At 39.9% G+C, this 65767-nt stretch overlaps 2 protein-coding genes across 2 annotated transcripts in view; both read left to right on the top strand.

Annotated features, from left to right (window-relative positions):
• Nucleotides 1-6787, top strand: part of mtpn (myotrophin) — a 15891-nt gene extending 9104 nt beyond the window's left edge. Inside the window, exon 4 of the mRNA XM_042403217.1 lies at nt 5426-6787. Coding sequence (XP_042259151.1) covers nt 5426-5512 — 87 coding nt within the window. The 3' untranslated portion in view covers nt 5513-6787. The remainder of the gene's footprint in view (nt 1-5425) is intronic.
• Nucleotides 6788-44246: 37459 nt separating this feature from the next.
• LOC121890720 (protein FAM180A) lies at nt 44247-55341 on the top strand. Its single transcript, XM_042403216.1, has 3 exons — nt 44247-44525; nt 52749-52846; nt 53251-55341. Exons 1-3 carry the CDS (start codon nt 44450-44452, stop codon nt 53578-53580), a joined length of 504 nt encoding a protein of 167 aa, XP_042259150.1. The 5' UTR covers nt 44247-44449; the 3' UTR covers nt 53581-55341.
• The last annotated feature ends 10426 nt before the right edge of the window (nt 55342-65767 follow it).

Genomic DNA, 65767 nt, shown 5'->3' with positions numbered 1-65767 from the left:
ATAAAGGAAGTCATTTTTTACACTTGATACATTTATCAGTCCAGTTTTAACTGAACTTGGAAGCAGACATTTGAAAAAGAGGAAACTGTAATCTATGTACAGGAAACACTAATGTCAGGTTAGAGAGACACTTACGTGGTACTCCACTGCTTACTTATTCCTGTTGGCATCGCCTGTATTAATCCTCCATTTTCATAAACACCCTCCAGCCCTCACATCAACAAGCCAGCAGAGTCTTGCAAGCAATCGGCCAGCAGCTTGCAGGCAGCTGACTACTGCTGTCTGCTTCCCGTCAGTGCTGTTGGCTCAAAGATTAAACGAAGGAAGCAGCCAATGCCAACAGGAAGAAAAAAACAGTTTACTACTCCATAAGTTGTTCTCTGTAAAAGTAGCCAACGTAACGTTGGCAAGCTATTATGGGCAGGTTCATTGTTCTGTTTTTCACACTGAACTATTGTTTGGTTATCATCGGCCCTGAATATTTTATGCCAAGTAATTCAATTCATTATCATAGCATTTTCCACCATAGACTATGGTGGAAAATCAGCTATGGTGTATGAGCTGTGTTTAACTTGCACTATTATTAAGATAACAAGATGGTAGAATGATTTTTGGGTTGTCTGACTTTTTTTTTAGAGATGTCTCAGCCTTCTTTTGAAGCACTTCTACCAAGAATGTGGAAGCATGGCCTGCTAAATGACACATTTTATGTCACGTGTCACTCCCACATCAGAATGACAGGATTCAGCCAGACTTTTTTTTATCAACTTCAGCTATTTTTCTTTATTTCCCCTGCTACTAGTCACATATCCACAGACACAGTAGATCTTCCTGTAAGCCGTGCTAGTACCACCTCTGCATTGGAAATGAAAGCCCCTTGGGTGGATCTTTTTTTTTTTTTTTTTTAAAGAAAAAGAAAAGCTTTTGTCTGTTGTATTGTAGGAGACGAGACAGGCAGACCTGTGTCAGGTAGCTCATCTGAACAGGGATTACAGTGGAAGGCAAAGATATGAGTGAGTGCTCTTCTCATGGCTCCGTACTCATACCCACTAAGCACCAACAAGGATTAATACCTAGATGCAACCAAAAGGTCATCAGTCACCACAGGGACTAGATCTCAATACATCTACCCCTGGCAGCTCCGAAAACTCACCATGTGTCTTAACATGAGATGAATAGATTGTCCCAGAGCCACATCATTGACTGTGCAGCTGCATGTCCACTCTGTCTGGCAGCACCTGTAGCACCACAGCCACCATACTGCAGTGAATAAAAGGAGCCCACTGAGAGTACTGAATTGTGACTATTGGATTGTCAGACATTCTTGTGTTGGCAAACAAAATGGCTTGGTTCCCTGGTGCATCATGGGAGCTGACCCCTGCCCCCCCAACTGTGTGCTGGGCTGTTGTTGGCAATAAATTATGAAAAGCCATTTTAACCCCAATAGGTGACCCAGCAGTAAGATCCTGCCCGAGAGTGCTGACTACAGCCCGTAGAGGCCGGCCAGTTAATTTTCACACGCCGATATACACACATGAATATACACACATCCTTTTCTTGTGTGAGGAACTGTCACCATTGACAAGGCAAAAATGCAGTATTAGCTTGTTAAGTCAGTTCCTATTATGGCCTTGTTTTTTTTAAAGCTGACCCAATAACGTGTCATTCTTGTTGTTGTGTGTTCGTGACACAAAGAACACACCGTCTATTTATATTTCAGAGTAGACCACAAGTAATATTTTAGAAGTAAAGCCAGTTACCAGACCTCATCCTCATCTTTCCATTGGGGGGAGGATACACACTATAGTTCTTGAAAATTCTACTCAAATAAATACACTGTAAGATTAATGAAAGATTTACTAATGATAAGTAAAATTAGATCCCAGCTCTGCTCTATGGTAGACGGTATAGAAGGCATTTTGTGCTTCACACAGAAAACTATATAAAAATTTCATACATTTAATTAGTCTTTTGCACAACAATCGAATTTTTAAAAATACTTTTACAACAGAATACTTCCCTCTGTAGTTGCCAATTAACGTCCTGTTGTGCAGCTCTAAACTCCATTCAGCCAAAAAATGACTTATTCACACATTCCAACTTGTATGTTAAGTTTTTGAGCAACTTCTCCACCCATCCCTAAAATCTGTATGTCAAGCAGAACCGATCTGAGACAGCCTGTTCCAATACAGATATTGATTTTCCCCTTTTCGCTGTGCATTATAGAATCTGCCCTCTCAGAGGTTGGTAATGTATGACTGGTGCCAGCAGGTCAATAGTCTGATGTAAGCAGTGTTAAGACAGAAGGGTGTAAGCATTATTTGACAACTTATGTGTAGGAGATCATTCACTAGTGGCATAATGAAAACTTAATGGACACTTTGGCAGGTCAGTGGCATTACGTTACTGACCCAGCACCGCTTTGTATGGCTTCATAATCCAGGATGGTGATGCATCTCGGTTTGACTGGAGACGCCTTGGGAGTCTATTCTTATTCATTAGGCTGTGTCTCACTTGGCCACCGGCTTCTCTTTGACTGGATAATGTTTAGACAGTGAGGTGTTCATGAAGGGGTCATTATTCAAGTTGAGGGAAAGCTCATTACTGTAAGTGGTGTCAGGAGTATGACACTGTGCTTGGATGGCCATTTGGGATGGCATGGCCTATCCTGAGATAGCAGTAACAGGGAGGAGTATAAGCCAGAGCTATTATTGTAACTCCACTGTAAATACCCACAGGGAGTATCAATCTGTGGCGGACCCTCCTAGAATAATGTTCGGAGCAATATACGTAGATGTGTGGTGACCAGAAGGGAATGGTCATTATAAGATTGTTTCACCTCAAATATAGTGGTCTACACAAGTTATGTAATTGTGTTTGTCAGGAGACACCTTGTTTGTTCCCAGACAAGCATGGTATTTGTGGTGAAAGGGCTTAGGTCAAGGTATAATTCTGTTTCCTGCTATCTAAATGAGGCCTGTAGAGTCAGTTACTAGGTATGGTCCTGAACCAGCTTCTAATGACTTCCCCAGAGCTGGAGAAAGAAGGGAGCGGGCAAAAGACATTCCTCCTAGTTTGCCCCTTCACCCTCTGAACTCACTAGAGTAGAGAGCACAATGATTGGTTACCATGTACCTGATATGAATGAATCAGTAGCTATTGGAAAAATTAAACTGTCACTACTAATACTTTATCACTATTTTATACCTTGGTTCATTTATGTTTTTACAGATAAATAAAACAACAGTTTATATAAGGAAAAAAGTGTTATCAGAGAAGGTTTCCCTCAGAAATCTGTCCTGCCTTTTATCTGACAAGATAAATGACACTGAAGAAACCCTCTGTGTATTTACAGATAAAATGAGGGTAAGACGATGGTTCATGTTACCACTGGACACCAAAGTATCATAAGTGTATTAAAGTATCTATTATGCATGTATGATCATTTAAAATTTGGTATTTTTTTGTCTAAATTTGGGTTGGGCTGATGTAAAAATTTGTGCTAGGGTGCTTTGTGGCTGTTAAACCAGAAACACAGCGGCTATACGTAGCATGGAACAGCTATGCTATGCTAACAATGCTTGCCATGCAGGTTGGTAAAATGATCCATCATGTCCCTTTGTGTCCGCGGGTTGTTTTCAGATCACAAGCGGCACTCAGACTGCTGGAAGCAGCCCTGACGGGTTTATCTGGGTTATCGGTGAGATCTGCGCCATTAGCCAGGGTCAGCCTACCTCCTCCAGCTTGTCTTTGGTGTCCAGTTGGGTGGACAGTTGCAGCCAGTCCTGTCAGGGTCGGAGCCTCCGTGTGAGATGCTTAGACGTCTCATAATGACCAATGCCAGTTCAGTCGGTTCGCATAAAATCAAACCAGTTTAAGCTCGTACACCGGACCGGCAAAAACGGGAACCAACCCAATCCTGCTGTAAACTACTGTTTTTGGTTGTAAAATACTGCTAGTAAAGGACTTGGGCCACAAGTTGCCATAGTTCAACTGGACTGATGACAGATGCACACTTCTAGAAATATGAAGCGTGTTATGAATTTGCAAAAACCTCTCACACTCTGTTTTTCATCTCCCTACCAATTAGAGATGTAGATCTGATGGGTTACCAGCTCAGCTCTGGTAAATCTCTTGCTCGGGATGTGCTCTGTTGCTCCTGTGGCATGGAATTTGCTCCCAGACAACCATCCTAACACTGCTGGGCACTTGAACTGGGTCACATTGTTTTTGATGCCCTGCTTCTCCACGCAACAATAGACTCTCTCTGCCGTGGCTCTGTAAGCCTTTCGCTAAGAGGCTAAAGCTGGCAGGCCAAACAAAGCAATGTCTCTCCACGACATGCCCCTCTACTCCTCTGTTGTCACTACATGTGCATCTAACATGTTGCTTGTCTCATTGCCTCCCTTGTTTTACAGACGTTTTTTTATCATTAGTAATCCGTATGATTGCGTCCACTCCGTCTCTTTCACATTCCTTCCATTATCCCTCAGAGCTCAAATGGATTTATGTGTCTGGATTTGTTTTGCATGTGCTGTCTGGATAAAGACAGTGACAGTCACTGTGAAAGCGATGGAGGTGTTGCCAAGGGGTGCCATCAAGAGCCAGCATTTGCAGGTTTACATTCCAAGCAACTGATTTGCACTGTTGACTCTTCATTGCACATGGTTGACCATCACGATAAAACCCCTTTTTCAACTCAGGAACCTTACCAGATTCTTTCAAATCTATTATCAAATCTGTGATATCCGTCAACATTCCCATATGTCATTTTCCCATCATTTTAGCTGTAATCTCGCCCTCCCTATCATATTTTGAAATTGTGTTTATGAAAGCCTGCTAAAAATTGAAATATTAAGTAAACATTGATAGTAGACAGTTATTTTAAAAATAACCAACATTCTGCCAAGTAATGTTATGTTCCAAGACTAGGTTTTTAGTCATTTGCATCATTACAAATGTCAGGACCCAGAAGTTCAGGTTTTGAGTTTGGCTCTATTGTTCTTGGCACCCAGAAAGTTCCTGATCTCGTTGTAGTACTAGATGGCTCAGGAACTATAGAGTTTGTAGAGAGGTTGTGTTTTTGCTAACAACCGTAAAACACTCTGCCTCCACTCAAACATCAGTCACACCACAGTATATACAGTACAATGTTCACAATCCTTCATATGTGGAGCAAATTGTAACAGGAATTTTAAAAAAGGTACTTTTAGCCCCTGAGTTTAGTTATGTGACTGCATAGTGCCTGGAGCTATTAGGTTGCAAAAGGGTATAGGACGCTTTTTTCGAAAAGGGGCTATAAATTAAGGTCTCTGCTCCTCACCTTAACCCCTGTCCTGATGAATTGGAGATGGCGTCATACTGCGATGAAGACTTGATGCACCTACTAAGCATATTTAATATTCATGTCCCTTCTCCTCCACAGGGAGCTGACAAAGACCGAAAAGGACCAGACGGCATCAGTGCCTTTGAAGCTGCCGAGAGCGACGCCATAAAGGCTCTGCTCAAGTGAGCCACCACAGTGTGGGAGGTGGCTGGACAGGTGGGTGAACGGACAGACAGACGGATGCAGTGGTCCCCTGACAGAAGACGGACTCTCCCCTTTACCCTGATCAACCTCTGTTTTAACACTGCTTTTGTCTGTTTGTTGGGAAGGGTCATTTTATCTGTCTAGTGATTTTCCTTTACTTTTTTTTTTCCACCCAGGTTTTTGGGATAGGATTCTCTACTTTTGGCCTCTGTTTGTAGCCATTTAACAGAAGGACATGTCAATTATGTCTCCCTTAGGGACCAAACACTGGGGGAGCGCTCTCGCACCTGGACCCTAAAACACTGCTCAGACTAGAATTCAGATTCTGTAACGTAAACGCAAAGCTTAGCACTTATACACATCTCTCATTTGCAGTTGTCTCTTAAACCTGAAAAGAAATGAAATGATGATAGATCAATAGTGTGTTAATATTTTTTACAACTTCAATATAAGTATTGTATGGCCAGGGCTTTAATCTTATCATGAACAGTAATTGCACTGTACTATACTAGATAGATTGAAAAGAATGGTTGTAAAGTTTCATTATATTAACCTTTCATTATGTGTGGCCTCTTCCTCTACCTTGAGTTTTTTTAATAGACTAAACTGTCCCTCCAATCCAATCTTAAAATTTTGGTAATGTTGGGTGAGAGAGGTGCAGAGGTCAGATTTTCCTTTTCTACTGGGCCCTGTATCGCTTACATATCAAATGGTGTTTTTTGACAAATTTTACGTTAGTAATGCATTAAAAGATTTTCTGTATTCTTTGACCAATCTCCATGCTGGTTAACTAGAAAGACTTGAATGTTGCAGTTTTGAAATCTGTTGACTCAAACCCTTTTGAAGCAATGTTAACAGCACATAATAGAATAAGGAATTTTAGAAATTTGTTCATTTCGTCGCCCTTAGAGTGAGATTTCAGTCTGGAAAATTTCAGACCTTTTTGTTGCAGCCTCTCTGTTTATTTTGCAATTGGTGGGCTCCGGGTTCTCTGACTGATGGGTAAATTGGGGGTTAGAGATGAGAGTGGATAGTGGGGGCTATTGGTGTTCCCCTTGCCTTGGATTTGGTTAGAAGCCCTGCCTGTTTCGCTGCATGTCAAAACTGCCTCTGCTTTTACGCTATGAAATGGTCGCTGTCCTCTCTTGGTTGCTTTCAAATGAATTACTACTATGTAATGGACAAAAAAAGATGCTCTTGCTGACTTTGTTGTGACAAAAAGTCTGTAAAAACAGAAATAAAAATATCTATAAAATTTTTCTTTGTCATCTGAACCTATTTTCATTGAAAACACACTGAAATAAACCTTTTAAATTTGATCCCTTATAATTAAAATGATATTCACAGATGTATCAATGCCATCTACCACATGATATGTAAACTCTACATCATAATATTGTAATAATCACATTGTTACGTGTGATCTTTGCCATGTGACTCTAAATGAAGATGACACAATCATGTGATCAGGTTAGGGGCATGTGTGGCCCAATAATGATGTCGTAGATAACTACTGCTTGGGCCAGTTTCCCAAAAGTATCAAGGTAAAGTTGATCTTTGCCACTCAAGTCAATAGATAAAATAATTTTATCAGTAAATCTGTTTTTTGTAAATGGAGTCCAGTTATGCAAAATTAGTAAATTAAAACTATTATTGTTTTGCATCACTAAAGTCAATATATTGTTCAAAGACAAGAACTGCCAGTCCCTCCATTTCTTTCCACTACCATGGAATCTGATGAATAACCAAATAACTGAGGTAATTTCTAATGCAAGGGACATCATGCTGTTTGACAAATTGTACCTATGGTATTCTCTTAGCCTTGGGCACGCTAATCAGTATTTCAGAACTCAAGTAACTCCATCCCAAACACGAAAAATTGCACACTAATCTTTGTTGTCATACCAATCTACCACCTCGAGCCACTCCATTATGAATCACAGTCTGGCTTTGATTCCCACTAGACTTATCTGAATGTCTGGATTCCAAATAAGCTTCATATTATAATGGGACAATCAGTTCCAGTGCAGAAAATTCAAGCTTTGTCATAGTCAGTTTAGTCATTTCACTTTGTGTGACCACTGCTCAGATTAACCTCTGTCTCTTAATAACAGAGGTGGAACCATTGTGAACAATTACATCATCAACATTTTTACATTCATGAAAAAAGGTCCAGTGGAACTGAATTATCATGAGCCAATTTCCAAATTTGTATTTGGTAACTGTTGTCTACTGCACTTTAAAGCCCACAATGTACTCTGAAAATTGAAATTGTTGAAGGGCATGCCAGGTCAACATCCTTTCCTAACCATACATAAATTTAGAATAATATTGTTATTGTGAAAAGCACCATACTGTGGTTCTCCCCTCTACATTAAGTACAAGCTCAGTATGTCATGGCTCTATGGTTTGCTACATGGACCATCCAGTAACAGAACAATCACCGTGTCTGATGATCTTCGAGCCACTTCACAATCATACCAATTACTCCCACCCCTGTGACACTTCCTCTGACCTCTGACCACTGTGGCAGGGAGACAAGGGAAAAGACAAATTCCCTGTCAGTCAGTGTTTACAGTGCCAGCACAACAGCTAAGATGATAATGGATAATAACATATCAATGAAACTGTAGGGTTCTTTTGTGCTTCTCAGGTGTATATTCATAAATATTTAAGTGTTCACTTCACACTGCTCTCATTTGAAACAGAAAACCAGAAAAAAAAATCTCAAAATTTGAGGCCAAACTGGAACTGACTACATTTATTTCCAGTGCACACTACAATAAAAATTCTCCACCTTGAATGTATTTTGATCAAGGAGAATATGTCTGTTAAGATCTCAGTCATCCAGGTCATTGTATATGCAAAAGCACGAGTCAAGAGCAACTGGACACCTTTCATCCAAAAAGGCCTCCTGTGTTTTGACTGGTGGGGAGTCAAAGGAAAGTTGTAAACAACCATACAGAGGTTAAATACCTGGGACTCCCCACCAGTAAAGCCTTTTGGATGAGAAGCGAAACAACTTCAAGAATATACGACAAGTCCAGTTACTCTTGACTCAAGGCTTTTGGATATTGATCAAGGAGACTACTTATGAAAATGCAGTTGTGACAGCCAACTCGTTGCAACAGGTTAGGGTTCAAATCCTAATAATGTGGAAGGAAAAATGTTGGCTTAGATGTTTTTTTTATGCTGTACACCAGTGTTTCCCTACCTAATTTGTCCAACACCGCCCCCAAGGTCAAGTGCCCCTTCATCGTCACCCTTCAATACAAGGGAAGGCTTTAATTTAATTGTTTGAAAGTAATTCACCATAGAACTCAATGGCTGGGCTCAGTCTATCACTTTGAGTGGCAGAGGCTGGACGTTTCAGCCATTTATCAATTGTTTTGAGCCATCTATTTCAACTTCTCTGCTCGCTGACTAGTTTTTACGCACTCTCCATCAGAACACTTGGTGTTTTGGTGTCATGACTCACTCAAGCTGGTGGGAAATTGAGGCATTAGGTTTTATTATTTATGGGCTTTTTTCATATTAGCTGAGCAACTCCACAGTCCAAATGATTCCCTGCGCTCAAAAGCCCAATATATCATTCCTCTACAGCTACCATTTGAACCCTTAAGTAACTTCAAAGTAAAACATTTCAACTCTTTTTGACACTATTACACACACATTTATATATATCTGTACCTAGTTTTTCCAATACTTTATTGAAGCTGTATCACACTTACATTTAGTCAGATATTTAAATCCAAAATAACATTTTTATGACTACATGACTGCATCAAATGGAAGTTTCTACAAGTCTTGTGAGTCACTTCATGCACATTTCCTTGTAATTTAGTCTGACACATCGGGAATCATTGGAATCCTTGGGATCTTGACTAGAATTTAAAATATAGTTATATGGATTTGAACATGGCTTGTCCACACAATGTAAGTAATGATGGACTTGCCAAAGAGTCCATGGGGTAGAAATGGGTGGAAGAAATCAATAGAAGCATGTAACAGAGCTGTAGCATGTGGTGAAGAGTTGCATCAGGTCCTGTCAAATGAGCACAACTAGAAGGAAACTGCAGACTGAGATGTAGCGAGCAAGGTCTGGGAAGTGCTTGGTAAGTGCTGCAATGCTTTGTTAATCAGACAGACACATGCCTCTTTAGGCCACTTGCCATGTTTGTAGACTCACGCCTGAGAACAAAGACAAATCAGCGATTGCAGTGTGGGCAAACATCAAGATAAAATGACTTGGCCACGTTTTGACAGCCTCGTCTTCCTGCCTCCACACCCCAACCCTGTACCATCTTATTTATGCTCATTTAAATTACTTTCAAAGTGAGCGACCGGGTAAAACTGAGGTCCGCTCTTAGCTGACAGTGGAATATAAAAGACGCAATTTTTCCCTTTGACTTTGTCAAGCCAGCAAATAATCTTGATGTCTGCCGAAGAAAGCCTATGATTCAGGCCGATGATAAATGTGAAATGAATCATCAGCACTACATTTTCATTTAGTCCTTGAATTGCTTTTCCTCAGGCTGCCCAGACTCCCTGGCCAATTCCTGCGCTTTCATGACACCACCGATCCTGCTTATAGGTTATTAGTTTAGTCTTATGTTTACACAATCTATATGCGGCACAGTGGTCATATATTGTGCATATTAATGGTTCCCAAACCAAAATGCACAGGAATATTCCATAAATCTCTAAAATATAATCTCACAATTTGACAGGGGTTTCATCAGACTTCAGACAAGAAAAGATGAGTGTAATGGGAAGTCATACGTAACAGTAAGTTCAATTGGACTCTGCTCCCCCCTGCTGTTTTCCAAAGAAAACTGCGGGAAATTATCTCCTGAATCTAAGGGCATTTTTCCACAAATAATTATGCAACCATTGTTTTTATTTAAATTGCGAAAAGAAAAACCTTTAGAGATAATTAAAAACATCACTGATGATGATTTGTGAGTCAGTCACAAATGCATACAGTAGTATACCCTCGCACAGATTTGAGAACAGAACCAAATTGATTGCTGAGTGTCTCTACAGTAATTACCAGATGCAGTAATTAGCACATGTGTGCCCATAGACATGGAGCATGTGCATGCATGCACACAAACACATACAATCTCTCTTTGTGTCTCATCAATTTTTTTCTTTTTTCCACACAGTTGCTACGGAGACTTTATGCGAAGCCACCATTGTGATCAACCAGCTCAAAACAGTGTTTAATGAAGTAGCAAATCCAAATCATTAGCATAATTAATATGAACTCCTGATTGCCTTCGGGTATCTCTCCCTCTCTCTCTAATCTATTATTGACTCCTTGTCTTGTGTGTGAGTTGAGCTTATGACTGATTTTCAGTGAATCTATAACTTATTTCCCTAGTTGTAGTTCAGCAGTCATGTGACCTGAAGGTAAGTCAACCGTGAAATCAACCATTAAATCAAAGGGGTCCAACAAATTGAAAATCACTGGGCAAATGTGTATTTTGATTAAAAACATTTGCATTAGATCATTTTTTATATGTTGTTTTAAAAGGACTGGTATAGCTGTAGGGGCATCTTGTACCAGACATTTAAAGTTCATCAGGTTAGTCTTACTTACTATAAATTGTTGCTGGATCCAACAGCCTTAATACAGAAGAGCTGTGATGTCAAATTTCACTGTTCAATGTGTGTTCTTCATGGGTCCAATCTGTTCTGGTCAGCAGCTTTTGGCATTGCTGAAAATTATTTCTGCTACAAATTAGGCTGATGAGAAAGTATTTATTGCAAGTATTTAGTTATAAACCAATAAAAAAGCATTGGACAAATGGATCACCAAGGTTTCACCAATGGATCATTTTGGGATGTACTTTATATATGCAGAAGCCACAATCAATTTTGATGAATGGGAAATTATTAATCTGAAAAACAAAATTGATTTTCTGATGCGCTCAGCAGCTTGAAAAATGATACGACAGTATTTTTTTCAAAACGGCACGAATATTTACAAAAACTATAAATGTGTAGAAAAAGTAGAGTCACTTCACAACAATTGTACAATGGCTCTCAATGGGGAAACTGATAACACTTCCTCATTAACTAGCAACCGGCTGTGGTCCACTGCTTCCCCAGAATGACAGATAATGACACTGGAAATCATCAGGAAATGTTGGGGCTGTAGTCTGTGTATGTAAAGAATCAGATGAGGCAGTAAATCTGCATATTTGTTGTGCCTTCCTACATTAAGGGTGGTTATTCATTGCACTACTAAGATACCATATGTTGTTTATGATGCCTACCCCCGAAAACCATCAGCCAATTATAACATTATGGAACAATACAAAACTCTATGGATACATTTTTTTAGGGGAGAAACAGAAGCTCTAAATCCGCCTGGTATGGACCCTCTGCAAGCCGACAAAGTGTTCAGAATTGCTATATATTCTCTGCATGATATCCATTGTAAGCAACTACAAATTGGCTCTAAACCTGCATGGCTACATGAGCCAATTGTTTGTATTTATATTTAATAGTCCTGCCTGGGCATACAGGTCAATGGTGAGGGGTCCTTAAATGATGGCTCAGCAGAAGAGAAAGCCAACCAGTGCTTTTTTTCTGAATGCATGATATCTTAGTGTATTGTACTGCAGGGTTTTATTGTGAGTAAAGCACATTTATGTGCTGTAACTGCTTGATAAAGCTCAGTGAAATGGTTTATTTTCCAGTTTTCGCAAAATTTTGTCAATGTCAAAATACTGGCAAAGTTGTATGTTAAAATAAAGTTAATAAGGAGGGTGCAGTGCAAGTGTCAGTGTGTTCTTGTATCTAGATACTGTCTCAAAGAATAAATGAAATGAAATGAGGTGGGTAGATAGGATAGGACAAGATAAGGAGAGGATAGAGGTTGTCTTCAAATCGAGAGTAATCACTTTCATTTTGAAGCTGTCAAGTTAAAGAAGTGATATGGGCTTCCTCCTCCTCTACCCATCTTCTTTCTTCATCTCCGTAGCTCAGGAAAACATTAATTAGAGAGATGAAGATGATGGAGAGCACACTGGGTTGGAGATTTACATCATTATCCATTGATAATGAAAGTCTATTGAGCAGTAATAGAAGGCAGCGGCAAACATTTAAAAGCAGGCAGTTGTGGTCTGACATGGACACATACACATGCATAGGCATAAATCTCTTACTGGCTATTTACTTATCAGTCCCTCTTTGTTTGTACTTCGAGCCAATGTGCGATGAGCCAAATCCAAATCCCACTAGATGCCTCAGTGCAAATGTTCCGAGCTGAACAGCCATTTGCAGAGAAATCGATGCAACCACAATGCTATTAGGAACATTTTAATTGGAAATAAAAGCGGATTTATTATTACTGTTATGACGGCTGAGCACTTCGAATGCAGCGTGGCTGCCAGCCACGGCTGTGCATGCCACTGAGCGCAGGGTCAGTCTGGGTAATTTGTCAAAAGACACTGCTCTTCTGCTGCATTTGGATATTTTTTTTCAGCGACTTTGAAAAAGTTCCTGTTGTCCACATAACTCATGCTTTTAAACTTTTTTGTTAAGGCAGATGGAGGTGCCCATTTTGGCACCGAATTGGTCCCATGTGATGCTATAAGCAATGATATGGTTTGTTGAAGGGGGGATGCCTGTGCAGGTCACTAAAGATAAAAACAGAAATTGAATAGACATGTTAATTTGAAAAATAAATGATTGAAAAATGAAAATAAACACATAAATAAAAATCACCCATGTACCTTATTGTTCAGCATCCCAAATCCATTTGCTTTGAGTCCAAATTCAACTCACGCCCTGCACAGTTGTGCAGAATGCACTGCAGGTAATCACCATCCACTGAACCTCTGAAACCTTTGAGCTACTTCTTTAGATCCTGCAACCAATTCATAACTACACGACAACCTATTTCATGTAGGTCAATATTGCAATCAATAGCTTGATGCAAAGAGCAATTAGATATGTTTGTTCACTTATTCGATTTTGTAAAGGTGAAAATTTTAGCCCTCATTAAACATTTCTTTTTTTATGAGCTCCATTATATTTGTTTTACAGCTCACCGCTCGAAACTGCTTTACTTCTAATAAGTTTACAGAGAGGGCCAACATGTTCAGTTTCTGTTCAACTAAATGTTATAATGGGCACTGAGGAAAGACATGCTGAAGAAACAATCATGTACAGAGAAGCATCTCAGAAAATCAAATATTGATGGGCTATAGGCTATATGACACTGTCCTTGAGTTACATGTCTGTCAGCTAAAAACAAAAAGGTAAAGCTAAGTGGCACAGTTAAGCTCCTATCACCACAATTGGATATTTGAAGAGGGGGGTAAATTGCCTCCTTGTCCAAATATTGGTTTCTGTTGTGATATGTAGATGGCAGTGTGAGAAGTTGGTGTAAACAGCATGAATCGATGGATCTACTGTGTCTGGTGCCAACAATGCAGATTGTATTTTTTCTTAGTGCAAATTAGACATGTAGAGTACTTTGATAAACTTCATGGCCACAGTATAAGCTTTTATCATGTAGAATGTATGAATTTGCTGCTACAAAATCATCAGAACTATATACTGACGTTAAATCAAAGAACAACTTGTACTTCAATAAATTGAAACTACAGATAATTATCTCCCAAGTCTGTAGCAATATAGAGCTTTTTTAGCTCATTGTTGCAGTTTTATGGTAAATTTAGTTTATGTTTCAGCTTTCTCAGCTGCTAGTCTTCAGCACAAGCAGGCAGCTATTTAAGTAATTAAGTCAGATAAACCTAAACAGCAGTCACACATCGTTAGCGACTAGCTGGTGAAGAAAGTCAAACATTTACCCTAAAGAGCCAAAAACTGCTCTTAATACTTGGTGGAGATTAAAAAAGAGAGAAAAAAAGAATATTGGAAATATATTCATCATGTGGCCAAAAATATGATTCCAATGGGATGACAATGTTGCTCCGGTTATGCAGGTACGCAATTGTGTGCTAACACGTTAGCTATATGTCAGGCTGTGTCTGTTATCTTGTTTTAGAGTTCTTCTACCATCTATTGGAAGGAAAGTCAATTAATGCAACTTTCAAAAGTGGCCACTGAAAGTATTTTACAACTGTTACGAACTTTCCTGGCCAACTTGCTGTACCATGTCCTTTCACAAAGACTTAAGAAGGACTTCTATCAGCCATTTCTCTTAGTCAAAATGAATGAGGACACTGTACCCTCTGAGTGCTCAGATGGAGTGCGAGTAGCTCTGTAGCCCGTAGTGCTGTGAAATCTTTGAAAGATCTTCTTTGTTTTTTCTATTGATTCATTTATTTTCTCAAGGCACTGTTTGTCTGTCTGTGGCAGAGTGATAGAGGGAACTGAGTGACTAATAGTACAGGTAACACTTGAGGCAAAGACCAGGTCCATTACGACAGGCCTGATGTCTCCACTTGCGTTGTCCCCTTTGACTAATGTCAGTATCTGTCACACTGCCTCACATTATGATCATCTCTCTTCTTGCCATTCGGTGTCTCCGTCCTCTCCTCTCTCTTAGTTGGAGCCAGAGAAGACTAAATGAGAAGGGCATACCCGCTGTGGCTCTCGCTACACTGTCTGTTATCTACTGTATGTAATTAATAGACACACACTGTCCCCCCCTACTGTTTTTAATGGGGGTTTCTGATGTTTGCGGTCTTTACAATGTGAAAAGGCACAAAGCAGTTGCTACAGAAAGTAGATATTGATAGAGACTGAGAGAGAGTGCTCTTAAGGACATGCAACAACATGACAAAGAGAACTTTCAATCATCAAGGACCATTGTGGCCTCAGTGGCAGAGTGCCGCCTCATTAAAGCGCAGTAAGCACATTAATGTCCTTCAGACGCTGATACACTCCTTAATACACTGGTTCAGTAGCAGACTATTGTGACGGGATACTCCAACAAACATAAAGCCCGGATTATGAGAGAAATCGACATATAGTCAGTCATATAGACAGTGGATAGTTTACCAAAATTCTTAATTCCTTAAATCCTGCCACAGGGGTGAAAGAGAGCAGCTTGGTCACATATAGTATGTGTGCATGTTTTTTTTATTTGTTTAATGCAGATGACCAAAGGTAGCAGTGAATCCTCTTGGCAGTCTAAGACAGGTTGTATGTCACAGCATTGATCAAGTCATTAAACAGTCAGCAGAGTGTTGTTTATCATGGTTATTCTGTTAATGAAGTGTACCATTTTTATTGTGTGGCGAGTCAGGGTGGCAGTTGCACAGGGTCCTGTTAAGCTGGCCAGGAGCTGTCTGAGGGAAGGGGCAGAGTAAAGCATGGTGTAGAAAGAGTGCTTCGTCATCTGGTGAGTGCTCTCTGCTATCATGTTGTGGGACATCCAGTTACGCTTTTATCTGATCATGCTCTGCCCTGGAGATTCCACCTTATGAAAGATGCTACTTCTGTTGAACACTCGTTGGTTTCAGATGGGTGCTGCATTCAACAATTTTTGTAACTTTCCAACTTTTCTTTCCAACTTTCCAACAAAACAGGTGCACCGCCATGATTCCCTTTGAGGAGAGACGATCTGAAAGAGTGTGCTGTTATCCTCATTTGTACAATTTATCACCCTACTCTATGATGGCAGCTTTTTTGTCCTGCCTTCAAGTGTTGTAACAGGTAAACACTGTTGCCTCTAGATGGATTCAGATGACACTTCCTCTGAACTAGTTCGTTTGAAGCATAGTGAACGCTTTAGGCAACTAAAACACTTTTTAACATTAAAAAAGCCAACATTACTCCAGTCTCTGGGATGAAAGTTAGACTCACTACATCCCATCCCCCACATTCTCCTCAACACCCTTACTTTCCTCCTCGCTACATAAAGGGCAGTCTGTTTCCTACAATGACACTTAACCCTGCCATTGGATGTAAATGTGGCACTGTAGAGTTGTCAGATATGGACATAATTCCAAGGGATACTGGGATGGGTTGGATAAAGGGTGGTGTGGGATTCTGGGAACAACTTGGCTTGCAGGGGTGTCAGTACAAGGCTGGCATTACAGAGGCTGGTTGATTAGGGGTCCTTCCAAGTTGAGGTCCTTCCAAGTTGCCATGAGTTTTTCGGGTCTGGGGGTAATTTGGGTTTCATGCAATATACAGATAGGACAAACTTTATACTGTGAACTGGTTTTATCCAGATTGCAGACCTGATCAGTCATGGTGAGTACTGTGTAGTAGAACTGTGTCTCTCCTGGCCTCAGTTCAGCACAAAAGAAGGGTCAGTTATTGGTTATTTCTTGTAGCTGTATCTGTTGAGAAGACATAGCCACACGCATAAATTGCCCACAAGCACCCCCACTGCACTCCTTAACTTTTTCAGATCACCTAACCAGATATACAGCATCCCCTAAGTTGCCTGGAAGATTAAGAAACTTCCAGCAATGACCATTAGATTTCTGAAATACGCCGCGTACCGCTGGCAGAAGGCAGTGAAGTTTCAGTCTCAAATCAGGAAGATTCATCGATACAGAGGCCCCGGGGACATCCACTCAAAGCTGTCAGACAGATCGCAGCCAATTATAGGGCTTTTTTCAAATTATCTCTGAGTCCTAAACATCTCCATGCTCTGTCAGAGCTGGCACTAGCTGCAGTGGCTAATGGCTGCTGGCAGCCGGGGCACTTGTTTAACCCATCAGCAAAAGCTTCTCAGGGGGACTGATTATGCTTGTTGCTGTCTTCTTGCCGATGGAATTAGAGGGAACCACAATGCAGACGTATCAAGGGTGCTGTAGCAGGCTACCGGATGGTGGGCTGAAATTACAATGTCAAGCCTAACTGATGGCAATGGCTTGGGGTGTAGAAATTAAAAGGCGGAAGTAAAGTATTTACTCGCTCCAGTAGTTTTTGTGCAAAGTGACAGCAGTGCAAATACCTGTACACCTTAATTTTCCCTTTTGTTCTTTTGAACTTTTCCTCCAGGCTTGGAGGGTAATTCAATTGCAATCTTTTGAGAAGAATAGATTATGTGCACTCTATTAACCTTTTCAGTACCTCAGTCTTTTACTGTACACTTTATGAATATCAATTCTGCATCCAAGGTCTGTGTTTTCCTTTATCGCAGTCTTGTACCGTAATGGATGTTGAGGAACAAGAGAAAAATGAGTACAGTTGGATATGCCAACGTTCTTTTGTTGTGAACGACTGATGGAAAGAGGTTTTCTGCAGGGTAGATATTAAATGTTTTGCTTAGCAATTAAAGTCAAGTCAGCTGTTTCATTGCACATCTGCTGCACATGAAGCCTCAGGTTTGGTGTGATGCCAGTAGAATAAATATGTTGGTTTTTGGCTGTTTGATGAAAATATTTCACTATAGTTTTTAGTTCAGACACCACTGTGCACGCAGTTTCTTCATTTTAACAAATTGTCATTTTTAATCACATTGTTTTGTAGTGTTTTGCTCATGTTATCATTACTGAGGCTTAAGAGTGTTATTAGTGAAGGGCTGGTGGCTCATAAAACTGCTAATCACTTTTTAATGGATGATATGCAAATTGGAAATGGATTTCTGAAAATGTGTTTGTTCACTTCTCTTTAAATGTTTTCAAACTGTACCAGCACAGGTACGCTTTCAGTATAATTCAGACAAGACTGGAAAGATAACATTTTTTTATGACTTTCTCTTTCCAAAGCTGTTTAACTGCTTTAGTTGGAAAATGCATCAAGCTAAAAAAAATTTATAATGTTAATAAACAAGTGCTTCTTGCGATATGTATTATGTAGGAAAGATTTCAAGGAAGTTTGTTTGAACGAAGCATAAGAGATGTCATGTGAATACACTTGTGGTATGCCACATCATGGGGAAATAGCACACTGAAAGAGACTTGAGATGCAAACGCAAGATTGTGCAAAAAATGTACAAGTGGTCATTTGCTAAAATGCTGAAACTTGAGGCTAGATGGACTTCTGAGTTAAACAACATGGTTCTCAATGAGATTAATTAAGATATAATCCTTATACCTTTTCTGTCTTTAATGGTTTGGACTGAGTATAAATGGTTTTATGCTTAATGTTATAGTTCAGAAATTAGTGGTTCCAATGTGATCGTATGTAGCCTATGATGACCATATTGTTATTGTTTGTGTGAATGCACTGTGTTGTTGTGGGACATTTTGTGCATCCTAATTCCATACTACTTACTAATTGTATTATGTGCTATATATGAAATGTTCATATTATACAATTTTTGCAGTTAGTATACAAGAAATATATGTACATTACATTTTTGTACTTATATGAAAAGATGCGATATGTGCTCCGAGGGATATCAATCAAACTACAACTTTGATTTTTTACTTTTGATTTTTAATACACAATTTCAATGACGTAATACATTTGTTTGTTTGATATCCAAAATGTTCCTTGAGCTGTGTCAACACCATCCATAATTCATTTTAATGCGTTTTAAATGTGAGCAACTACACCCATTTTCTTTTGTGAACTGCATTGTGGCACAATAGTGTAGGTCAACAGCACACTCAAACAATTCTGTCAATTTTCCACCATAAAAACATGTCACACTCAAAACTAGCTTGAAATTAGTTTGTAATGTGGCATAGAGACACAGCAATTAAATCCCATTGATTGCCTAGATTAAAGACACCTGACTTAGTGGTCACATGGGATGAAGGTATTTATATCACCTGTGAAATTGTGTCACTTCACACTAATGATGACTTCACGTTGCAATATTTTTTTAATTTGCTCCCATGAAGTAAAAAATGAAGAGGCATTTGACATTTGCACATCATTTAGTATGTTTGACATTACAGTTCAGCCCATTCAGTCTCACAGGATATCCGTGGCCTGGGAACATCAGAGCCAGGTAATAAAATTAGACAGAATGACCAGAAATGATTAGTCAGTTTACCATCTCATTTTAATCAAAGTCCTTCAGATTGATGGCCGGAAGGCTCTCTGAAAGGATGACGAGAAATTTGAGGAACTTCTTTGGGCTTCAGTCACATTTCCTAATTGCAGATGAACACTGAAACTAATTGAGTACAACCACAGACTGTACGTAAAGATGGATGTAGCATAGTGTGAAATCACCTATCAGTTTACATTGGAGCCAGTTCAGCTAGAGTTGGAGCTTATGGTTGCCCTTCACACTCTGTAAACACGCCCCGCTACCTCAGACCGAAGCGAATGGTGGATTACTGGGAACACTGACCATTGCGCACTTGGGCTAATGCTAAACTTACTAAAATATTGCAATAATAGTCCAATAGAGTGTGTGTCCTGGAGCCAGGAAGAGCAGCAGGTGAGTGAACTGTCTATTACAGCTGTCAATCAGTTCCCACACAGCAGATATCAGAGCCTAAGTCTTCAAATGTTATATACAGATCAGTATTTCCAAAATGACCACCATTGAGATCGTAATGACTCATTGAAAACATTTCTAGAGACTAGTTGATGTTCTTTAGGTGGGAGTCAGTTAGAGCCAGGGATTTTTTTGAGACAGCATCTAGCGGCCGTCAGTGGCATTGCACTTTAGGGTTCTAACACTTCCGCATTGGCTTCAGCTTCAAGCCGTGGTAGTTACCTCTTGGGTACAACAGAAGTTATTGCTCCAGCTCACAACAGTCCATGCAGCAGGGCAGCTGACCTTTTCTTAAAGAGCACTTGTAAAAGACTTTCTCATTGTGTGTTCTCTCTGTCCTCTCAACATGCCTCCCTCTTGGTGTTTCGCTAACCTCTACTCACTTCGTTGCAACAGATCCGCTGAGATTGACGCTAACAGAAGGGATGAGACACTATTTTCCCAACCATCCTTCTCCTTTATGATTATTCATTTCCGAAATAACTTCACATTAATTCCTCATGGTCCAGCCATCTGGCTATTATCAAGTGGTAGGCAAAACTGAACAGCAGGCATAGGTTTCTATTTTTTCTCTCTTCAATTTTTTTTTTTTTTAGCATGTCTTTGATGCCCAGAATATATCCTCAGGATGTTTGAGAAGCTAATGCACCCTCAAATTAGTATTTGAAGGTTAATTTAATGATAACTGCGACCTTATTTATTTTTGGTGACCTCTATTATGAGGCATAATGTAGACATTTGAAATTGATGGGAATGTATCAGAAACTTATTGATTTCTGACCCCTGAGAACATGGTATATTACCAGGTGTTATTATAGTAAATAGGCTATTGAAGCTAATACGTGATCAGCCTTCTTTCCTGTCTGCAAGACTTACAATGTGCTGATTAGATTTGATTATAGCCATCATGCAGCCCTCCATTCCCACACTCTGACTTACATGTGTCACATTTATCACTACAACCAGGCAATTTAGCTCCACCATCACCTCTCCAACCACTATTTCCCAAGATCATGTACAAACAAATTGCACTGAAACCTCCACGTATAGCTCAGGACAAATGGGACATCTATAGAGGCTGAGGATGCTGACATCTGACTTTTAATTTGAGGAGTGGGTGGCAGAAAGATAAATTTCACTTCCCTCCCTTCACTTCAGAGGCCAGTAGCTCCTTTGACAGAAATGCGAGACTCGCTTCAATCTCTTCATGTTGATCACTGCTCTATGCTTTAAGATGAGATGAGATAACAGGAGGAAGTAAAGAAAAGATAGCAGCAGCAGGAGGAGGACGTGTCTGTTAAAAATAGAATTTAAGATGACTAGATGGAGAGATAGCATCGCCCAAGATTATGGCAAATTGCACCAGTTGTAGAAAATGATTAGATTTGATCTAATTTTCTTATGTCAAAGAATTGCCGCAATTTACTCTGTGCACATTTCCAAGAAATAGAAATAATTGTAGCAGCTATCTTAATTTCTAAACCAATACGTCTGTATTGGTCATTTGTTTTCAATTGCTTTCATTCCTCGAACAACCAGGTAATTTTGGAGAATGCACAACGTGCTGCAAGCTTTCTGCTGTTTCCAAATTTGGCAGTATCCTCTCTGTACTGTAAGCCTTATTTGAGCCTTCAAGCAGTGCATATGTTAATGTGCCACACACCGTCAATTTCTAAATGATTCCATATGATTCACGCTGAAGTGAATGACATAAGTGCATGCAGACATACAGTAGTTGTTTGTCACTCCACTACACAGATGTTTGCAATCTAAAAAAACAATCTGGTGCTTTGACTGAGACTTTTGAAAGTCACCGCAACTTTAGATAAAATGCTGACAGAAGAGGACCAAGTCAGGGAAACCTGGAGAGGGAACAGGTGGCCTTGAGGTGATGACTCAGATGGAAAAAGTAACGGGAGGGGTGAAAGAAATGGGAACTACAGCTAGTTTTATCCATGGAGGCATACAGAGTTGTCTGCTGTTGAAGGTGTTGGAGAAGGATCACCAGCTGTTTGGGGAAAGACACCTTTTTTTGGATAATGATTCATTCAAGACATTAGATTTAAGTGACAAAAGTGGTGTGGTTTTACATACTGGTCAGTCCACCACTTTGGTCCAGACTGAAGACTTTCAGTGACTATTGAATGGATTGCCATGTAATATGGTATAGACATTCATGATCCCTAGAGGATGAATCACAAGGATTTTGGTGATCCCGTGACACTTCTTCTAGCACCACCTTGAGGTTGATGTTTTTGATTCAGAGAGAAATAGCATGACAACTATTGAATGGATTGCGATTAAATTTTCCTGGCATTTGATATTCAAGGTCCTTAAATGATGGATATTTATGACTTTGGTGATCCACTGAGTTAACGTCCAGGGCCATCATCTGGTCAAAGTTTCCATTTTCCTAATAATAAATGAATCTTGGCCGACAAAGTTTTGACAACTGAAACGTTTTTATCCTCTCACGGTCAAGGTTTAAGGAAATTAAAAGTTACAAAAGGCAAAGCAAAGTAGAATGTGTTGCCACATGTGTTTCAGGACAGTGTTGTGCGCAGTGGTGACCCAAAGTTTAGAAAAACATCTGTGTGACTGGAAGGTCACTGGTTTCAATATGGTTTAAATGGACTGGTAGAATAAGAGGAGAATGTGAAAGAGTAGTGCTATCCTCTCCCTCATTACCACTGACATGCCCTTGAGTAAATCTGAAACAACTAATTGATTAGTTCACTGACAGAAAATTAACTGGCATTTACTTTGATAAGTAAAAATGCCAAACATTAATTTTTTCCAGCTTCTTAATTGTGAAGATTTGCTGATTTTCTTTGTTGTATGCGTCAGGGAACTGAAATCTTTGGGTTTTAGGCTGTTGGTTGGACAAAACAAGCAGTTTGAAGATATCGCCTTGGGCTTTAAGAAATTGCGACAGGCATTCTCTGACATTTTATAGACCAAACGATTAATCGAGAAACTAATCAACAAATTAATGATGATGAAAATAATCGGTAGCTGCTGCCCTACCCTTGAACAAAGCCTAACTGCTGTGAAGTTGTAGCTGGGCATCTTCTAGATGTGAATAGGTGTAATTTTGTGAGTGTTTTCTGGGCTTGCAGTAAAACTTCCATGAATAAATTAAAGTAAAAACATGACAAGTTTATTATTTTTGACAGTTACAGTAAGCCATAAACAGCTGTGGACTGAGATGGAGATAATTGAGTGTAGGTCAAATTTAACATAAGCAATGTACCCTCTTATCTAGTTATTTATATGTCCCTGTTCTCATTTGACATTTCATCATATTCAATTAATCCTTTACTGCTTCACTGACCACACTCATCTCTCAGACAGTTTCTATTAACTCCACAGAGTAGGTCATTGGTTGCTGTGTTTATCACTACTTTGGGAGTGAACGCTGCCAAACTTTTCAATTTCAGTTAAGCAGCAGCCAGCATCATCTGCCAGACTGAACTGTTGCTCTTTCTGAGTGCTGCAGTCTGTAGCAGTTCATTGTGGTTAATGGTAATTTCATAGAGACCTAACTAGAGTGACCCACTGGTTTAAATAAGCATCTTTTATGGTTGAAGTACAGTACAGTTTCAGAGTTGTTGATCTCACTAGAGATTTTAGTTTGCAAGGTCAGCTTTTAAGATAATTACATTTGCTGTGGGGCTGTTAAGATTCTAGTATTTAGAAAATTTTTATCCTTATTTTGTGCAGCAGAGATGTTCAAAAAACACAAATAAGGACCAAGAAGCCAAGGCTCCACACAGTATTGACAACAGTTAACAGGCTTAAAGAAAGTTCCTCTGTTGACACAAGGATAATTAAGCACCATGGCAGACGTGATTTACAGAACATTTCGTTCTTAATGCCTCACTGCTTTCCTTTTCATTTCTGGAGCTGTTTTGCAACCCAAACTGCCATTTTCTCCTTTTTCATAATTAAACAAATATCATATCTCTTCAAAAACTGCCAATAAACAAATACACTCATTAATGGAAATGCTATTACATTCCTTGTTGCCACTCCATGAGCCAGCGCTGAAGGGGGTGAAATATTGTAATTTATATTATTTCAAGGCTGATTATTGCACGCAGGATTGCAGTGACATTGTAAAATTGTGGATCTGAGTTGAGCATTGAGGTAAATAAAAAATCCTTTAGGTTTCCATACAATATGAAAACAGTACAGCTATATTATATTGTATACATATTGCACTGTAAGTAAGCTGGCAGTATCAATTTGCAACCCAATTTCATATCAAAATGTGTTACACCAACGTTGGTCCACAGTGCAAAACGTATTAGTTTCACAATAATGGCTCTAACATTATGTTGTTGGGTTTTTTTGGCCTATTCTTTTCTATTGGCCTGCATCCACGTCATATGAAATGCAATATTTTAAGATAGTTTCTGCATTAAAATGCATTTTTGATAACATTTCTAGCCAGAAATGGGCATTTTATTTCCATAATCCTCATTCAGAGAATGCATATGATGTTTAGTTTATAAGTTATTATAAAGAATTTTTCAGGCTTTCTATCATTGCCGTGGTGGTTGCTATGGATGCTGCTATCGCTGAAACTACATAGTTGTTGTTTGAATCACTGTCTTTGTGTTGTGTTGTTACTTCCGGTCTCCGGTCAGCCAATCACAAAGCTTCAAATTCTGGATTTCAAATTCAGTTCATCCCTGGGGCGTTTTAAAATCTGTTTGTTTGTTTTTTTATTGAAAGAATATCATCAAACAGATACATATAATAACAGAAATAACATAACAACTCAGATAACTACACAATGCAGAGACAATGATAGCAGCGTCCATAGCAACCACATGGCAATGATAGAAAGCCTGAAAAAATCATCATAATAACTGACAAACTAAACATCATATACATTCACTGAACAAAGATTATAAAAAGAAAATGCACATTTCCTGCTAGAAATATTATCAAACACATTTTAATGCTGAAACTATCTTCAAATATTGCATTTTTCACTGAGAATAAAATGAATATCAGCCATTTTTTTTGTTGTTTTCGCAGACAGAAACTTGACAGCCATGTGATATGGACGCAGGCCAAAAAAAATAGGGCAAAAAACAAAACCATAGGTATCTTACAATTTTAGAGCCGTTAGTGTGAAACTAATACGTTTTGCACTGTGGACCAACATAGCTATTACACATTTTGATATGATCTGGTATATAACTGACAGGTGTTTTGTTCACAAATGCTTCCGATATTTCCTTTGTTTCATTTTCTCTTCACCTGTAAAAAAAGCCCAGAGAGTTTGCAATTAAATAATTAGTTAAGAGTAATCCAGCAGGCACAAAACACCTGATTAATCTGTAGCCGTGGCACAGGTAGGCTTGGTAGAACAAATGCAAAGTTTGAACTAGTTGAAAGCCACTGCACTCTGAGAGGGGAACGAGGGCTGACAATTATTGATTACATGTGATGGAGAGCTCATTTGGAAAGGTTGGAGCCTTGTTGCCCGACGGGAACTCCAGTCATTTTGTTTGTCTAACAAGCTGTGCAGCCACAAGTTGGTAATTTTTCTTCATTAAAAGGGGAAAATTATATTTTTGATTTATGTTGAATGCGCAGAAGGGTTGCACATATTACCATAAAAGTAGATGCAGGGAGACAATTATTCAGACTTAACATACATCGCAGGTGACAGTTATATCCCTCTGGCTATGTATTCATGTACTCATGGGCAGACCCGTGTGTGTGTGTGTGTGTGTGTGTGTGTGCCTCAGTGTACATTTGTGTATGTGCGTCTTTATCTAAATAGCAACCCAAGGGACATTTCTATCAGCTTGTAACTGAGTCATCTTACCTGTAGAGCAGAATGAATCTGACTGTCCTGCTGTTGTTTTATGCAGCACTGTGATACAATATTATAGTTTCTCTGTAGTTGCGTCTCAGTTCGGGGACTTGGTGCTACGATGTCTGCACTTGTACACTAAATACGTCATGAAAGGCCAACAGGGTCTGTCCCATTTCAAAGGCTCCTCCAGATGCACAGCTAACTGGAAATTCTGTTCATATTGGACAGTTTCACACTTCATGATTTAAATCCAGTGCCTACGTTCAGCGTCAATGGAAGTGTATACTTTATCTAGCGAAGTGGAAAAGTAAGGATGTAGAGGTTGAGTGGTGAAAGGTCGTGTTAATTGAGATCTCTGGTGATCCGTGTCAACTTGCAAAGTTGGGAAATGTCGAGAAAAACCCTGCCCCAGTGCACCACTGCTATTTAAACTTTGTCGGGTGTTTGAGGGCAGCTTCCTAGTGAAAGTCTTGGAAATGTTTGAATTTACAAGTTGATGAGGGGTGAATGAATGCACCATTAGTTTTATTCCCTGTGAGGATTGACCATCTGGCCTTCAAGTCTTTTAGTCTGACCTTGTGTGCCACATGCTTTGGACGATTCAGCACCAGAACTGAGATACACCTAGTATCCCTGACAGCTCAATTTGACCCACAATTCAAAGTGCTTTCATCACAACCCCATAGCCAGACAAGCATGTCGATATTGAACAAATTCTCATAAAAAAACCCTCATTATGCATAATATCTGTGCCTGGAAACTATGGTTAAGGTTAGGACGAGACACAATGAAAATACCATTTTTAATTGACGTTCTGTGATGGGACGCAACCTCCACTACCTTATTTTACGCCTTGCTACATTAAGGACAAACTACTTCCTGCGTTGGAACTAATTGTTGGCATTGGATATAAATCATGAGGTAAAGAATCATCCATGGACATAATTACTTGGGTTATGGGGCTGTTTCATCAACATAATGAGTAAATCCTTTCCAAAAGTCCCCACCAACCACTTCTTACCTCCCTCTCTTCAGCCTCTCCTATCAACACTAATGAGAAGACATTCATGGTAGATGTGCCATACTTCTACCTTTTAATGGGTCATTTCCGAGGCATTCCCCAGTGAGATGACAACACCCAGATCATCATCTCATTTTTGTAAGTCCTACTGAGCCAGCAAAACTTTACCCAATGTTCACCAACCTCCCTGCAGTCCTATCAGCGTCGTCAAAGCACACAGGACAATACCTCTCTAAGAACACCTTTGTTGAGATCCTGTCTCATCCCTGCAGTGTTCCCTCTCCTCCCTGTCAGCAGTCACTGGCTTTTAATTGCACAGGGCCACAGCTTTGGTAATTATGTTGTCAAATGCGAAGGAGTGCAAATAATGTGAATGGTTACAGCGGCTGCTCTCTCTCCGCAAGGCTGACTCGTCTTGATCGTGGGGAGACATCGCTGTGAGAGGAGGGAAAAAAAGCAACCCAGGACTGAGCATACAAAGAACATTGTCACCTCATTTGCATCCAGGAAACTGCAGAAAATAAAGAAACTATATTTTCCACCGTGCTACAAATAGATCAACACAAAGAGAACGCAGCTCCTGTATTGTTTAGTGTTATAAAAGGTTCGAATCATGTTGTCAAGGACAACTGATAGTATGAGTCTTGACGGTGTAGCTTTCTTCGGGTTTAATTATACATAATGTTTTGTTTATCTAGTTCTTCCCCAATCTTAAAGAAAGTTTCACGAAACTTTAATGCTAATTTGTCCTTGTGGGTAGAAAGTGCTCTGAATACAGAACCGTCGAAGTTTCTGCCTTTGTGCTCAACACAATTAAATATTTATGTGTTGGACAAAGTGTGGTGTCTTCAGAGAGGAGCTGTAGGTGGGAGGCTTGAATCGATGGCTGGTGTTTTTTATTTTAATAATGGGAGCCCCAGAGGAGAACCTATGAGGTCAGCCATCACAAAAATCCTCAGGCGTTCCCAAACAATCCCTTAAAACAGTGGTTGTCAACCGTGTTTGGGCTAGCACCCCCCCTATTCATTATCCAGGTCCTTATCAATTAAAAAGTAGGCTAATCGTCTTCCCTGAATATTAATGTTGATAATTATTCTGTGTTATATCATTTAATAAGCATGTCACTGGACGCCAAGTAACAGATTTAATTTAACTGGACAGTTGGAATATCATTATCATTAGTTTCCCAGGGAGTAAAAAAGCCATGTGAATAGAAATTATATTTGTGAGTTTTAAACAAATGCAACTGTTAGAAGTTTGACATTCAAACTTTAATTAAGCCTCATTATTGATCATGAACAGTAGCCAATCAGGAAGCAGTAATTTGGTGCCGGTGCCAAACAAAAAGCATTCTTATTATTTGTTCAAATGGAAAACAAGAGCAGCCTACCTGAGAAAAAGTCTGAGGCTACAGGAAAAATGCAGAAGGATGTGTATCCATAGCTAAGGTATTCAATAGAATACTGTTGTTGTTTCATGATGCTATCCAGTTTATTAAATAATCAGACCTGCAGCTGTCTGGCAGTGAGCATTAAATAAAATAACCCAGTTCAAGGGCCCACAGGGGTTTTGGTTGGGGGGTTTGGGGGTCCTGCCCCAAGAAAATTTGATGTTATTTGACTAAAAACTATGCATTTTCACATAATTTTGGACTATTATCATTTTTTTAAAAACACACTGTGTTACATAAAAAATAATAATCACAGAACAGTAAAACAGGCTTATATTGAATGGATTTGAACTGCAATTTTCTTATCCTTGTAGCCACTAGCCAGCTGTACAGACGGGTATGGTTAAAATTTTATCTCGACTTTATCCATAGAACTACTCTTATCAGTCTGGTTCTTTATCAATACTCTGATTACTTCTTTTTTATTACTGAAGAATTTTTTAAAATATTCTTTAAAAAAACATTCAGAACAGGATTAGAATAGATTTATATTTTAAATATGAGAAAATATTGTTTCTACAGTAATGTTTCCATCAGCAAAGTTACTATATAAATTCAATTATATCTCACTGGAAAGATGCAAAAAAAAATGTCAGTAAAATGAATAATATTCCTGACATCAAAATACTGAGTGAAGTTTAGAAAGAATGAAGAACACAGACATCAGTCAGTATCAGTCCTTCCTCCTTTCCTCCTCCTCCTCTTCCTCCTCCCTCTGCTGCTGGTTGAGAGGAGGGGCTGCTTTGAGCCAGTAGTTAAGTTTAACAAAAGTTTGCCAAATTGTGTTACAAACTAAGCAAACACTGACAAATAGAGCAGACAGAGAAGGAGGGTGCAGACATAAATGATAGAAACAAAACACAGTAGAGACCCCCCCCCCCCCTTTCAAAAAGTACTGCTTCCAGTTCACTGGGATAAAAACAATTCAGCCATGCTGAAATAATGTATGGAAAAAAAACCTCACAAGTTTCCTTAGGGCACAGCGTGATTCTCTGCAACTTGTGGAAAGTAAACAAAATTCACAACTCCAGACTTATCATCTCATATTACCAACTTCATTGACCAGGGCGAATTCAAACAAATAACTTTCTACTTCAAATCTAATATATTTTCTGGGGATTCTGAAGCTGCGTGTTGCTGTACTCAGTACTGATAACGCCTTCAGATTCAATAAATATTCTATATGTTATTTATTTTATATATATTGTAGTAAAGTTTTATCAGTAGAAAGCAAACCTCAGCTGGATAATGCAGGATTATGGGACCAGAGTTGGCCGCCTGTGCCCTGGAGTCTGTCGTCAGCTCAACGATGCTGCGAGGGATGCTGGGGAAGACTCTGTGAGATGTGATAAGACCCCCGGCTTGCCAGGAAACGGCCAGGGTCAGTGTTCCTCTGAGCACTTGGGAGTATTAGCAAAAAAAAAAAAAATCTATACAACCCATCGGTGGCCTGATTCTCTCCATTCACAAACATACAAGCATACGTGGATTCATAGAAAATTCTACGCTAGCCTGTGGCACGAGTACACACACTCGTAGATGAGGAATGAGTATGCACGGCTGTGGTGCGATGTCTGCACCTGGTCAGAACAGTCATTGCCAGAGGGTCCCAAAACACAACGTCAGGGATCAACCAGTGACAGCAAAGGACAAATGATGATAAACAAACAAACAAACAAACTGACGCACCCGAGCGCCATGGCCAAAAGCAGTATAATGACCCCGCATAAACCCAGCGAAAGGGGAGGCAGAATCCTGAACTGCGTTTGCGTTTCTGAGACTGTGAACAAACCGCTGTGCTCAAGGCTGAGTCACTGCCACAGCTGTTATATCTGTGAGGCGTTGTCTGTGATTATAAGTGAAAACTGACCTTGAGGCTAGAAGCGAGAAACCTTGCATCCTAACACCAAGAGGAAGGATTAAAGGGAGGGAAATTGAGAGAAAATGAAAGAAAGACAAAGGAAGCAAAGAGGAAGGGAGGGGCTCGGGGAGTTAGAGCGGGAAGGAATCGGAGAGACATAATGGAATAACTTATGAGTAGGCAAGATGGACAGATCGAGAGCAGGGGAGATAAATAACAGAAATGGCTACTGGGGAGGAGAGACACATCTAGGGCAGTACTTTTTCACAGTCTGGGTTAGTGCACAAGTTGGGGCACAGAAAGATTCAAATGAATCCAAAAGATTATCCTGGGGAAAAAAAAAAAAAGTGGCTTCAACAGTTTGAGGATTTTGATTGAATAAATTCCAATTTTTTTGTGTAAAGTCCCTTTCTTTGTTGTGTTGCCAATTCCTCCCCAGGCCCCCATATTGCACAGGGAAATAAATAAAAAGCTGAAGGCTGAAGGCTGAAGTCAGAAGGATGCTTATGCTTCACAACTGCCCTTAAAATCAATTTAGATCATCAGAGAAAGAAAATCTAGGAGGTAGTGTTTTGAAGAGATGGGAGGGGAAGATATGGAGTCAGGAGACTCTCAGACTAGCAGGTTTTAAGAAGCGGAGGGCACATGAGGGCATCCTGATCCTCAGCCTTTTCCCCTTCCTTCCTATCACTTGTCCAGTGTAGCAGAACAACCCCCAAACAGCTAAAAATTTAAGGTAGAAATACGGTAGCAGTTGCGATTATACCCAAAGTGCAAAAGCAGATGCTTGGCACCATATTTATTAAACCTGCTGCTGCAGCTTTGAATCGCCTGTTTTTCTGTGGCAGTAGAGGCAAATCAAGATTAAATACTTCAACATTTCAGGAAATACACTTATTCATATACTTGTCACCAGTTAAAAGAGAAGATCAATCCTGTCCTTATACTGTATCCATTCAATTTGAAGCTACAGCCAGGAGAAAGTTTGCTTAGTTTAGCATAAAGTCTGGAAATGGAGGAGAAACAGCTAACCTGGCTGTGACATTAAAAGATATCTGCCAACCAGAACTTTTAAAGCTCACTAACTAGATAAAACTTTATAACTATAAAAAACAATAAGTACAAATCCTGTGTGTGCAGACAGTACATGAAACAAATTTCAGACACGGCACGATTACTTACCAAGCCAATGTAAAGATGCGATTAGACGGGAAGTCAGGAAAATTGAAGTGAAGACACGTCCACACGAGTTAAAAATGTTTCAACTTGAGCAGAAAAAAATGGTGCATATAGCTTGCTTCATGAATGTATATGAGGAAAAAGAGACTGAAGGGAAATAACAGAACTGGAGTCACTGAAGAACACATATAGTCAGAGCATCTGTTGCTAGCTAGTTTAAAGCAAATGTACAGTTTGTGTTTTGTTTGTTTAGGGCAAATAAACACAAATGGTCCAATGGCTAAATACATGTGAATAAAGCAAAAATTCACATCACGTTCTGTCTGAACACACCACAAGAGGGCAGCAGAGGCTGTTAGCTACCAAATACGAGGATTCAGTAGCCATTATTTCGTTGTCTGGCTTTTTTCAAAAGACAACAAAATCGTGATAGGTAACGCTTCAGTGGGTTTCAAATGAAGTAGTTTGTACAAAGTGTAGTCTGAACCCATCTAGAGACAAACACATTTAGAGCTACTTACCCATACGGCTACACTCAAAGGCGAGTGAAAAGCTTGCCATCATACTCTGATGAATCATACCAATAGGATAACATTTTTGAATAGTTTCTCTTTAAAGGCATTCATGCTATTGTACTCACAAAAAAATGAGAGAAATGTTGCTTATTTTCTCATTTCATTGTCGAAAAGTCATTTTCAGAAAATTAAAAACATTTCCAGACGTGGCCCTCTCAATTCATACATCACAAAAGGTGTGAGGGTGAGGGATTAAGGATTTTGTTTGAAGCATACAAGTAGCCAGTGAAGTGCTTCCTTTATTCCACAAATTAGTTCTTTTGTCCAAATGAGCCAAGTCGAATTTACCTCAGCAAATATGTTGTCGCCTGGCTCAGAACAGTCAGAGTAGCTCGTTCAGGCACTGATTTATTGACAAATCTGAGAGAATCTGTTTGATTTTGGATTTAACTGTTAGTTCATGACATGTGGACATGTTACTGCTCCACAGGGAGACCCCGGTTTTCCCTTTACGAGACAGACAGAAAAAGAGAGAATCATTGCCAAACGAATCAAGACTTAACTTTTGGACCACTGAGCTATTATTTATGGCAGAGCTGTTGCAGAGCAGCGAGGCAGATCGTGGGCTATTTGCTGTCACTGACTGTGAGGGAACGAGCAAAGTAACCAGAGCGAGTCTGCTCTGGAGGAAAAGCCTTGTCGGAGGAAGCTTTGAGAGCTGACTTTACAGCGGTGCGGCTACATCCACAGTAAATCACTGAAAAAGAGAAAACAGAGAGGAGAGGAACAGCTCATGGACACAAACTGTGACAAACTAATAACGAGCTGTTAGCATCACTGATTAGGATGCATGTTCCTCCAGAGTAGTGTTTATATTGTGTAGGCATACTTTAAGTTTTTTGCTCATTTTCATAAATCTGAGTGCGTATGTTGTATGTTGTTTGTGCTTTGATGAAGGGCTTAAGCTTTGAAATGCAAAAATGTATGAGTTTAATTGTGTAATCCAGACTTTGCAAGCCAGGGATATTGCAGGAGAATCGGCAACAGATCTGATCTAACAAGGCACTTTGCTCTGCGGTAGACAGCTTTGAGAGGATTGGAGTGAAAAAGAAGTGCGAGATTTTAACAAGGGAGAGATTTGGATTTGGTTGGCTTTGTGACCGCTTGACAGTCACAGAGATGCACGCACAACGAAGAGAGAAAGGCAGGTTCAAGCTGAGCTCCCTCCCTCCCTCCTTCCCTCCCTCCAGATGTTGTTTTGAAACTGAATACAGAAAGTGAAAGCTTCAACATTGTGGCTGAAAAGACGTAGCCCAAATCCAGTCACAAGCTGAGAGATGAAATGTGTTTGAAAGATGGTTTTCTCGTTCACAGCTGTTCAGCGCAGCATGCATCCGCACCCTTCTTGTTGTTTACATTATATTGGCGAAGATAACATTGAGAGGTTGCCACAAATCCATGCCTTATATCAGTAATACTGGCAATGTGAAATTAGATTTCAAGTAATGGCACGTAGTGTATATTTGTGGATTCTATATATCACGTTTCTGATGGACTGGATTTCCTCCTAATCCGCAATCCTCATTTCTGACTAAAAGTTAACAAAGTTCCATTCATAAATTATAGGAGCAGTATTAGTATTAGTGTAGCATGGCCACAGAAAGTACTTGTTTCTGATTAGCTTGCAGGTAGAGGTCTTCACCGGTCCAAAATATTGAACTGAAAACCTACTCGAATCCAACATACGTGAATTAATTTTAAACCTGATTCAAAGGGGACGGGTCAAGTCTCAGTTTCTCTCAGATAGAAGTGGACCCAGTCTGTTAAAATCATAACACCTCAAAAACATTGATCTGCTCAAAAATTTAACAGCTGTTGTAAATCCATGGGCAAGGTATATTAAACGGCAAGTAATAACAATTGTAGCTGCCACAGTTGCTACATGTGAACAGTTATGCTAATGAGTGGCAGAATGTTATCTTTGTGAATCAGTCTGTAATATTAAACTCCAGGCATTCGTAGCAACAGTAGCTGCTACAGTTGCTGCTTGCTAGTAGTTAAGCTAACTCACCTGCGAAATAGACCTGTGACCTGGGTTATACTGCATTCAAGCCATGTTGGCAGAATGAAAAACCTCCTGCTTCCATGTTATTCCAAGATGGTTATTTGTTAGCATTAATAGTTCACACCAGATAAATGGAAATTAAGCTAGCTGGTTGACACATGCGGTCACCAAGGTGGAGATGTTGTAGTTGAATGGAAGAAACACCAGATATCTCCAACTGATAATAGCAACTAGGAAGCTGGCGTTTTTTTTCCATTTGGCTACTAATAATTACACTTTGTCTCAGCATATCTTATTTCACAACCTATAACACTGTTTTCTTCAACTTTTTTCTGCTGTCTCATACCTATTTACTTTCTTCCAAGTACAGGTTGCAACTCTACCTGTTTCCACTGCAGTACTGCATGATCAGCGCAAGGCTCCTGTCTGATCCTGCTTTTAGCCACCTGGGGTCCGGAGTGGAGATACTTTGATGTGTTGCACAGCTCTCCATTTCAGGTCTAAGAGCAAACACCTCAACTCACCTCTCCAAACTCATCTCCCACCTCAGTCGACTACCTCGCACATAGATAATAACACGCACACACCCGCCACACAGGCCTCCGGACCTGGAGCTGACCTCATTTGCCAGGTTCAGCCCAGGTCCTCTGCTCTCCATCTTTCATTCATCCACATGACGTCTCACAGGGCAGAAGCTTTGTTCTGTGAACCAGGTGCGAGGAAGTTTTTTTTGTCTGCTAAGGTTAAGGAAAATGCAACAAGAGGCACAGGTGTCAGATAGAGAATGAGGCAGATGCACAGTTCAAGTCTTCGGCTTGTTGAAGGGTGAATGAAATGAAGTGTAGGTTTTATTACTTCATGTCATGCATGCAAAACTACGGAACCCTGGAAAGGATATGAAGGAGACAATATTATACACAAATATGGGTTGGAAAATACAACTTTTTTTTGCGTTTTCTCTCAAAAGTTGAGCACAAGTCAAAGAAAACCTTTACAAAAAGTAACATCGGGAACAACGATAAGACTTCTGGCTTGAATCCTTTGGAATATAACACTCAAAGTCACAAATGCTTACTGAAAAAAAAGGGAAATTCTGCACAACCTACATCAAAATACTCCTCCTGTACTTTATCTTCACATTGTCATCTAACATGTAGCTGTGTAAAAGTGTGTTTAAACTGAATGTTCACTCACACAAATTTGACAGCTGCACTGTAGTTCATGTTTATTTGCCACAAACAACCAGTGTACCGACTGTGCGGATGTTAGCTCTAGCTTGCTAGTTAACATATCGACCGTGTTCGTACTGTGCTCACTCAGAACTCAGTCACTCACTCTCTGTCTTTCTCACCCTTCCTCTTGTCTCTGTATATTCGTGAAGTTGTAAGCACAATTTTTTTTTGGGTCAAGTTGCAACATTTTCAACGTGTCTTTGCCTCAAGTTGTGCCACCCTGGGCAACCTTCAGAAAAAAAGGTACATGCTTTCCTAGTCAGCCATACTTTATACAAACAACTGAGTTTGTGTGAAATTTTGGATTTTACTGTATTAATGTACTGAAAGTAACTTACATTTTAAAAGCTTTGAGGCACTTCATTGAATCATCTTGTTGTTGCTGAAACGCACCTTATTTACTAAGTCTTCAAAACCACTCCGAGCGGTTTAAACTTCATGTTTAAACTTTTGGGAGAGAATGCAAGAGTATGCTTTTTTTTTTTTTTTTCTCCCATCTACTGTTGTCCTCCATTTCCCTTTCAGAACTCTGTACTGAACATAGTTTAATGTCTGCAAAGAATTCGCTCTTTCACAGTCAAGTTTTATAATATAAGTCTGATATTTCACGTTATAGATCAAATTTGTACTTAAAAAGGCAAAACCAAAGAAATAAAACTACATCCGTATTATATGTGTTGATATGTTACATCAGGTGCACCGTCTCACACAGCATTTTCCAACATAGCAGGACAAACAAAGACAAAACCATCTCTCTCTTTCTTTGGCAAACTTCTTAGAACTTCCTGAAATAAAATGACACTTCCTGGGGAAACAAATGAAACATATTTCATAGCATTCATAAGTGTCATAGCTCATTGTGTGTGCACAACTGGCCCAGTCCACTCCCTCCTCCGGCTCGAGTCGTGACACTCCCTCTCCGGGGTGTGTTAATACGGAGGTGCTGATGATCAAGCCCAGCAAACACATCCTCATTACTCATGACTAGCTGATGATGGTAACTGGAAATCGTGAGTCCCAATTCATACATCGGTCATGATCATAGTGATAGATGTTATCGCTCTGCCCATGTGTTTGCCTCGCACAACAACTCCATAAGCCTTTCAACCCTTTCATTAACACACAGAAGCCCGCCAACGCACGTTTCAAGCATGAGCGGCACAGTGATTACACAGGAAATTAAGTATACATATCCATCATTATTGTAGTTATTAGGCAGCAGTTACTGGCAGCTGGATGGCACGAGGAGAAGGACAACTTTCCTTTAAAATTCAGACCGAAAGGCTGGCAGAGATATCCCACTTAAGTATCTTTGATCAAGACACAAACTCTTACCAGCTTCACTGGATTAGTTTTCACAGCATATGCTTGTTTAACCCGAAGCTGTCTAAGATAACTTTTTCAAATTTGCTTTGCATTCTCTTAATTCCCTTAAAATCCTTTAAACAATCCCTGTAAGCTTTTCAAATTGACATTAATTGGCATTTAACTTCAGGAGGTTAGAGCAAAGAGTTTAACCACATGAAGTCAAAGCTATATTTAATTGACCTATCCTCCGAGCTTGCATATTAAGAGAAATTCGAAACACAACATTTTAATTTGGATTTAATGGGTCATGAGTTTATATTACTGGGTTGTTAACAGATTGTGGGATGATTAAAGGAATTTTAAGTTTAAGATGAAGGATCTTGTCTACTAGTGATTGCATTTGGCTCACTAAATATTTCTTTTATTCCTGTTATTGTTATTTAAAATAAAAATAATAATAATAAAAATTCAACTTTAATTCTGCTTAATCATTTTTGTTGAAGGGTTGCAGCCAAAGGAAATTGATTAAAATTCTGTGTTTCTGAAATTTTGCTAGAATTTTCCAAATCTTTTTCAACAGTCAAAACGGTTGACAGTCTCAAGGTCCATTTAGTAGCTTTTCTTGAGCTCTCCATTGTTTCCTCCAGTCATCCTCACAGATGAAGTTTGCTCAGTTGTTGTGGAATTCTTGATGTTCAAATTTCCATTTTTTCTGAGCACTTTAAGGACTTCTTCTGTATACTGGCTTCAAAATTGAGACTGAAACTCAATACTGTGTGTTATGACCGAAAGCTCCAGAACAGCTACATGGTGTTTTCCTGTTACTGGGATTCACTGACCCTTAACGGAACTTGTGGCCGTTGTTCTGAGTCCTGCTTTTGTTTTCACTGTCCTCTCAACACCCTTCAGGAGGTGGTACCGTATAAACTTCCAGATATTCACAAGGGGAGGGAGGGACGCTGTCTCCTTTGGTCAAGTCATTCCAAAGAAAAAAAGTCAATTCCCACACATATAACTTCTGCATCGATTTATTAAAAAGTGTCAACGTTTCAGTCACGAGGACTTTTCTCAAGACATCAACTCTTGGTCAAGCATAAGTGTCGTCACATCTCAACTATATCAACAACAACATAGCAGTAACCACCTTTTCACTTCAGTGTGTACATCGGTGAGGACTTTTCAAACTTTTTACGATGAGTACTGATGAGTACTGGCCCATAGTTGTCTGTCCTGCAACAGCATTCACCTTCAACGTGAATACAAATAGTGACATCTGTCCTGCTGTCACCTTTTCAATCATGTACATCCAAAACAGCGTTGCCATTTCAATGACGTACATCCGAATCTCCCCTGTTTGTAAAATACAGTGGGAGAGCAAGGCAGAACTGATCACCATTGTCCTACAAGTTCTCAAAGGTTCAGGTTATGGGAAGCTCTGGGTTACGGGTGGTCAACACCATAAATAGACCTTGTGGTGAGATTGTTTTGTCAAGGTTTCCAAGGTCAAGAATGTCCTTTCAATCTCAATAATCAATATATATTTTAATCTTATTTTGTCACATCCTGCCTGGACTTTGTGTTTTTGTTCTTTTGGTTTTCTCTGTTTCCCTCGTGTGTTCATGGCCCCCCTACTCTCACCTGCCCTGCATTACCTCGTTAACCCTGCCCTGCTCCCTGTGTTTCCCTCAGCCAATCACTCCCAGCCTGTCCTTGTGTCTAGTCACCTGTTCCCCATTCCCTGATTAGTTTAGTGTGTATTTATAGTCCATGAGTTTTGAGTTCAGTCTTGGTCGAGTTGTCTGCAATTATGGTTAGTGTTCCTGTGTCTCAGTGTTTCATGTTTATCATTAAATATTCTGCCTGCTGTCTCCTGTGTTTGGGTCCACCTGCTCCATTCACTGCATGACATATTTTACCTTTATCTTTTTGTATCCAAACATGATTTTTCACAACAGTTGTTTCTATTCAACGTAACATTTGATCACATTTATTCAAGCTTATAACATAATAAACATAAGAGAAAAGCTGTTGCTGAAAGCTGTGCTTTCATATGACTTAAGAAAATGCAGCTGTTCCATCATGATGTCGCTGTAACGCTCGTCTTTTGAGTGTGACTGTAATTTATGCCATTAAGTGAGTTAATTATTTATTTTGTTTTGCAGTGTACATATTAACATTGTATCTGAGGTTGACATCTGGACAAGGAATCAGGTTGTTATAAATTAATTGGTCAAAAAGTACAAGCCAGAGAACAAAGGAGGAAATTAACAACTTGAACTTCACCGAGACATTCTATTAATTTCACAACAGTTACAAAGCTTTATTTGCTGTAATGACTAATTACGATATTGTATGGTAATAAATACTGGATGCCACAGTAATGAGACAGGTGGCCTACTTATACTAGAAGGTTGCTGTAGCTGTCTCTTATCCTGTGTGTGTGTGTGTGTGTGTGTACATCTGGCAGACAAATAGATACTTTTTGAAAGTTTTTAGATGCACCCACCAGGGTCAACCATGATAACGCAAGACGTCTAAAGACTGAGCTGCAATAGTGTTTCTATTCAGATGAGCCATGATGAAATTGTTTGCAGAGGTGTGATGGACAGTTGAGGTAATTATTCTGCTTGAGTTATGATGATTAGGCATTGTGGTTGAACACTCACACACTCCGTATTTTGTTGAGTTGTTTTGATGTGTGATGTGCCTCCTGCCAGCTAGGTAGAGATGTGCCAGACAGCCTATTCTCACACCGGCCTCGCTTGTTGTGACTGCTGCCATGCTGCGACTAACTATGGTCAATCAATGGTTCTTGGTTTTAAACTTTCCAAGTGTTTATTCACGGCTTTCCTAAAACTTTTTCTTGCTTTCTGAAAGACAAAGTTGTAATTACCCTCATGATACACCTTTCCCTTGCCCACCGTCCATCAGCTTTTCTCAGTTTTTCCACTCTTACTCATTCATTTGGTTAAGTGGATACAGGCTTGCAATGAATAATTTTTGACCTGGCTTTGTGTGTTTTTGTTTTATTTTTACCTCTTTTTAACCTTGCGGATCAAGCAAGAAGCAATTCTCATTTACAATAAAAAGTCTGACGAAGGCGAAAAGCTGCTCAGCAGAGCTTTGGTTGGGGATTAAAAATAATTAAAATTTCCAACTCCTAAACTCTAAAGGCCTTGGCTTGGTTTAACACAGGCTGTGAGCACAGCAGAAGTGAAGTACAATATAGTAACAGTATAATACATACTACTCAACTCATAGCTGGAGGCTTTTCCCCAGGAAGGAACCATGTTTTACATCTAGTACATGCAGTCTTCTGCAGGCTGCAGTTCCTGCAATCTGTCAGAAATAATATTCAATATATTATAACATGGTTTTAAGTTTGAGCTACTTCTCAAAACGATCCCTTGGCTGGAAAGAAGTACAAACTATGGAATTACAAATATCAGCATTTTCTATATTTGTGCAATCAGGTCAGGTGTTTACCTAATATGCCAACTCACAGCATTGTGAGATAAAACTGCAGCCGCAGACTTTTTGTGTGATAGCAGTTTGACTATTAAGCGAGCCTCTTGCAAGTTCAGCTGTACAATGGCCTCATATCAATTTGCATATTTGAGGCATTCCAGTGATTTACAGCAAAGAAGCAATTAAACTAAAGGATGTCTCGAGGGTCTCCACCTGGTTTGAACCCAAACAACCCTTTGATCTTTGTTAAGTGGTTGCATTTATATTGCAAGACCTTATCTGAATAGAATTAAATTATTTCTGAATTCATGCAGAGTCACCAAAAGAATTGGGGAGCATCAGCAATCACTGCAGGATCTTGAATAACTTGGGGCAGTTGTGTATCTCTAAGGATGTGTGTCGTAACACTGCCCCCTCATGGGCATTATGGAAAAAGATTACAATGCATCTGTGCATGTATTTTTAACCCCACACATTCAAGGGGTCAATACTATTTTTCTTGCCGTACAGTTGTTGAATCTCTGCACCTGCAGGGAAACACAGAAGAACCGCAGAAAGGAATGTTTTTGCCTTTTGTTTCGGCCCATCAGAATGCCAGCTGCTTTCGTTCATATGCATTAGTCATATGAATCATATGCAGACAATGATTACAGCTTATCCGCTGAGGCATTCCTCCGGCCTCCTCACCCATGTAAATTAGTTTTTTGTTCCACAAACTGAAAAAAGATAAGGGTATTATACCTTTTTAGTGCCCATCTGCTTCAAGCATGTATTCAATCAAACATATGGCAGCAATAGAGTAAAAAAATCATAAATTAAAGACATGGTGCGCTGTGCAAATTAATCAAACCTTTTGAATGTCACTAGATTAACAACATTATGTTTTTTGTCTCCTGAGCAAACTGGCAGAGTTGTGTTTTGTTGAGAAATCCCATTTTTCGTGCAGAGACATCAAATCGCTCTAAAAGTATCTAGATAAATGGCCTTATGACTCCCACATGTCCACTCAATGTTTTTATCGCCTGTGAAATGAAATTGGAGCAGCACTCGTCTCATGCTGCTGTTTATGATTGCACTCTGACTCGAACTGCTGATGCTGATGTTTTTGTCAAGTGGGAATATTTGGCTGAAAAAACTTCAGTGGTTTACCATTCCGAAAGCACACAGACATCAGACCTCATTGTCTATTCTTACAGCATAGCTTCGATAAGGAATTGGGGCTTTTATCAGTGTTACATTGTTAGAATAAACATTTAAGTTTGAGATCTCCAGCTTCTGTTTGAATAATTAATTGTTGCTCTCTAATCTACTGATTTGGGTACGAATGTCTCTCTTCTTTAACACATTTCACTCAAGATCATCATATATTTATTTTGGTGAATGCAGCTTCAGAGGCTGTGCCAAGAAAGCAAACCATCTGAAACCCAGAGCACCTACACTATTATATCACCTACACAGTCTATTATATGCTTTTGGCACCAGAACGGGGACTGTGTGTTTATTGCACGAAATTGTGACAACAAAGAGCAGAAGAGGCTGTGGAGAGGAGAGCATAAAGACAGGAAGAGAGTCTTGACAGCCTTGAATCAAGATGCTCTAAGTGGTCCTCACATAGTTGTTGATGTTGACTGCCAACACATCGCTGTTTGTTTCTGTCTGTTTCCGCCTGGGTTACATCGCTGTCTGGTTTGTGCATGCTACATGCAATCAAAGGAGCCTTTTAAAATCTGGACTTTGTTCCTTGCAGTGCCGAATTTCACTCAGTCAGCTTAGAATTGAAGAACATAGCTGCAATGACAGTGACTAAAAACATAAAAAGCAAGGTTTGTGTAAGAGACTTTTAGTGATTTAACAGAATACATTAATGGTAAATCCCAGTTTATTATGATATCTTTCAAAGTTACTCTCTTTTTAGGACAAAATTCTACTAGCAAGCAAACACAGTCCGAAACTCCAAAAGGAAATTGTTGATAAAAAGGATTTTGGAGGATATCCACTTGATGTAGTTAACACAGACTGCTGAAGCTACTTTTGAATACATTTTCTGTCACTCATCAACCTTTTTTGAGTCACATTTAGGAAAGGATTTCTTAATGGCTAATAGGAACAGGAGGAATTATTGTTTTAAGACAGACTTGTGATATTTGTATGTAATTTGCACACCACAGAGTTGTTCAATAGAAGCGTAATTCCTTGGGATATGTGGCTGTAAGTAACATATTTTTTTATATAAAACTAACTCTTCATTATACTGTAAGTAAATTTTATTTACCAACATGAAGATCTGAATGTTGTTTCATAGTTTCTTTCATACTAGGAATATAATTCTGATAGGAAAATACTAGGGCTGTCAGTCCATTAAAATATTTAATCGTGATTAATCACCTGACTGTCCATAGTTGCACAAGATATGCTTGCTGTGTGCAAATGTTGCATTTATTTTTTTGGAAATCAATTAACAACACAAAACGATGACGAAGATTGTCAGAAATCTTCACAGGTGCAGCATTTAGCTTTTTAAAAATATGCTCAAATCACAACTTATGGCAAATGCAAGCTCAACAGGCAACAGATGGGCACATTGGCCAGCTAAATTTTCCAATATTTCGGTACTGATTAAAGATCACTCCCTGGATCCCTCACTTCAAAGGCAGATCACACAATGTAATTGTGTCAACCCTCACATGGAAAAAATAAAGGCTCACAAAAACCCCCTTTGTGTTATGGGATAAAAAGAGGATAATACAAGCAAGAACAAACAACAGATAAAGTGAGCAAGGGAGTATTAGAAAGAAAATTACTTTCCCTCTTTGGTCATCATACAGGTCATGGATCTTCGAAACAATGGTTGCTTTTGATGGCAATTAAGTGCAGTCATTGGATACAATCGAAATTATTTCCACCCATTTAGCTATTGCTGTTGAAAACTTGCTGCTTGTAGGTTTGTCCATGGGCTTCCCTCACACACTGTCAAGCGTAGTTTGCTGCAAGCGGGATGGTTCAGGGCTAACAAGGCTGCCCGCATTAGCATTAGCTGTGTGTTTCACTAACAAATGGTATTTAAGACTAGATGTACTCCAGTGGTAACTCAGTTCACTGTAACCACAAGTAACTTTGGTCCTATCAACAGACCCATCTGACAGGCTTCGAAGCTGAACTTGCAATTCAAAATACCTTTTTCTTTATCCATTATCCTTGCTAGTTGCCACTTGACTTAATGCCAGAGGGCTAAAGTACAGGTGAGGCAAGGGGTCATCATAACAGAACATGCATTAATGGCGCCCAAATAAGTAAGTGGTGTTAAAACGAATTTGCAGTAATGTGTTATTTTTGCATTAACTTTGACAGCCCTAGAAAATACTGAATCCTTTATTTTAGTTAATCATAAACATACTGAGTCTAAAAAATACTGGAAGCTGCCTATAAAATATGGATCAAGGGGTTTTTTGTTGTAGAATATAAACTCCAGGTTGCAAAAACTCTGTTAGAAGGAGCAGAGCAGGTGGAACCAAAAGCAGGAGACCGCAGGCAACAGGAACTGAAGAATCCAGGAAGCAAAAAGTTCGGGATCCGGAAAGCAAGGGCTGGAAACCACGACTGGAAGACAGGGCAGATGGGCGGAGTCACTCAGGAGGGCAACCATGAGGCAGGAAAGACGGATAGAGTCGCTCGGGAGGGCAACCAGGAGGCAGGACAGATGGGTGTAGTCACTCTAGAGGGCAACCTGGAGGGAGGAAAGATGGGCGGAATCACTCAGGTGGGTGACCAGAAAGCAGGACAGATGGCCGGTGTCGCTCCAGAAGGAGACCAGACAGGCAGAGCAGCTCTGAGGGACGGACGGGAGTACTGGACCAGAGTCTGCCAGCTGGAGTACAGGACTGGAGTCCGTCAGCTGAAGTGCAGGAGCGGAGTCCGGCTGCTGGGAGACAGGCAGGTGAGCCAGAGGAGCCAGAGAAACAGGAGCCTGCTGAAGCACAGCCACAGGAGACTGCTGCAGCACAGAAACTGAGGACTGGGAACAGAGGAATTGTTGGACTTTGTTGGAGCGATGTTGCTGTGCTCCAAAATCATCGCGATTAGTACAATATTATCTGATGGTTAAATGGAAAATAGAAAAGATGGTTAAAGCTCCAAGAAAAAGAAACTGGAATCATCCCGTAAAGATAAGGATGCTTGATCAGGCTAAAACACTTTTCTAAGGAAACCATCTGTTTTGCCAGCACCGGTTCTGCTCTGGCTCATTGGATGGCATCATGCTTGGCTTGTTGTTTTGTCATCTAGTTATCCAGTCAGTTGGAGAGTCACTCAGTAACTGCACCAGTCAGCCAGTCGAGCAGTTAGCTGACAGTGAAGTCCAGCCAACTAAATCCTGATGATTTCCAGATGAGGGCCCAGACAGCCTGGCCTGAGAGGAGAACACACACACACAGAAAAAAAAAAAGAAAAAACAGGGAGGAGGGAACTGAAAAACAGAGTACAGTGATCCTGCACATGACACTACTGCATGGGGAATGCCGCAACTCGACAAGCAGTGCATTTACATCCACCTCCTTGATGGTTATTTATGAATGTGATTGTATCCCTTGAGATAGACAGAGTGAACTGTGTGAATAGATCTGTGTGAGAAAATCAACATGCCACAGTGGTGGGCTCCACTCATCGTTGTTTACCTGTCCATCTACCTGGCAGCTACTCAGCACCACAGGAAAGGTAGGTGGACTTACTGCTTTGTTGTTTTTAGTGAGACTGTCTCTATCATCTCTCATAGACCACATAGGAATTTCACTACTTTCACTATTTACCTATATAAATTATTCCTTATTCACAAATTACAGCGATTTCTGTCTTCATTTAAAATATGAGAAGATTGCAATTAACGGTGATGATGGTTCAGTTTTGATCCATGTCTGTAAAAGTATGTGTTATCTTCTGGAGCATTGCGACGTGCAGGACATTAACCGCTTATTTCCAGCGATAAGTGACTGAGCTGTTGTTGCTGGATCCACTCACTAAAGGAAATTCCTTTCTCAACACTCACATTACTTGACATCTTAGAATAAGTCACATGATGCTAAAAACACTCCTTCAAGAAAGGGAGAGCAACTGATTATTTTAGAAATACTGAGGCTACAGATCATTTTTAGAAAGTGTAAAATCTTCCATTAATCTGGATGTTAATCCCATGATTAATCAAGTAAACTGTTTTGCTTTTTTCCTTCTTTCAGGAGACAAATTGTTGTATTTATTCAGTCATATGTTTCTTAAAGCAGCATTAAGTGATTTATTTATTTTTTTGTGGCCATTTGGTGGCAGTGGAACAAGCTGTAAATACAACATTGACACCTTATAAATAAATGTGCAAGCAAATTTGTTGCAAACACCTGCCTAATTGTACATCCAGCAGACATGGAGCAACACTGACATTCATTAGGAGTTGTGTTTCTGGCTACTTGATGAATAAAGTCCAATATTCACTCAACTAGTATCTGCTTTGGCCTCCACGAACTCCCGAGGGAAATATCTCTTTAACTGCTAAATACTCCTCGATGTTTACCAGCTAGTCAATAACTTTGTCTATCTGCTGTTTGGTGCCTGGAAGGTAGCCTACAGTGTGTTTATTAGAGCTTGTTTACGGAAAACAGCTGCTGAAAAACAAAGTCGCAGGCCGTCAAACCAAAACAACAAGCTGAAATATGCTAAAAAGGAATGGAAGGAATGAGGGGAATGGAAGAGTCTTATGTTCTCTCACTACAAGCGACCCTCTCTCAACTTGCATGTAGTAATTTGACCCATTGTTAATAGAAAAATATTAATCAGTGCAGCTTTAATTTTTTTGGGTCTGCACACTAAGCATGAACAATCACCAAGTTTAAAATATTGCCATCGGACTTTTAAAAAAAACTACTTTATGTAACTAAGATCCCCAAATTATCAGCAATTTCTTTGGATTAGAAGGGAGGAATTTCACTTTTACCACCTATATAATCTCTACAAACAGATATCTACATATGAATGCAGAATCTGTGGGCAACGAGACAAGATTTTGTTACTGGAAGCATTTTGGTTTCTGTTTGTAGTCTTTTTGTAGTAGTATTGACCAAACACGTTTGAGCAGGCTTTTGTTGCATGCAGGTAAAGTCTGTGTGAAGAGCAAAAGAGATTGGCCAAAATGCAAACTTGGGACCCATCAGCTGTCGCCTGATGAGGACTCAGCTTTTTATTAGCTTTTTTTAATTTATCTGCTTTCATATGCATATATCTGTTCATAGAGATTAGCCATAATGTCGTCTGGACCATCTCAAGTTACTAATCAGACTATAAACAACGACCGGCACATAGAAGAGGAAGTCCTGGCCCAGATAACCATTATCTGTTATGCGGATATCCGCAGGATAATGGAACCCCCCGAAATATTGGCCGTCGCTCCCAGAGGCTAAATCGTTGTCAGGCAAATAGCCGATGGGGTCCAAGATTACAACCCACGGTCTTGGCACTCAGTCATTGTGGTCGTTTTGAGAAAGTACACCTGTCATAAGAATAATCCAAATACCGCTGAATGCTTAATTAATCAACAGTTTGGCAACCAAACAATGTAATAAATCCTTAAAACTAAAAGAGTCTAATGATCAAAACTATTGTCCATTGGTCTTATTATATAAGTGGAACAAGCCCAAAAGGTGTGGTGCGATTGGTAAAGAGCTAAACCTTTCCTTCCTGACTCATTGTGAAGGACAGTCCCTGGTGGATGGAAATTGGAAATATTCTCCAGTATCTCCAGTTATCACCAGCATCCTCAGTATCATGCTCACCGTGCCAAATCTTCCCTGAATAGAACAGAAAGAGACTTTATTGCAGCTTAGCTCCTTACAGATTTGGCTCACAGCCGTAGAATTGATGGTGAAATCTGTGTTTACATTGTAAAAGGGAGGTTTTGTATATCATTTGCTAGAAGATTGCTTATTTAGATTTTAACAGTCATTCGGAGGTTCATTGAAATGCTAAGCAGAGGATGAGCCACTGTGGCGAAGATTTTATTCTCTCTCATGTCCTTTTCACTCCCTTTTACCGTAAGCCGGAGGGATCCAGACGTCCATTTTGTTTTGTTTCCCCCCCCTCCTCTCTCTCTCATCAAGACATCCCTCCAGCCAGGAGTACCATTTAGCCCTGCTAATTAATGGATCTTTGTTGTTCCCTCATCTCCTTGCAAGCAGTTAGTGGGCGATTACAAGTTCCCTGCCTGTGCATAATGACATTGGGGGAAGCCTGCCCATCCAAACACTGATTGTTTGGAGGAGGGAGGGGAAGCATGAGGGATTGAACGGGCTTTGAACAAGCAGCAGGAAAAGCTGAGATGCTGGAAGGAGAAACATCTATATTAGATATTCAACCTGAAAATGCAAAAAAGACAAAGAAGCTGAAAAATACAAATCACCTCAGGTTTATTTGTTTTCCTGCATTATTGTCTAAAGCTGTTCTTAAATATCCCATCATTTCATACTAAAACACCACAGAATATATTTCTTAATAGAGTGACATAGTGTTTGAATATTACTCATATTTCAATACTTCAGTATTTTTCAATACAACCTCAGTAGCACACAATTGTGAAAGAAAAAAGATGTGAAACTGGCTGCTGTCTGAATATAAGTTGTTTCTAGCTCAGTCTACCTATGTAATCATGGAGGACACAGTGAAAACCTGCTAAATAGGCTGATGTTTCATTTTACACTTTTTTATTTTCTATTTCTCTTTCTTTTGTCAGTCACAATAGCTCTTCTCGCCCTAGCATTTTGCACTCGTGATTTTGCACAATTTCATTTGAGTTGGGGAAGGTGAACAAAATAAGTTCAAGCAGTTTATTCCTCTGTGAAGTAGTATGTCCAACAGCGAAGGGTTAAATAAAGGCGGACATTGCAACACAGCTAATAAGCTAATAGCTTCCTTCATTTTGGACTTTGCGGCTCCATGGTCCCTCAAAGGTCAGGACTGTCAATGACGGCTTGCAAATTTGCGGGTCAAACTTCATCAAACTCAAGTGGATTAACTTGTCTCCTTGCATGAATCTACTAATCACAGCAATTCCATTGGAATGATTACATTAGACATTTTTAAACGCGGGTGAGATCAGGCCTGAAAGGTTTCCTGTGGAGTTTCTGATCTTTAGTAGCACTATGGAGCAGTTTTTATGAGTGGCGCCCCATTTTGTATGCGTCATGCACGCGCACCAGAACGCATGTGTGCATGCATGTGTATGCAGGTGATGCAATACACAGTCGTCTTACCAATGGTTTGACGCTATCTACAGGTGGCTGTAATGCACCGAGAAACGCAGCGATGCACCAACAAAGACGGAGAAGAAGACTGAAGGCCAGTAAACATGGATGCAGGGTTTTACCTGTATTCAATTCAGAATCAAGTCTCAATTCAAAACCAATTCTCTCTTGAATGAATAGAAAAGGGGGCACTATATTCAGTCTCATGCTCCAATATACTGTGTGCCAAACCATTCACTGGTGTAATTAGTCCACTGAAATACAATATGAAACATAACTGGCAGATAAGATAAATGCTCTGCAGCTCTAAGTTAACTGCATTAATGAATGAGTTAATTAATTTGAAAGCATCTTACAGTCTCCTGCCTGTATGAGAATGACAAACTGAGGAGGAGGAGGAGGAGGAGGAGGAGGAGGAATGCTCCACTGAGTTATTAACGTCATGCCTCCAGCAGTGGAGAGCAGCCTTTCTGCTACACTGTTAGCTCCGGGGAAATCCTTCGCTGTCCAACACACTGAGCGGGCTCAGGGTTTTTGAGGTGAAACAGACTGAGCACTGAGTTATTTTCTTCACCTCAGAGTTGGTTAAGTTGTTTAATGCTGCAGTGTGTGTTGGTCAGCAGGCTTGTTTGTTACTGCTGGAGTTCACTGCTCCACTTTACTAACGTTAGTCTCTGAATGACGGCGTAGAAAGTTTACAAAACACTTCACATTCATCTTGCAAAAGTAATTATTTGGTTATTAATTCCAAAAAATTCTTGCAACCGCTGCATTGTTTGAAGGTTAACCACTAGAAAACAGTTGAGTTCTGCCTTTTTTTGTTCTGTCAACATCACATGTCAGATTTTTCAACAAATGCAGCCCGCATTTGAGTTAGATAGACAGTGGAAACCTTGTGGATGTAAACATTTACTCACAAAAATCAGTTTTTGCAAATGTTTCAAGAGGAAGAAAATGGATTCAGCTCATTTGTTACACACAATGTGTTTTGGTGAGTAACTGTGAATGTAAACATACAAGAAACATTACAACAAAACAACATTACAAGAAAACTCCACACAGCACCTTAAAGTCTGCTGTTCCCTCCTTGCCCTGCAGTGGCCCTCAGCTTTTCCCACCTCTTATCATCACCTGACCTCAACACCCACCTGCACACCTGTTCCCAAGTCTCTCATCAGCTTCTCAGTATATATACCTTTCCCTGAGTTCCCTACCAGATTTTCTATTGTGCAACCAGCCTTCTTGTTTCAGCTTGTCTGCCTGCCCGCCCCTCTTGTCATTATCCTTTGGCTGCCATTTTGGATGTTTTCTCTGCCTGTGTTGCCCCTTTTTGTTCTGGTTACTTGTCCTAACTGCCTGCGTGTTGTCGAACTCTGTTTTTGACTATAGTAAAAGTCGCTTTTATTTTACCCTTTTGCATCTGAATCATGCATTTCAGTCCTCTGCCTGTTTTACTGAGCCATCACAAAATGTGCAACATTAAATTGATTTAGTATGTTTTCCATGCAGGGCATTTTTGTTTGTAGCTTTATAAATGACACATGGTCTGTTTCTGTGTCTACAGCAGTGCTGCTCCAATCATGTGAGCATTAACCAGCAATGGCATTTTTATTCCAAACTGCTGTTGCTGCTGCTGGAAACATAAAACACAAACTATTGTCATACAGCACTGACAGAGATGAGTAGACATCCTATATGTAGATTAGTAATTATAAATGTAAATCAGCATTGGGTTGGCCCCCAAGCCATCATTTCCAACAGCTCCTCTATCCTTTAACAACATAACCCTTGTTCTAATGCGCACTCTTTCCCCTGGGTCTTGTTTTGTTTACATTGACAATGCCCCACTGAAGCTCTAGTGTCTCTTCAGTATCTAATACGTGTGTGTGCACAGACGTTCCTCCTCTGCTGCTGATCCGGTAACCGGTAGTCACTCAGTCAGTGATGAGATACACTCGCAGCTGCACATCAGGGTTGGATCTAGGGACATGTCTTCGATATTGTTCTTTGGAATTTGAGAGAGGATTACATTCCTGGCATCGAGGGCATTGAAACAGCATTTTTGTTTAATCGTGTGGGGGGATGAAAGAAAATGTATTATAACACAAAAAGGAATAGTTTGACATTTTGGGAAATACGTGTATGTCAGGCCAAGAGTTGGATAAGATTGATACCACTCTCATGTCTGTACAGTAAATATGAAGCTGGAGCCAGGAGTCAGTTAATCTAGTTTAGCATTAAGACTGGAAACAGCTAGCCTGGCTCTCTCCTAAGGTAACGAAAAACAACCTCTAAAGCTCACAAATTAACATTTTATATCTTGTTTGTATAATCTGTCCAAAAATCTTGTTTAAAAAAGTATAAAAATAACAAGTTGTGTTTAACGGGGGGGGGGGGGGGGGGGTTTATGTGCTGTACTATTTATTGGCCGGGAGCAGTGATTTTCTGGAATCTCTTCTGTTTTCCTAGCAATGTCACTGTCATGACTGGACTCCCTCATAAAACCCAGGAAAGTAAGCAGATATGCGTATTTCCTAAGAATAGATGAATATAGAAAATGTGATGAAGGACTCTTGGACTCAGTATTTCTGTAAGACCTTGTTTGTGACATGTCAGTGAAGGGAAATGGAGATAACATGTCGACAAAAACACAAATCTACCAAACTGATGGGATTTATTGGTCAAACACTGGAACAGAGAGTCGGATTTTCTTTACATTCTGAATGGAGGCTGGAATGTGAAAGCTAAACTGGAGCAGAGACTGGCAGTCACCCAGGCAGGAAGCAGGTACATGGGGAAATCAACCAGTGCATGTGGCTTTGGCTGGCCTCACAAATGCCATAGCGCTAAATGTATCTGGCTGGCAAGGCAGCAGGGCTGATCATTACTGCAGAACGCTGCAGAATTGGCGAGGCAGTGCGCCATAGACGCCGCTGCAGGGTAGGAGGATTTGATTCGAATTCTGATGAAGCCCGGTATTTATACTGTATACCTCATTAAGATCTGTGTGTGTGTGTGTGTGTGTGTGTATGTGAGCTGTATTTTGGCTCACACACTGAGCCAAGCACTGAATACACTGGAAAAAGGGAGTGAAATGTCTGGAGAAGCTTGAAGGAAGTTTTACCTCACTTCATTATGCTGCGAATCCCCTTTCAGTTCTGATCAACCTTCAATTCTTCTGAGGCAGTGTCTCCATATTGGTCTTGGAGTCTCAAACAAAGTAACAAGTCATAATATGAACAAACTTAAAGTTTGGGCAGCAAGTGTAGACATATAGTAAACAGTGTGGAAATGAAAAATGTACATCCTTGTGTGACCCTTCTGCTTTCTCTCCTTGCACTGCATCTTACTCTGACTTCTTATTCCAGCCTTGTTTAGACCTGACCTGCCCAAGACTTTCCATTACCAGCGGGGAATCTCTGCTCACCATCACACAAAGATGTTATACAAAACAATGAGAATGCAAATACAGTGTTCTTGGATCAAGCCACATCATAAATCATTCCTGGAACACAGCTACGTCCTTCTGATTTCATTAAAGAATTTAAAAAATATGGCCCCTTATCTTACGTTTGCATTTTGAGCCAGTGAGCTAAAAGATGCCTCTTTGGGGAGATAAATGCTGAGAGGTTTGCCTCTTCTCAGAACCTTACCTCACCTCACCTCACCTCACCTCACCTTACCTGACCTCACCTGACCTCACCTTACTTGTTAAAGTATTTGTTTTTCCAATAGGTTCCCACATATAGAAAGTAGTCCAATCCTTAAAGTAGAAGTAACAACATCTTAAAGTTAAAAATCAGAGAACATAATGTAACAAGGGTTGAGTCAAAGTGCGTACTTATGAAATGTTTTTATAATAAATGTACGCTGTTGAGTGTTTGGTCACTATTAGCCCTATGAAGCAATTTTTTAGTTCTCATTGAATATGCATGAACACAAGCATGTAGTGGACGTGATACTCACTCCTGCCAGTTTCACACTGTTACACACAGCAATGTGACGGCAAAGGCGGCAAAAAAGGACTGTTGTCTAGAAATCATGAATGTAAACAATGCAGTTTTCAAAATTATTTTCAGTGTCGTGTTTACAGAACATAAAACTGATATTGTAGTGAAGTGCCACTACCTCAAAATTGTACTCAAGCACAGTATTTGAGTAAATGTACTAAGTTACCTTCTGCCCCTGGATAAGAGGTGTGTCACCATGTGGAATTGCCTCCGGTTATCACCTCCAGTAAAATATGGATTTCATGGTATTTTATCATAAAGACGAAGGTGAGAAGTTTCATTCCAGCCATATCTGGATACCTCAGGTTACAGGGTCCCTGCTTACACATATGGCCAGACACTTGGGAATCTGACCAAATGAGGTCAGCAACACCTGCCCCTCTGTGAGCACGGCTATCTCACCTCTGGATGCACTAGCCACTGCCACTTGTAAATATAAATCCTCTGTAGCTCAGGTCGTACACCAATTACCTCGTGCACAGCTGGATCCAGATTCTATCCGACCTGCATAATATTTGAGCAGTAATGTATCTGTTGTTGACTCAACCTCTGGCTCACCCATATGTGTGCCATACTGGATAATGTGGTGTTTAACTTCTTGAATACGAGGGAGATTCTCTAATCCAATTTCACCTTCTCATGTTTTCTAGCTCTCTATCCATCAGCGTATAGGATAAAACGAGAGACATATTCGCTGATCAACCCGTCGTTCCAGCACTCAGTGGAGGATGTCAACCTGCTTTTTGAGGTCAGTTTAGGCCTCGTGGGCTCAGAGGTGGTTCTTTACTGGAGACCAATTAAAATATGTTGAGAATGTACAGAAGATCTTTCCAGATTTCACAATTGTGGTTTATCTTCAACTGCTGAAGGCTCCTGATTTAAAAAAAAAAAAAACTAAGCTGAAAACACTGTGTACTGCTGCTCTGCTGCTAATCATTAGCAGAAATGTGAAGAATGTGTTTACTCAAAAGTTTTTCTGACACGGTAGAGAGGAACATTAATATCTTATGATGTCTGTGGTTCGCTTCACAAGTGGGTGAATAGTTTCTTCTAAATAGTAAAAGTAAATAGTATTCTGGATCAGTACAGTAGGTGGTATTTGGTAAGTTAGTTGACTAGCAGTCTGATTTTTATGATGGATCTCTATCTCAGATCCTGCTGGCTGGCATGCTGATCCAAGGCGAGGATCACGCCATGCTGATCCCAGATGAGGAGCTGGCATCTCTGAGGCGTGTGAAGAAGCTGGAGGTCATCTGTGAGGACGTCCTGCCCAAGAAGCTCTCCGACATCCGCCGCTTGACGGCCGAACTCACCCGGCGCCAGCAGCCTCTGAGCCGGCAGGACTTTGAGAGGACGGTGTTGACCCTGGTGTACACCACTCAGACACTGACTCAAATCAGCAACCAGCAGCAGAGAGAAGCGTGGACCGAAGCCTTGATCCAGCTGTTCAGAGCCCTCCAAAAGGACCTTGGACCCTCTTGAGGAAAAAATTTTAGGATGTTATAAAAAATGTACTGGCATTATTGTAGTGACTTTCTTTTTTCTTTGCTCATGGACACCAGTGCTTTTTTCCAAAAAAAAATATCTGGAGCAGCAAATCACATCTTGAATGTTGCATATTTGGTGAAACAGGCCCCTGGGGCGCATTTTAATACATGACAGTGAGTTACACTGCAATTCTTGACATAAGCTGCATCCCAAGTTCATACATACCCAAAATATTAATTGCATACAGTATGTACTGTTATTGACATAGTATACTGATTTTGCAGCTTGCAGGAAAAAGCTAGTGAGTGAACTTCAGATAAGATTTCATTGTCAAATACTGTTTTCAGAGTCAAGAATGAACTTTCACACTCAAGAAGTGAATGCACTTTACTGTTTTGTACTAACAGGAAATTATGCAATATGTGAAATGCCAATGTCAGTTAAACATCACAGAGAGACAGCAATGTTTTTTTTCCCAAAGATTTCATCTGTTTTCAGTTTGTTTTCTGACATCTTCTTAAAATTGTGTCAACAAATCCACCATGTATTTGAATATTTTGCACCATTTCAATTTCCTTTCCATGTAATGAATCGTGGGACAATAATATTCACAAACATCACACAGTATAATAGTATGTATATTTAGGGTCTGTCCCAATATCCATATTTGCAATCTTGAGCACTGAAGCGCACGTTTAGATGCCGAAAGGTTTAAGGCAAGTGTGTATAAAAAAATGCAATATGCTTAACCCACACTTGATGCACACTTATCCTAATACTGCCCACTGCACCACAGCAGTCCATTTGTTGATGTTAACGCGTCTATAAACTTTTTTTTTTTTTTGAACTGACAATGACCAACAAACATGAAGAAGTTCAAGTTTATGGCATGCTAGATTCAGCCTGAATATTATTATTTATGTCCAAACACTGCTCAGTTATGACACAATTATCTAACAATATTTAAAAAATCTATTCTTAATGAGACTAGAGTAATATCGCATATTTGTTATTCTCAACATAAATATTAAATATCACTCTTTTATGAATTATTTTGAGATATACATTCCTTCCCTGGAAATTCTACCAGACACAAACCATTAAAAATAATATCACATTATCATTTGATTTAATTGCTTTATTATTAATTGTATCACTGCTCTGAGCTCCCGGATATGTAGTTGTGTTTTCACCTGTCACCTGATTGTAATGCTGTACGGCTGACCCTGCTAATTTGTTCATTATGTAAAAATTTAATAAAACCAATAAAGCATCTGAGCCATGTATTTGCACAAACCACAGAATGGCTTCAACATGTCCCAATGTGTGCTAATAAAATTCCCCATGCTTACAGTCTTAAAGAGCATGTGGGAACCTGAAAAATATACAAACTAAAAGCTGTACTTTAGGTTGAGAACTCCATGCAGAGTCACCTCCCTCCACCTGTGCTGTCTGTGTACATGTTTGGAATTACTTTAGATGGCATTAGTCGCTCTGCTCTGACTAGAAGAGATTGCTCAGCTCATTTGATTTGCCGGTAAAAGCCCTTTGAATGAAAACCACAGATTTGTACTTAAGAGTCTGTGTACATCAATAGTCCTGATTGCTCATTTGAACAAACTGTAAAAGGTTTGATAGATGTTTGCCTCAAAGCTACCAATTTCCCCACTCGTTCTGAGAAATAGGTACTTGCCGTAATAAGGTTTCATGGAGTTTGCTCATCGTCGAGTAGACAGAAAGTATACATCTGGTTTGTGATGTTTTCCCTCCTTGATTCAATTGACTCTACATTTGCTTAAATTTTACTTTTTGGTTCAGTTCAAGTTTTTAGGTTCATATCCAGATTTGGTAATGTTTATCTCCCGATGTTAGTCATTTCCTGCCTCTAGAGCTGCATATTTCCCACAGCATTTAATTTCATGAAATTATAAATATTTCTGCAGTTTCTTTCTCAGCATGTCAGCGTTCATCCATTGCCCGTGCTGCTGGCGCTGACTCTGGTGGACTGATTGATGAGGAGGGGCAGGACTGTGGAATTTACTTGCAAGGCAGAGGATCAGCCTTCACTCTCCTTACCACTCTAACGAGGATGATGATGAGTTTTGGGATATTTCTGGCCGCTACTTGACAGCGTAAAGAAGCCAGGATATTGAAGAAAGCAGTACAGCTCAAGTTTTTATTCTCAGGATCAAGCCTGAAAGGAATGAGTTTCATTAAAACATCCCCACACTAAAACCTCTAACTCTTGTCATTTGTTATATGAAGCACAAAGACTATCTTTGAAGTCTTGTAACAAAGAAAGAGAGGATGTATAAAACTGGATTTTCCACATTCAGTTGCTTGTTGCAGATGCTGTTATAGACTGAAAGCATATGTTGCTTTGTTAGTATCTATCTTTTTACATTTACATAATGTCCATATTGTCTGTATTGTGCAACATTTGCTGAGAAAGAATATCAATCAGTTACAAGCTGAGTAATGTAACAGGAAACATTTTCCTGATATTGTGTTGCACCCTTATTTCCACAATCCACATTTTAATTGTCTCACAGTTTTAAAAAATGATTCTCTATCTGATCTGCTTCTCTTTATCTCCTCCCCTGTGATTGTGGTGTAAATTTAATAAGAAATAAAACCTGAAATATTGACTTATCAGTGTTCTTCATGAAAAATGAGTCTGTAATATTTTATCCGTGTTGTGCATTTCCTCTCAATGTCATGTACAAACCTCAGCAGCATAATGCATGTTGAGAGAGCATCACCAAGTGGCTGCAGAGAGAACTGCTGCCTCGGGGTGTCTTCATGAGAAGCTTCATGCCTTTAAATCTTGTAGTCATCAGCTCTAATAATAAAGTCCTTACTGCCCAATTATAGTATTTCTACAACGTTACTGAGAGAACCTGCTTCAGTGGATATAATTAGAGGTGTGCTGCAGTCTGTATAAGTTGGTTGTGAAACCTATTCTGCATTAAATGCAATTGATGGTTCAAACATTATCAATATGAAACTGTAGAAATGCCCCAAAAGCAGCCATTTTACAGTGTAGATCAATGAATCCAAAGTATATACATACATAACAAATTACATGTAAAAACTCCTGAAAAAAATACTACTACTGTTTGTATGTGCGGTTTCATATATGGCTTATATGCGTGTAAATGCGTTCATTCAAATACATGACTTGTATTTAGATCCGTTTTATCTCAGTAAATATCATCCATTATCAGCCGACTGTGCTCACTAGGTGGCAGCATTTCCAAACTTCCCTGTTGGATCCTCTCTGAAATTTCACTCATGAAACAGTCATGATTTTGTTATAGATTTGTGCAGGTGATATGAGGAATAATGAGTCCAAAAGGGACAACTGAGCCAGATAGTACAACAGTAGTCCTCAACAGTCCTCAGTCCACGCTGTGCCCATATGGACGCTGTAAAACTCCTTGAAGAGCCCTTGAAATAATTACAATACACTTTTCTATGCTGACATAAAATGAGCCACATAGATGAAAAGCAACAATGTGGCATTTCTATTTTGAATTTCCTTTTTTGCTTCTTTTTTTTTTTGCAGTGTGTTTTTTAGTTTGAGGTGGCTTAATTGGAGCTGAATCTTGTCAAAACTGGAATGTGTCTTTACAAGGAGAAATATTTTGCGATCACCTCCAGCTGAACACCCAGTTGTTTTAACTCAAGCTTATCAGCAGCATATGTTTTCTCCACAGCTGTCAGACATATTTTCATGCTTCAAATCTCACTGTGCTGGCAGAGAGGGACCAATGAAACATCACAATGTGTCACACATATACACACAATGTGCTTTTCTGCACCAAATTGAAACAACTTAATACCTCGCATGTTATTAATAAATGAGTGCACGACAACCTGAAAGACTGTTTTTTCCCCTGTCTGCTAGTCAGATGACTCACAGTATTATTTGGCGTCGTCTCCCCGGATATTGTGAGAATATAATTCAGGATTTTGATCTCAGGCATCGAACAATCCGGCCACACCATTATAAACATCTCTCTTGCAAATCAGGAACAGCCCATACAGGGTGGATTCTTTCCTTTTTCACAACATGTTCATGTGTTTTTTTCATTTCAGGCACATCGCTGTCATTCCGAGTAGGAATAAAACACAGAATGAAGGCTGTGACTCAAAAACTCCAGATGTAAAACAGCAGGAGGTGATTTCCGAGCTGCAGCAGCTACAGTACAGTGAGGTCAGCAACATATGCCCACCAGCCAGTGGCATGCCAGCGTCTTGAGTGGGTGATTTTGCAGTTTTCTTGCATTGCTAATACCAGATTAACTGACACCACCCAGCATAGTCTGGAATCTGAGCCTGAAATATTATGACTTTAAGGTTATGATTGTGTAGCTTCTAAAGCTTTTGCATTATAGCAGTCCATCAGTTAAAATGACAACTCCAGAAGCAGGTCATGGTCATTCTAATGCAGCTAATGTAGCGTGTATAATAGTAGCTGAGCCGAGAGGAGAGATGGTGCCAGCGGGGGAAACTGAGGAGAGGTTGGATGGATGGACGAATGGATAGATAAATGGAATGACAGAGGTGGGATGTGTTAGTCAGGGAGTGGGATACCTCGCTGTGTCAGAGAGCCAATTACACAGCATGAGCAAGAGTAGGCAGCCTGCTCAAAACAGCTTCCTGCTCTCTCTGGCTTCCACGAATCCACACAATATTTCACAAAAACATCACAACAGCTGGGAACCATCGGGGATATCGCAAAGCATAAATGAAACAAAAGCACAAGTGTTTTGTTGGTAATGTTTGTCCTGATACATGTGTATGCAGGACTCAGCATTCTTTGAAAGTCAACAATTATTGTTTAAATAATACAAGTGAAACTAACACAGCTACCACAAACGTCACGGTTCTGGGATACTGTTCCCACCAGATGGCTTTGTTGGGCATCACGGACTTTTCGATAAGGGGGTGGGAAAAAGTTGGCAGGTCAATAGGACAGAGGATAATGCACTCTTATCCTCCCAAACTCTTATCGGACATTGCTATGAAGAGGTGCAGGATTCACATGGGAGTTGTGGTATGCTGTGTTTCAACACAGCTCTCTGGGTCCCTAATTTGATTTGGATTGGCAAAGTCCAAGCACAGGTGGAGTGGTCTTAGATAGAAGCCTCAGAGAGCCCATGAAAGCCTGATAATGACAGCATATGTGTGATGGATATTGCTGCCTATGGATGGTATATTGGTGAGATTATGTTGGTGTCTTATTTTACAGACTCTCTTAAGATGTTTCTTATTTGGAGGATGGAACTTATCTCAGGGCGTTTTCAAACCTATAGTTGGTTTCCTCTGGTCCAAACCAGTAAATGAGGTGATAAACTTGGTCATTGTTCTCCTTGGTTTGGCTTCTTTTAACACAAGGAAAAATCCAAGTAAACCAAAATGCATCACTACAAACTCCACTCATTGTTTAGATGTGTACAGCAAAGATGTAAACACAGGAAGAAGGTTCTGCAGAAGCTCCTATCTGCCAAATATCAAAAATGCAACGTATTTTGTTGCACTAGTCCAGGTCGGACCACGATTCACTCTCCAGCTAGTTGCTAATTATTATTAGTAGTAACTAATAATTTCACTCATTCATGTGAAAAACGCTCCTGGCTACAGGAGCCATTTAGCTTAAACTTGCAGAGTAAACCTAGTTGTTGGGTTGGATTGCGTTCCTACTAGGAATGTGCAGAGAGCTCAGTATTTGTATTTGTATTCAAATAAAAGTGGAAAGAGGCTTAAAAATCCTGTTTTTGTTTTTATTATGCCTTTAATTTTAGAAAATTAAACTGTTACAATAAGTGTTCATGAATAAACTACCTTACAAAGAAGGTCCCCACACCGGGTCTCAAACTGGAGTCTCCCAGATCATAGACGACTGCGCTGACTACTGAGCTAAAACTTCACTCATCGCCTCATTGCAGACATACTTCTACCTATTTATACACCCATAACAAAGAGACAGCACACCGTGTAACGTGTAGGGAAGAATTTCAAAGGCAATTCTTGCTTTGCAGTTTTCATTTATTACCTATTTTTTACAACCTAACTTTGTGGAAAGGAGAAGGGGAACAACAGGTTATGGAGAGTCCCTTGGGAGCACTTTGTATGTGTCAGGAGCCCAGCTTTATCTCTAGGGAAGACCCACAACTCCAGGAGTGATGTCCAAACTAGGAAACGTGTGTCATGTAGCAGATGGATGTGACTCCCCTTTTGAGACCTGCTGAAAGACATAACAGCGGAACAGAGGACAGAGACTGAGATAACGATTTGACATGTTTTTTTCTTCTTCCTGAAAACAAATAATTTTTAAAATATTTGTATGACACAAATATTCATAAAAAAACACTATTTGTGCTTTGCTGAATAATGTATTTGTATTTGGGCACACCCCTAGTTCCCACCACAAATGAACTGTTCTCTCACACTCGAGCATGATTGCTGTTTTCAGATCTGCTTAAATGAATCAAGGGGTAAAATAAACAAGAGTACGATTTGACTGGAAAAAACAGTGCAGGCGTGAAAAGGCCCTTGATCTTCTAGCCATTGTAGATCTGCTAAATCCATTATATGTTACCTGCAGCACTGACAAACAAAGATAGTGACTAGCTAGTAAACATTGTGGAGCATTTAGCAGCTAAAGAGTTGCATAAGACCAAAACAAAAGTATCAGGAGAGTAAATATTGGACTTAGATTCTGCAAGTGGCCAGAAACACGACTCCAATTGAATGCTAATCTTGCTCAGTGACCACTGGATATATAAAAAGGATACTGTTTGCTAACAAGTTTGCTACAACAACTTTAAGGTGAGATAATTCATCAATGTTTACAATTTGTTCCACTGCTCCTCAGTGCCAAAAAAATCTATTAATATTGCTTTAAATTAGGCCACAGCAGTATTTACTACAATACAGTATGCATGTGGAAGAGCCCTCTCTTTCCTTCTTGCAGTAAGCAGCATTGTATCCACTTGGCAGAGAGCCATAAAGCAGTAAATTCACATTTTAACTCGTCAGTGTTGCTGGAGATGGTAGCCATGACAAATGGCATTTTCCATCTCATGTTCTCCACACGTCTTCTTGCCTTGTCATTTACTGAAGATATAAAGGATTAACAGAGCAATTTATTTAACCAGGAAAAAACCAAGATCATATTCTGATTTTGATGCGCTTCAGATGTGTTACAAGTGTGTGGTGTCTCGAGCTGCTCCTCTAATGAGGGTCTGCTGATTCAGTCAAATATCTCTTGTCAGCCTGAAATCCTTGGTCTGCTGATGAAATGTTATGGCGGAGGGGGAAGAGAGTGAGATCCCAAATCCCTGCAGTTCAAAGCTTTCTTTGACCCCAGCCACCCTGTAATTGAAAGCCCAAAGATCCTCAACACTGCATCACATCCACTAAATCTTTTTTTTCTTTACTCCCGGTAATAGAATCTTTGCATGTTAGCGCCGCATGCCCACAACAGCAGGCATGTTTTTGATATAAACTCTCATATAAAGTTTCATTGCGCTCTGATATGCAAGCTTGTGGGCTACAGAAAAGCCACGGTCAGAATTCCTCCAAATATAGCTCCGCAAATTTGCAAACTTATCCTAGCGGAGATTTCTGAACTGAGTGTGGGCCAAAGATAGACCCTGGTGGGACTCCATGGAACCAGATCCCGCATGTAAAGTTTGAGTAATGAGTCAACAGCCAAGCCACGAGAGGTGGAATCATGGATAGTGATACATCGTGTAAACACAGTAAAACATTTGACTTCCTCTTAGATTATAGAAAATGAGTGTTTGTTGATACTCAGCTCTGCTTCCGTTGAACTCTGTGATCAATGGTAAGTGATACAGTAACAGCAGGTGGCCAAAACTCAAACACTTGACTGTAAATGAATTCAGCTCAACACAGCTTGGCTCTCTGGATCATTTCTCTGTTTGGAGAAGAATTAATCTTTAAGTGACTCCAGGGATCAGGGGCTGCCGGCTTTGTTTTAAAAGTTGCCATCGTACTTTGGTTTTAATGGACATTGTGCTTTAGCATAAACACGCTCAGGAAATGAAGCGTCAGAATGGGGAATAGTCATGTTTGTTTCTCGCAGAGCAAGCCGTGAAATGCAGTGTATTTCTCTCTGTCTTGTGTGCGTGTGTGTCTGCGTGTGTGTCTGCGTGTGTGTGTGTGTGAGGACCAGAGGCTGCCTGCCGGCTTCATTATGTGTTTGGTGTCAAACTGCCTGTGAAGAAGTATACAGGGCCCCTGGGAGTCATATATCAACCGTTAACTCACACTTTGCTTACACTCTCATTTCTCCACACAATCTGATTTGTATATCATCTGTGTACACTTTTGATGTATAATAAACTGTTCTGGCAAATGTCTTTGTCTTCATTCTGACCATACAACGTAAGATGTGTTTGTGCTTCCACTCCCTGGACCGCCTCAACTCTTAGAAAAATCTTTGTTTTCCCCCACAGAAAGGAAACATGTTTATGAGGAATAAAATCATAGAAAACAAAGACAACAAAGATTCATTGGCCTCCAGTTGCCTTTTACAACGGTCCAATTTGAGGGAACAGATGTGGGTGTAGTCACAGAGTGGCTTTGCAGATGCTTTCAGTTTAGAAGTTGGGCTGGTGTCTCCTACAGCAAAGCACCACTCAGCAGACAGTTATTTGCTCTGACGTGTGAGTGAATGTATTCTGCTTTTTTCCATAATTCCAACTCACTCGACTCCCTTTTCCAAACTCGGATCTAATCAGCTTCACACCTCAGCGTCACAGCGAGTGAACAGGCGGAATCTTTTCGTCCGCAAGAATCTACCAGTGATGTTTTATGAGCCGAAGTATACATAGCTTGTGGGCATTCCTTTCAGAAATACCAACGTATATGATCGCATTCCTCCAGTTTTGTCTTCTGCCCTCTCGCCAAATCCGGCCAACTTTACAGAGGAAATCCTTGTCTGATTGTGGTGCCAGGGCTGCCCAGAGTCAGATAGCAGGTTTGTGAGATTCTGCTCAGTCCAGAGCACATGAAATACAGCACATGCCTCCCATCTGTGTTTCATTTGCCAGGAAACAACGCAAACAACAAAACCAGAACTGCTTATGTTAGCTGACTGAATAATTAACATTAAATCTGAGGGTTTGTTTTCAGCATTGACCTCATAAACATGTACTTCATTTACATTCTTTTACTATGAGCCGTAATGCTGTTCATGGCTCCTCAGTATGCCAAGAGCAATGCTATGCAGAAATATGCATTCAATACAGAACTGTCAATACTGCTACTACTGTATGTAGATTGAATATGAAATGTGCTGGACTAAAAAAAAAGAAAAGTGATCTCCATAAAAAATCCCTTTTTAGTGAGTCAATATTATAGAGTTTGACTGTGTAACTTCATAAATCCTAAGATTAAATATATGCTGACTCATTATTACTGCTAATAATATTGAGCGATGGAAAGACAACACACACAATACTGGCTGCAGCACATATTCAACATGCTTTTTCCAATAATGCACTACGGGCAGTATAGGCCTCAAGCCTTTGGCAAACTCACCTGTGACCTGTCTTAAAATATTGCTACAGGGCAGCTTTGTGGAGAAATAATCATCTTTGCGCTGCATTCCTTGCTGCTACTGCCAGTATCAGCCTCAAACGCAGAAGCTTGTTTCCTGTCCTGCTTTCTGTGACAAATATGCATCTCATTAGTCAATGTCTTGGCACTGTTCAGTTTGTGTTTGTGTTCTTGGCAAATACCAATAAGCTATGAGGCTGCTGTTGGTTTTATTGTTCTCCCATAAATGTGCTTGTGGGTGACTGACTTGGGGAATTAAAGCCAGGTATTTTTTAATGAAAATAAAAAATATATGTATTGTAAGTTATGAAATTTACTTACATTTGCAATAGAAAATGCCCCCTGAGGCAAATTTGTGCTATTAGACTGATTGTATTCTACTGTGGCATATTCCAGTTAAAAACATCTTTTATTGAAACTAGACAACAGGTAGTTATCACCTTTGTGCTAAAGCCAGAAGTGTAAATACCTCGAGGCTAGCACAGTCCAGCAGGTGGGCCACTTTCAGATAGAAAGGCTCCCCAGTTTTTGATTGATTTTGGTGTTTTTTACTGCGTGTCTCTTTACGCTTTCTCCTCTTTTTTTTCTTTTCTCCTCTTTCAGCTCACACAGTCAAAACACAATGGCAGCGCGACTGTGATTACAGTCCATGCACTTGTTCTCTGCGCAGTAATTCCATGATGACATAAAGCCAAGAATCAAGCAGTTGAATTACTAGTTCCTCGTGTAATCATTTTAGTTCTACTTTGTATTCACATCACAAATCTGCTCCATGTGAGTTTGCTAATTGACACATAGTAATGCTACATTATCCCCATGCCTGTCAGAAGATCCTGAATGTGGAGATAGAGCAAAGTGATTGCTTCTCTCCTGTATGGATGGACCCACGAGTGGTAGATAAAGCCAATCTGGAACTGAGACAAAGATGTCCAACCCACATTTCCCCTTCGGAAAATGAGTCCACAGGTTAATGTTGACCGAATCAATCAGAGCTTTGATTGTAAAATACCTGTGAGTATTCCTGACATTCACTCAGCTAATTAGCGCTATTCATCTAGTTGGGGTGGAGACGATCCCATGGCACTCACAAGGTTGAACTAATTAAACACTGTGGCTCTATATGGCCCCTCGCAGCTGCCCTCCTTCTCATTTGCTTTAAGTCTGCATGGTCCCAGGGGGGGATGGAGGGGCAGTTGGTCTGTAGACGCGTACTGGGATTTGATTATTGATCTGGACTTGAAGTCATCCCAGCTTGAATGTTTAGAAGTCCGTGGGGGGTCTACCCTGCAGAAGTAATCAAGAAAATTGGGAGTGACAGATTGCAAACCTCATTGTAATTGAATTGTTGTGAGGCAGGCGAAGCAGCAAACAACTCAAAGTGATTTAGAGAGAGGGAGAGGCTGGTCAAAGTGGGGACCCTTGACTGATATTCCTATGATTTGTCTTCCATTGGCAAGCAACGATTGGTGCTGAAATTGAAAACTGGGTTTTTATGGATGATGGTGAGGTGGATACATTTATGTCTTGGGTGTGTTTGTTTGTTTCAAATTCTTGTATAACCTCCAAGTCCCTTAATGATCCCTTAATTTGACCCTTGTTGTTCACATACTATCTATGTTTATAATCCTTGTGATGGCCTGATTGTTTGACGTAATGAGCCTCTTCCTTGTAATGAAGCAGGACTGCCCTTGGACACAGCAGCAGTTCCCTCATGAGAGAATGAAGTCATGGCTGCAGTATATCCTCCTTCTTGAATATAATCTTCTGTGCAAGCGTTTCCAGTTTCAAGCTTAGAAGGTATTACGTTCAGCAGTGCGAGTGATTCAAATCAAAACTGATAAGAAAAGTGGAAAATTTGATTTCATACAGTAATACTCTAAAAATGCTGCATTATCTGCTCGCTGCAGTATTGCTCTGGTAGAGGACACAATGTAGCTCTTATTCTTGGATCTATAGTTTTCCTGAAAGATAGTATGTGACTTTTTGAAACCACCAGAATACCTTTAGGAAAACTTACTATTATTTATTAAGTTATTTTATTTTTAACTGATAGCCGCTCATAGATGAATCAAGTAGAAACTAGACATAGCAATGTTTCAGCTTCCCTGTTAAACTTAAGATGGTTATTTAAAAGCACTGCCTAGTTCCAGCAAGCAAAGCAGTAACAATAATTAAAGGTAGCAGTTATTCAGATGACACTGTCTTACTACTAATCCTGAGCATATTGATTAAACTGTCTGAGCCCCAATCAGTGTGTCACTCAGGGTTTGATTGGCCTGGTGTTTAGGGGCCTCCAGATTGAAATGCAGGCAAGAATAAATATCGGTTAATAAAGCATGTCAGCCACCTGAATGACTACATTGAGAGCAGTTGTCACATCCTATAGTTTATGTTGCTTTACTTAACTCAACTCCATTATAACAAGAAACAGTGGTAATTCTTTGCCACTTGGAGACAGAGGAACAAGCTAAAAACACAACATTGACATATTATCACTTAACCACAGCCATGCTAGCAACTCTTTGAGGTTGTACGTAATTAGGCAGAGTTGCTAATAAGCAAATATTAGCATGCTAGCATGCCA

The sequence above is a fragment of the Thunnus maccoyii genome, chromosome 23 (genome assembly GCF_910596095.1).
Source record: "Thunnus maccoyii chromosome 23, fThuMac1.1, whole genome shotgun sequence".
Taxonomy (NCBI): Eukaryota; Metazoa; Chordata; class Actinopteri; order Scombriformes; family Scombridae; genus Thunnus; species Thunnus maccoyii.
This window is presented reverse-complemented; position numbering and strand designations above follow the sequence as displayed.

What these genes read in the sequence shown, in the direction of transcription:
- LOC121890720 (XM_042403216.1), top strand. Translation starts at nt 44,450, where the DNA reads ATGCCACAGTGGTGGGCTCCACTCATCGTTGTTTACCTGTCCATCTAC. An exon ending in TACTCAGCACCACAGGAAAG is followed by an intron (nt 44,526 to 52,748) that starts GTAGGTGGACTT and finishes CATGTTTTCTAG; the next exon opens with CTCTCTATCCATCAGCGTAT. An exon ending in ATGTCAACCTGCTTTTTGAG is followed by an intron (nt 52,847 to 53,250) that starts GTCAGTTTAGGC and finishes TCTCTATCTCAG; the next exon opens with ATCCTGCTGGCTGGCATGCT.